Genomic DNA, 72,089 nt, shown 5'->3' with positions numbered 1-72,089 from the left:
GCAATAGCGTACGAGTACATCCATATGGTACCAAACCACACCAAAACGGTGCAATACCGTACGTGTAAATCCATACGGTACCAAACCACCCCAAAACGGTACAATACCGTACGAGCCCTTCGTTACGGTACCAAACCACACCAAAACAGTACAATACCGTACGAGTACATCCATACGGTACCAAACCTCACCAAAACGGTGCAATACCGTACGAGTCCATCCATACGGTACAAAACCACACCAAAACGGTACAATACCTTATGAGTATTTCGTTACGGTACCAAACCACGCCAAAACGGTGCAATACCGTACGAGTACATCCATACGGTACCAAACCACACCAAAACGGTGCAATACCGTACGAGTACATCCATACGGTACCTAACCACACCAAAACGGTGCAATACCGTACGAGTAAATCCATACGGTTCCAAACCACACCAAAACGGTCCAATACCGTACGAGTACTTCGCTACGGTACCAAACCACACCAAAACGGTACAATACCGTACGAGTACTTCGCTACGGTACCAAACCACACCAAAACGGTGCAATACCGTACGAGTACATCCATACGGTAACAAACCACATAAAAACGGTACAATACCGTACAAGTGCTTCGTTACGATAACAAACCACACCAAAACGGTACAAAACCATACGAGTACATCCATACGGTAACAAACCTCACCAAAACGGTGCAATACCGTACGCGTACATCCATACGGTACCAAACCACACCAAAACGGTGCAATACCGTACGAGTACATCCATACGGTACCAAACCACACCAAAACGGTGCAATACCTTACGAGTACTTCGTTACGGTACCAAACCACACCAAAACAGTGCAATACCTTACGAGTACATCCATACGGTACCAAACGACACCAAAACGGACCAATACAAGACGAGTACATCCATACGGTGCCAAACCACACCAAAACGGTGCAATACCGTACGAGTACATCCATACGGTACCAAACCACACGAAAACGGTACAATACTGTAGGAGTACTTCGTTACGGTACGAAAACACACCAAAACGGTACAATACCGTACAAGTACATCCATACGGTACAAAACCACACCAAAACGGTGCACTAGCGTACGAGTACATCCATACGGTACCAAACCACACCAAAACGGTGCAATACCGTACGAGTACATCCATACGTTACCAAACCACACCAAAACGGTACAATACCTTACGAGTACTTCGTTACTGTACCAAACCTCACCAAAACAGTGCAATACCGTACGAGTACATCCATACGGTACCAAACCTCACCAAAACGGTGCAATACCGTACGAGTACATCCATACGGTACCAAACCTCACCAAAACGGTGCAATACCGTACGAGTACGTCCATACGGTACCAAACCTCACCAAAACGGTGCAACAACTTACAAGTACATCCATACGGCACGAAACCACACCAAAACGGTGCAATACCGTACGAGTACATCCATACGGTACCAAACCACACCAAAACGGTGCAATACCGTACGAGTACATCCATACGGTACCAAACCACACCAAAACGGTACAATACCTTACGAGTACTTCGTTACGGTACCAAACCACACCAAAACGGTGCAATACCGTACGAGTACATCCATACGGTACCAAACCACACCAAAACGGTGCAATACCTTACGAGTACATCCATAAGGTACCAAACCACACCAAAACGGTGTAATACCGTACGAGTACATCCATACGGTACCAAACCACACCAAAACGGTACAATACCGTAGGAGTACTTCGTTACGGTACCAAAAGACACCAAAACGGTACAATACCGTACGAGTACATCCATACGGTACCAAACCTCACCAAAACGGTGCAATACCGTACGAGTACGTCCATACGGTACCAAACCTCACCAAAACGGTGCAACAACTTACAAGTACATCCATACGGCACGAAACCACACCAAAACGGTGCAATACCGTACGAGTACATCCATACGGTACCAAACCACACCAAAACGGTGCAATACCGTACGAGTACATCCATACGGTACCAAACCACACCAAAACGGTACAATACCTTACGAGTACTTCGTTACGGTACCAAACCACACCAAAACGGTGCAATACCGTACGAGTACATCCATACGGTACCAAACCACACCAAAACGGTGCAATACCTTACGAGTACATCCATAAGGTACCAAACCACACCAAAACGGTGTAATACCGTACGAGTACATCCATACGGTACCAAACCACACCAAAACGGTACAATACCGTAGGAGTACTTCGTTACGGTACCAAAACACACCAAAACGGTACAATACCGTACGAGTACATCCATACGGTACAAAACCACACCAAAACGGTGCAATAACCGTACGAGTACATCCATACGGTAACAAACCTCACCAAAACGGTACAATACCGTACGAGTACATCCATACGGTACCAAATCACACCAAAACGGTGCAATACCGTACCAGTACATCCATACGGTACCAAACCACACCAAAATGGTACAATTCCTTACGAGTACTTCGTTACGGTACCAAACCAAACCGAAACGGTGCAATACCGTACGAGTACATCCATACGGTACCAAACCACACCAAAACGGTGCAATACCCTACGAGTACATCCATACGGTACCAAACCACACCAAAACGGTGAAATACCGTACGAGTACATCCATACGGTACCAAACCACACCAAAACGGTACAATACCATACGAGCCATTCGTTACGGTATTAAACCACACCAAAACAGTACAATACCGTACGAGTACATCCATACGGTACCAAACGTCACCAAAACGGTGCAATACCGTACGAGTACATCCATACGGTACAAAACCACACCAAAATGGTACAATACCTTACGAGTATTTCGTTACGGTACCAAACCACACCAAAACGGTGCAATACCGTAGGAGTACATCCATACGGTACCAAACCACACCAAAACGGTGCAATACCGTACGAGTACATCCATACGGTACCAAACCACACCAAAACGGTGCAAAACCGTACGAGTACATACATACGGTACCAAACCACACCAAAACGGACCAATACCGTACGAGTACATCCATACGATGCCAAACCACACCAAAACAGTACAATACCGTACGAGTACATCCATACGGTACAAAACCACACCAAAACGGTGCAATAGCTTACGAGTACATCCATACGGTACCAAACCACACCAAAACGGTTCAATACCGTACAAGTACATCCATACGGTACCAAACCACACCAAAACGGTACAATACCGTACGAGCCCTTCGTTACGGTACCAAACCACACCAAAACAGTACAATACCGTACGAGTACATCCATACGGTACCAAACCTCACCAAAACGGTGCAATACCGTACGAGTACATCCATACGGTACCAAACCACACCAAAACGGTGCAAAACCGTACGAGTACATACATACGGTACCAAACCACACCAAAACGGACCAATACCGTACGAGTACATCCATACGATGCCAAACCACACCAAAACGGTACAATACCGTACGAGTACATCCATACGGTACAAAACCACACCAAAACGGTGCAATAGCTTACGAGTACATCCATACGGTACCAAACCACACCAAAACGGTGCAATACCGTACGAGTACATCCATACGGTACCAAACCACACCAAAACGGTACAATACCGTACGAGCCCTTCGTTACGGTACCAAACCACACCAAAACAGTACAATACCGTACGAGTACATCCATACGGTACCAAACCTCACCAAAACGGTGCAATACCGTACGAGTACATCCATACGGTACAAAACCACACCAAAACGGTACAATACCTTACGAGTATTTCGTTACGGTACCAAACCACACCAAAACGGTGCAATACCGTACGAGTACATCCATACGGTACCAAACCACACCAAAACGGTGCATTACCGTACGAGTACATCCATACGGTACCAAACCACACCAAAACGGTCCAATACCGTACGAGTACATCCATACGGTACCAAACCACACGAAAACGGCACAATACCGTAGGAGTACTTCGTTACGGTACCAAAACACACCAAAACGGTACAATACCGTACGAGTACATCCATATGGTACAAAACCACACCAAAACGGTGCAATACCGTACGAGTACACCCATACGGTAACAAACCTCACCAAAACGGTACAATACCGTACGAGTACATCCATACGGTACCAAATCACACCAAAACGGTGCAATACCGTACCAGTACATCCATACGGTACCAAACCACACCAAAACGGTACAATACCGTACGAGCCATTCGTTACGGTACCAAACCACACCAAAACAGTACAATACCGTACGAGTACATCCATACGGTACCAAACCTCACCAAAACGGTGCAATACCGTACGAGTACATCCATACGGTACAAAACCACACCAAAATGGTACAATACCTTACGAGTATTTCGTTACCGTACCAAACCACACCAAAACGGTGCAATACCGTAGGAGTACATCCATACGGTACCAAACCACACCAAAACGGTGCAATACCGTACGAGTACATCCATACGGTACCAAACCACACCAAAACGGTGCGAAACCGTACGAGTACATACATACGGTACCAAACCACACCAAAACGGACCAATACCGTACGAGTACATCCATACGGTGCCAAACCACCCCAAAACGGTACAATACCGTACGAGTACATCCATACGGTACAAAACCACACCAAAACGGTGCAATAGCTTACGAGTACATCCATACGGTACCAAACCACACCAAAACGGTGCAATACCGTACGAGTACATCCATACGGTACCAAACCACACCAAAACGGTACAATACCGTACGAGCCCTTCGTTACGGTACCAAACCCCACACCAAAACAGTACAATACCGTACGAGTACATCCATACGGTACCAAACCTCACCAAAACGGTGCAATACCGTACGAGTACATCCATACGGTACAAAACCACACCAAAACGGTACAATACCTTACGAGTATTTCGTTACGGTACCAAACCACACCAAAACGGTGCAATACCGTAGGAGTACATCCATACGGTACCAAACCACACCAAAACGGTGCAATACCGTACGAGTACATCCATACGGTACCAAACCACACCAAAACGGTGCAAAACCGTACGAGTACATACATACGGTACCAAACCACATCAAAACGGACCAATACCGTACGAGTACATCCATACGATGCCAAACCACACCAAAACGGTACAATACCGTACGAGTACATCCATACGGTACAAAACCACACCAAAACGGTGCAATAGCTTACGAGTACATCCATACGGTACCAAACCACACCAAAACGGTGCAATACCGTACGAGTACATCCATACGGTACCAAACCACACCAAAACGGTACAATACCGTACGAGCCCTTCGTTACGGTACCAAACCACACCAAAACAGTACAATACCGTACGAGTACATCCATACGGTACTAAACCTCACCAAAACGGTGCAATACCATACGAGTACATCCATACGGTACAAAACCACACCAAAACGGTACAATACCTTACGAGTATTTCGTTACGGTACCAAACCACACCAAAACGGTGCAATACCGTACGAGTACATCCATACGGTACCAAACCACACCAAAACGGTGCATTACCGTACGAGTACATCCATACGGTACCAAACCACACCAAAACGGTCCAATACCGTACGAGTACATCCATACGGTACCAAACCACAGGAAAACGGTACAATACCGTAGGAGTACTTCGATACGGTACCAAAACACACCAAAACGGTACAATACCGTACGAGTACATCCATATGGTACAAAACCACACCAAAACGGTGCAATACCGTACGAGTACATCCATACGGTAACAAACCTCACCAAAACGGTACAATACCGTACGAGTACATCCATACGGTACCAAATCACACCAAAACGGTGCAATACCGTACCAGTACATCCATACGGTACCAAACCACACCAAAACGGTACAATTCCTTACGAGTACTTCGTTACGGTACCAAACCACACCAAAACAGTGCAATACCGTACGAGTACATCCATACGGTACCAAACCACACCAAAATGGTGCAATACCCTACGAGTACATCCATACGGTACCAAACCACACCAAAACGGTGCAATACCATACGAGAGCTTCGTTACGGTACCAAACCACACAAAAATAGTACAATACCGTACGAGTACATCCATACGGTACAAAACCACACCAAAACGGTGCAATACCGTACGAGTACATCCATACGGTACCAAACCACACCAAAACGGTACAATACCGTTCGAGTACATCCTATGGTACCAAACCACACCAAAACGGTGCAATACCGTACGAGTACATCCATACGGTACCAAACCACACCAAAACGGTACAATACCTTACGAGTACTTCGTTACGGTACCAAACCACATTAAAACGGTGCAATACCGTACGAGTACATCCATACGGTACCCAACCTCACCAAAACGGTGCAATAACGTACCAGTACATCCATACGGTACGAAACCTCACCAAAACGGTGCAATACCGTACGAGTACATCCATACGGTACCAAACCACACAAAAACGGTGCAATACCATACGAGTACATCCATACGGTAACAAACCTCACCAAAACGGTACAATACCGTACGAGTACATCAATACGGTACCAAACCACACCAAAACGGTGCAATACCGTACGAGTACATCCATATGGTACCAAACCACACCAAAACGGTACAATACCTTACGAGTACTTCGTTACGGTACCAAACCACACCAAAACGGTTCAATACCGTACGAGTACATCCATACGATACCAAACCACACCAAAACGGTACAATACCTTACGAGTATTTCGTTACGGTACCAAACCACACCAAAACGGTGCAATACCGTACGAGTACATCCATACGGTACCAAACCACACCAAAACGGTACTATACCTTACGAGTATTTCGTTACGGTACCAAACCACACCAAAACGGTGCAATACCGTACGAGTACATCCATACGGTACCAAACCACACCAAAACGGTGCATTACCGTACGAGTACATCCATACGGTACCAAACCACACCAAAACGGTCCAATACCGTACGAGTACATCCATACGGTACCAAACCACACGAAAACGGTACAATACCGTAGGAGTACTTCGTTACGGTACCAAAACACACCAAAACGGTACAATACAGTACGAGTACATCCATATGGTACAAAACCACACCAAAACGGTGCAATACCGTACGAGTACACCCATACGGTAACAAACCTCACCAAAACGGTACAATACCGTACGAGTACATCCATACGGTACCAAATCACACCAAAACGGTGCAATACCGTACCAGTACATCCATACGGTACCAAACCACACCAAAACGGTACAATACCGTACGAGCCATTCGTTACGGTACCAAACCACACCAAAACAGTACAATACCGTACGAGTACATCCATACGGTACCAAACCTCACCAAAACGGTGCAATACCGTACGAGTACATCCATACGGTACAAAACCACACCAAAATGGTACAATACCTTACGAGTATTTCGTTACGGTACCAAACCACACCAAAACGGTGCAATACCGTAGGAGTACATCCATACGGTACCAAACCACACCAAAACGGTGCAATACCGTACGAGTACATCCATACGGTACCAAACCACACCAAAACGGTGCGAAACCGTACGAGTACATACATACGGTACCAAACCACACCAAAACGGACCAATACCGTACGAGTACATCCATACGGTGCCAAACCACCCCAAAACGGTACAATACCGTACGAGTACATCCATACGGTACAAAACCACACCAAAACGGTGCAATAGCTTACGAGTACATCCATACGGTACCAAACCACACCAAAACGGTGCAATACCGTACGAGTACATCCATACGGTACCAAACCACACCAAAACGGTACAATACCGTACGAGCCCTTCGTTACGGTACCAAACCACACCAAAACAGTACAATACCGTACGAGTACATCCATACGGTACCAAACCTCACCAAAACGGTGCAATACCGTACGAGTACATCCATACGGTACAAAACCACACCAAAACGGTACAATACCTTACGAGTATTTCGTTACGGTACCAAACCACACCAAAACGGTGCAATACCGTAGGAGTACATCCATACGGTACCAAACCACACCAAAACGGTGCAATACCGTACGAGTACATCCATACGGTACCAAACCACACCAAAACGGTGCGAAACCGTACGAGTACATACATACGGTACCAAACCACACCAAAACGGACCAATACCGTACGAGTACATCCATACGGTGCCAAACCACACCAAAACGGTACAATACCGCACGAGTACATCCATACGGTACAAAACCACACCAAAACGGTGCAATAGCTTACGAGTACATCCATACGGTACCAAACCACACCAAAACGGTGCAATACCGTACGAGTACATCCATACGGTACCAAACCACACCAAAACGGTACAATACCGTACGAGCCCTTCGTTACGGTACCAAACCACACCAAAATAGTACAATACCGTACGAGTACATCCATACGGTACCAAACCTCACCAAAACGGTGCAATACCGTACGAGTACATCCATACGGTACAAAACCACACCAAAACGGTACAATACCTTACGAGTATTTCGTTACGGTACCAAACCACACCAAAACAGTGCAATACCGTAGGAGTACATCCATACGGTACCAAACCACACCAAAACGGTGCAATACCGTACGAGTACATCCATACGGTACCAAACCACACCAAAACGGTGCAAAACCGTACGAGTACATACCTACGGTACCAAACCACACCAAAACGGACCAATACCGTACGAGTACATCCATACGATGCCAAACCACACCAAAACGGTACAATACCGTACGAGTACATCCATACGGTACAAAACCACACCAAAACGGTGCAATAGCTTACAAGTACATCCATACGGTACCAAACCACACCAAAACGGTGCAATACCGTACGAGCCCTTCGTTACGGTACCAAACCACACCAAAACGGTACAATACCGTACGAGCCCTTCGTTACGGTACCAAACCACACCAAAACCGTACAATACCGTACGAGTACATCCATACGGTACCAAACCTCACCAAAACGGTGCAATACCGTACGAGTACATCCATACGGTACAAAACCACACCAAAACGGTACAATACCTTACGAGTATTTCGTTACGGTACCAAACCACACCAAAACGGTGCAATACCGTACGAGTACATCCATACGGTACCAAACCACACCAAAACGGTGCATTACCGTACGAGTACATCCATACGGTACCAAACCACACCAAAACGGTCCAATACCGTACGAGTACATCCATACGGTACCAAACCACACGAAAACGGTACAATACCGTAGGAGTACTTCGTTACGGTACCAAAACACACCAAAACGGTACAATACCGTACGAGTACATCCATATGGTACAAAACCACACCAAAACGGTGCAATACCGTACGAGTACATCCATACGGTAACAAACCTCACCAAAACGGTACAATACCGTACGAGTACATCCATACGGTACCAAATCACACCAAAACGGTGCAATACCGTACCAGTACATCCATACGGTACCAAACCACACCAAAACGGTACAATTCCTTACGAGTACTTCGTTACGGTACCAAACCACACCAAAACAGTTCAATACCGTACGAGTACATCCATACGGTACCAAACCACACCAAAATGGTGCAATACCCTACGAGTACATCCATACGGTACCAAACCACACCAAAACGGTGCAATACCATACGAGAGCTTCGTTACGGTACCAAACCACACAAAAATAGTACAATACCGTACGAGTACATCCATACGGTACCAAACCACACCAAAACGGTGCAATACCGTACGAGTACATCCATACGGTACCAAACCACACCAAAACGGTACCATACCGTTCGAGTACATCCTATGGTACCAAACCACACCAAAACTGTGCAATACCGTACGAGTACATCCATACGGTACCAAACCACACCAAAACGGTACAATACCTTACGAGTACTTCGTTACGGTACCAAACGACATTAAAACGGTGCAATACCGTACGAGTACATCCATACGGTACCCAACCTCACCAAAACGGTGCAATAACGTACCAGTACATCCATACGGTACGAAACCTCACCAAAACGGTGCAATTCCGTACGAGTACATCCATACGGTACCAAACCACACAAAAACGGTGCAATACCATACGAGTACATCCATACGGTAACAAACCTCACAAAAACGGTACAATACCGTACGAGTACATCCATACGGTACCAAACCACACCAAAACGGTGCAATACCGTACGAGTACATCCATATGGTACCAAACCACACCAAAACGGTACAATACCTTACGAGTACTTCGTTACGGTACCAAACCACACCAAAACGGTTCAATACCGTACGAGTACATCCATACGATACCAAACCACACCAAAACGGTACAATACCGTACGAGTACATCCATAAGGTACCAAACCACACCAAAAAGGTGCAATACCGTACGAGTACATCCATACAGTACCAAACGACACCAAAACGGTACAATACCTTACGAGTACTTCGTTACGGTACCAAACCACACCAAAACGGTGCAATACCGTACGCGTACATCCATACGGTACCAAACCTTACCAAAACGGTGCAATAACGTACAAGAACATCCATACGGTACGAAACCTCACCAAAACGGTGCAATACCGTACGAGTACATCCATACGGTACCAAACCACACCAAAACGGACCAATACCGTACGAGTACATCCATACGATGCCAAACCACACCAAAACGGTGCAATACCGTACGAGTACATCCATACGGTACCAAACCACACCAAAACGGTACAATACCGTAGGAGTACTTCGTTACGGTACCAAAACACACCAAAACGGTACAATACCGTACGAGTACATCCATACGGTACAAAACCACACTAAAACGGTGCAATACCGTACGAGTACATCCATACGGTAACAAACCTCACCAAAACGTTACAATACCGTACGAGTACATCCATACGGTACCAAATCACACCAAAACGGTGCAATACCGTACCAGTACATCCATACGGTACCAAACCACACCAAAACGGTACAATTCCTTACGAGTACTTCGTTACGGTACCAAACCACACCGAAACGGTGCAATACCGTACGAGTACATCCATACGGTACCAAACCACACCAAAACGGTGCAATACCCTACGAGTACATCCATACGGTACCAAACCACACGAAAACGGTGCAATACCGTACGAGTACATCCATACGGTACCAAACCACACCAAAACGGTACAATACCGTACGAGCCCTTCGTTACGGTACCAAACCACACCAAAACAGTACAATACCGTACGAGTACATCCATACGGTACCAAACCTCACCAAAACGGTGCAATACCGTACGAGTACATCCATACGGTACAAAACCACACCAAAACGGTACAATACCTTACGAGTATTTCGTTACGGTACCAAACCACACCAAAACGGTGCAATACCGTAGGAGTACATCCATACGGTACCAAACCACACCAAAACGGTGCAATACCATACGAGTACATCCATACGGTACCAAACCACACCAAAACGGTGCAAAACCGTACGAGTACATCCATACGGTACCAAACCACACCAAAACGGACCAATACCGTACGAGTACATCCATACGCTGCCAAACCACACCAAAACGGTGCAATACCGTACGAGTACATCCATACGGTACCAAACCACACGAAAATAGTACAATACCGTAGGAGTACTTCGTTACGGTACCAAAACGGTGCAATACCGTACGAGTACATCCATACGGTAACAAACCTCACCAAAACGGAACAATACCGTACGAGTACATCCATACGGTACCAAATCACACCAAAACGGTGCAATACCGTACCAGTACATCCATACGGTACCAAACCACACCAAAACGGTACAATTCCTTACGAGTACTTCGTTACGGTACCAAACCACACCAAAACGGTGCAATACCGTACGTACATCCATACGGCACCAAACCACACCAAAACGGTACAATACCGTACGAGTACATCCATATGGTACAAAACCACACCAAAACGGTGCAATACCGTACGAGTACATCCATACGGTAACAAACCTCACCAAAACGGTACAATACCGTACGAGTACATCCATACGGTACCAAATAACACCAAAACGGTGCAATACCGTACCAGTACATCCATACGGTACCAAACCACACCAAAACGGTACAATACCGTACGAGCCATTCGTTACGGTACCAAACCACACCAAAACAGTACAATACCGTACGAGTACATCCATACGGTACCAAACCTCACCAAAACGGTGCAATACCGTACGAGTACATCCATACGGTACAAAACCACACCAAAATGGTACAATACCTTACGAGTATTTCGTTACGGTACCAAACCACACCAAAACGGTGCAATACCGTAGGAGTACATCCATACGGTACCAAACCACACCAAAACGGTGCGATACCGTACGAGTACATCCATACGGTACCAAACCACACCAAAACGGTGCGAAACCGTACGAGTACATACATACGGTACCAAACCACACCAAAACGGACCAATACCGTACGAGTACATCCATACGGTGCCAAACCACACCAAAACGGTACAATACCGTACGAGTACATCCATACGGTACAAAACCACACCAAAACGGTGCAATAGCTTACGAGTACATCCATACGGTACCAAACCACACCAAAACGGTGCAATACCCTACGAGTACATCCATACGGTACCAAACCACACGAAAACGGTGCAATACCGTACGAGTACATCCATACGGTACCAAACCACACCAAAACGGTGCAATACCCTACGAGTACATCCATACGGTACCAAACCACACGAAAACGGTGCAATACCGTACGAGTACATCCATACGGTACCAAACCACACCAAAACGGTACAATACCGTACGAGCCCTTCGTTACGGTACCAAACCACACCAAAACAGTACAATACCGTACGAGTACATCCATACGGTACCAAACCTCACCAAAACGGTGCAATACCGTACGAGTACATCCATACGGTACAAAACCACACCAAAACGGTACAATACCTTACGAGTATTTCGTTACGGTACCAAACCACACCAAAACGGTGCAATACCGTAGGAGTACATCCATACGGTACCAAACCACACCAAAACGGTGCAATACCGTAGGAGTACATCCATACGGTACCAAACCACACCAAAACGGTGCAATACCGTACGAGTACATCCATACGGTACCAAACCACACCAAAACGGTGCAAAACCGTACGAGTACATACCTACGGTACCAAACCACACCAAAACGGACCAATACCGTACGAGTACATCCATACGATGCCAAACCACACCAAAACGGTACAATACCGTACGAGTACATCCATACGGTACAAAACCACACCAAAACGGTGCAATAGCTTACGAGTACATCCATACGGTACCAAACCACACCAAAACGGTGCAATACCGTACGAGTACATCCATACGGTACCAAACCACACCAAAACGGTACAATACCGTACGAGCCCTTCGTTACGGTACCAAACCACACCAAAACAGTACAATACCGTACGAGTACATCCATACGGTACCAAACCTCACCAAAACGGTGCAATACCGTACGAGTACATCCATACGGTACAAAACCACACCAAAACGGTACAATACCTTACGAGTATTTCGTTACGGTACCAAACCACACCAAAACGGTGCAATACCGTACGAGTACATCCATACGGTACCAAACCACACCAAAACGGTGCATTACCGTACGAGTACATCCATACGGTACCAAACCACACCAAAACGGTCCAATACCGTACGAGTACATCCATACGGTACCAAACCACACGAAAACGGTACAATACCGTAGGAGTACTTCGTTACGGTACCAAAACACACCAAAACGGTACAATACCGTACGAGTACATCCATATGGTACAAAACCACACCAAAACGGTGCAATACCGTACGAGTACATCCATACGGTAACAAACCTCACCAAAACGGTACAATACCGTACGAGTACATCCATACGGTACCAAATCACACCAAAACGGTGCAATACCGTACCAGTACATCCATACGGTACCAAACCACACCAAAACGGTACAATTCCTTACGAGTACTTTGTTACGGTACCAAACCACACCAAAACAGTGCAATACCGTACGAGTACATCCATACGGTAGCAAACCACACCAAAATGGTGCAATACCCTACGAGTACATCCATACGGTACCAAACCACACCAAAACGGTGCAATACCAAACGAGAGCTTCGTTACGGTACCAAACCACACAAAAATAGTACAATACCGTACGAGTACATCCATACGGTACCAAACCACACCAAAACGGTGCAATACCGTACGAGTACATCCTTACGGTACCAAACCACACCAAAACGGTACAATACCGTTCGAGTACATCCTATGGTACCAAACCACACCAAAACGGTGCAATACCGTACGAGTACATCCATGCGGTACCAAACCACACCAAAACGGTACAATACCTTACGAGTACTTCGTTACGGTACCAAACCACATTAAAACGGTGCAATACCGTACGAGTACATCCATACGGTACCCAACCTCACCAAAACGGTGCAATAACGTACCAGTACATCCATACGGTACGAAACCTCACCAAAACGGTGCAATACCGTACGAGTACATCCATACGGTACCAAACCACACAAAAACGGTGCAATACCATACGAGTACATCCATACGGTAACAAACCTCACCAAAACGGTACAATACCGTACGAGTACATCCATACGGTACCAAACCACACCAAAACGGTGCAATACCGTACGAGTACATCCATACGGTCCCAAACCACACGAAAACGGTGCAATACCGTACGAGTACATCCATACGGTACAAAACCACACCAAAACGGTACAATACCGTACGAGCCCTTCGTTACGGTACCAAACCACACCAAAACAGTACAATACCGTACGAGTACATCCATACGGTACCAAACCTCACCAAAACGGTGCAATACCGTACGAGTACATCCATACGGTACAAAACCACACAAAAACGGTACAATACCTTACGAGTATTTCGTTACGGTACCAAACCACACCAAAACGGTGCAATACCGTAGGAGTACATCCATACGGTACCAAACCACACCAAAACGGTGCAATACCATACGAGTACATCCATACGGTACCAAACCACACCAAAACGGTGCAAAACCGTACGAGTACATCCATACGGTACCAAACCACACCAAAACGGACCAATACCGTACGAGTACATCCATACGCTGCCAAACCACACCAAAACGGTGCAATACCGTACGAGTACATCCATACGGTACCAAACCACACGAAAATGGTACAATACCGTAGGAGTACTTCGTTACGGTACCAAAACGGTGCAATACCGTACGAGTACATCCATACGGTAACAAACCTCACCAAAACGGAACAATACCGTACGAGTACATCCATACGGTACCAAATCACACCAAAACGGTGCAATACCGTACCAGTACATCCATACGGTACCAAACCACACCAAAACGGTACAATTCCTTACGAGTACTTCGTTCCGGTACCAAACCACACCAAAACGGTGCAATACTGTACGTACATCCATACGGCACCAAACCACACGAAAACGGTGCAATACCCTACGAGTACATCCATACGGTACCAAACCACACCAAAACGGTGCAATACCGTACGAGTACATCCATAAGGTACCAAACCACACCAAAACGGTACAATACCGTACGAGTACTTCGCTACAGTACCAAACCACACCAAAACGGTGCAATACCGTACGAGAGCTTCGTTACGGTACCAAACCACACAAAAATAGTACAATACCGTACGAGTACATCCATACGGTACCAAACCACACCAAAATGGTATAATACCGTACGAGTACTTCGTTACGGTACCAAACCACACCAAAACGGTGCAATACCGTACGAGTACATCCATACGGTACCAAACCACACCAAAACGGTACAATACCTTACGAGTACTTCGTTACGGTACCAAACCACACCAAAACGGTGCAATACCGTACGAGTACATCCATACGGTACCCAACCTCACCAAAACGGTGCAATAACGTACAAGTACATCCATACGGTACGAAACCTCGCCAAAACTGTGCAATACCGTACGAGTACATCCATACGGTACCAAACCACACCAAAACGGTGCAATACCGTACAAGTACATCCATACGGTAACAAACCTCACCAAAACGGTGCAATACTGTACGAGTAATCCATACGGTACCAAACCACACTAAAACGGTGCAATACAGTACGAGTACATCCAAATGGTACCAAACCACACCAAAACGGTACAATACATTACGAGTACTTCGTTACGGTACCAAACCACACCAAAACGGTTAAATACCGTACGAGTACATCCATACGGTACCAAACCACAGCAAAACGGTACAATACCTTACGAGTACTTCGTTACGGTACCAAAGCACACCAAAACGGTGCAATACCGTACGTGTTCATCCATACGGTACCAAACCTCACCAAAACGGTGCAATACCGTACGAGTACATCCATACGATACCAAACCTCACCAAAACGGTGCAATAACGTACCAGTACATCCATACGGTACGAAACCTCACCAAAACGGTGCAATACCGTACGAGTACATCCATACGGTACCAAACCACACAAAAACGGTGCAATACCATACGAGTACATCCATACGGTAACAAACCTCACCAAAACGGTACAATACCGTACGAGTACATCGATACGGTACCAAACCACACCAAAACGGTGCAATACCGTACGAGTACATCCATACGGTACCAAACCACACCAAAACCGTACAATACCTTACGAGTACTTTGTTACGGTACCAAACCACACCAAAACGGTTCAATACCGTACGAGTACATCCATACGATACCAAACCACACCAAAACGGTACAATACCGTACGAGTACATCCATAAGGTACCAAACCACACCAAAATGGTGCAATACCGTACGAGTACATCCATACAGTACCAAACCACACCAAAACGGTACAATACCTTACGAGTACTTCGTTACGGTACCAAAACCACACCAAAACGGTGCAATACCGTACGAGTACATCCATACGGTACCATACCTCACCAAAACGGTGCAATAACGTACAAGAACATCCATACAGTACGAAACCTCACCAAAACGGTGCAATACCGTACGAGTACATCCATACGGTACCAAACCACACCAAAACGGACCAATACCGTACGAGTACATCCATACGATGCCAAACCACACCAAAATGGTGCAATACCGTACGAGTACATCCATACGGTACCAAACCACACAAAAACGGTTCAATACCGTACGAGTACTTCGTTACGGTACCAAACCACACCAAAACGGTGCAATACCGTACGAGTACATCCATACGGTACCAAACCACACCAAAACGGTACAATACCATACGAGTACATCCATGAGGTACCAAACCACACCAAAACGGTGCAATACCGTACGAGTACATCCAAACGGTACCAAACCACACCAAAACGGTAGAATACATTACGAGTACTTCGTTACGGTACCAAAACACACCAAAACGGTACAATACCGTACAAGTACAACCATACGGTACAAAACCACACCAAAACGGTGCAATACCGTACGAGTACATCCATACGGTAACAAACCTCACCAAAACGGTACAATACCGTACGAGTACATCCATACGGTACCAAATCACACCAAAACGGTGCAATACCGTACCAGTACATCCATACGGTACCAAACCACACCAAAACGGTACAATTCCTTACGAGTACTTCGTTACGGTACCAAACCACACCAAAACGGTGCAATACCGTACGAGTATATCCATCCGGCACCAAACCACACCAAAACGGTGCAATACCCTACGAGTACATCCATACGGTACCAAACCACACCAAAACGGTGCAATACCGTACGAGTACATCCATAAGGTACCAAACCACACCAAAACGGTACAATACCGTACGAGTACTTCGCTACAGTACCAAACCACACCAAAACGGTGCAATACCTTACGAGTACTTCGTTGTGGTACCAAACCACACCAAAACGGTGCAATACCGTACGAGTTCATCCATACGGTACCAAACCTCACCAAAACGGTGCAATACCGTACGAGTACATCCATACGATACCAAACCTCACCAAAACGGTGCAATAACGTACCAGTACATCCATACGGTACGAAACCTCACCAAAACGGTGCAATACCGTACGAGTACATCCATACGGTACCAAACCACACAAAAACGGTGCAATACCATACGAGTACATCCATACGGTAACAAACCTCACCAAAACGGTACAATACCGTACGAGTACATCCATACGGTACCAAACCACACCAAAACGGTGCAATACCGTACGAGTACATCCATACGGTACCAAACCATACCAAAACCGTACAATACCTTACGAGTACTTCGTTACGGTACCAAACCACACCAAAACGGTTCAATACCGTACGAGTACATCCATACGATACCAAACCACACCAAAACGGTACAATACCGTACGAGTACATCCATAAGGTACCAAACCACACCAAAAAGGTGCAATACCGTACGAGTACATCCATACAGTACCAAACCACACCAAAACGGTACAATACCTTACGAGTACTTCGTTACGGTACCAAACCACACCAAAACGGTGCAATACCGTACGAGTACATCCATACGGTACCAAACCTCACCAAAACGGTGCAATAACGTACAAGAACATCCATACGGTACGAAACCTCACCAAAACGGTGCAATACCGTACGAGTACATCCATACGGAACCAAACCACACCAAAACGGACCAATACCGTACGAATACATCCATACGATGCCAAACCACACCAAAACGGTGCAATACCGTACGAGTACATCCATACGGTACCAAACCACACCAAAACGGTACAATACCGTAGGAGTACTTCGTTACGGTACCAAAACACACCAAAACGGTACAATACCGTACGAGTACATCCATACGGTACAAAACCACACGAAAACGGTGCAATAACCGTACGAGTACATCCATACGGTAACAAACCTCACCAAAACGGTACAATACCGTTCGAGTACATCCATACGGTACCAAATCACACCAAAACGGTGCAATACCATACCAGTACATCCATACGGTACCAAACCACACCAAAACGGTACAATTCCTTACGAGTACTTCGTTACGGTACCAAACCACACCGAAACGGTGCAATACCGTACGAGTACATCCATACGGTACCAAACCACACCAAAACGGTGCAATACCCTACGAGTACATCCATACGGTACCAAACCACACCAAAACGGTTAAATACCGTATGAGTACATCCATACGGTACCAAACCAAACCAAAACGGTACAATACCGTACGAGCCATTCGTTACGGTACCAAACCACACCAAAACAGTACAATACCGTACGAGTACATCCATACGGTACCAAACCACACCAAAACGGTGCAATACCGTACGAGTACATCCATACGGTACAAAACCACACCAAAACAGTACAATACCTTACGAGTATTTCGTTACGGTACCAAACCACACCAAAACGGTGCAATACCGTAGGAGTACATCCATACGGTACCAAATCACACCAAAACGGTGCAATACCGTACGAGTACATCCATACGGTAACAAACCACACCAAAACGGTGCAAAACCGTACGAGTACATACATACGGTACCAAACCACACCAAAACGGACCAATACCGTACGAGTACATCCATACGATCCCAAACCACACCAAAACGGTGCAATACCGTACGAGTACATCCATACGGTACCAAACCACACGAAAATGGTACAATACCGTAGGAGTACTTCGTTACGGTACCAAAACACACCAAAACGGTACAATACCGTACAAGTACAACCATACGGTACAAAACCACACCAAAACGGTGCAATACCGTACGAGTACATCCATACGGTAACAAACCTCACCAAAATGGTACAATACCGTACGAGTACATCCATACGGTACCAAATCACACCAAAACGGTGCAATACCGTACCAGTACATCCATACGGTACCAAACCACACCAAAACGGTGCAATACCGTACGAGTATATCCATACGGCACCAAACCACACCAAAACGGTGCAATACCCTACGAGTACATCCATACGGTACCAAACCACACCAAAACGGTGCAATACCGTACGAGTACATCCATAAGGTACCAAACCACACCAAAACGGTACAATACCGTACGAGTACTTCGCTACAGTACCAAACCACACCAAAACGGTGCAATAACGTACGAGAGCTTCGTTACGGTACCAAACCACACAAAAATAGAACAATACCATACGAGTACATCCATACGGTACTAAACCACACCAAAACAGTTCAATACCGTACGAGTACTTCGTTACGGTACCAAACAACACCAAAACGGTGCAATACCGTACGAGTACATCCATACGGTACCAAACCACACCAAAACAGTGCAATAGCGTACGAGAGCTTCGTTACGGTACCAAACCACACCAAAAAGGTGCAGTACCGTACGAGTACATCCATACGGTACCAAACCACACGAAAACGGTACAATACCGTAGGAGTACTTCGTTACGGTACCAAAACACACCAAAACGGTACAATACCGTACGAGTACATCCATACGGTACAAAACTACACCAAAACGGTGCAATAGCGTACGAGTACATCCATACGGTACCAAACCACACCAAAACGGTGCAATACCGTACGAGTATATCCATACGGTACCAAACCACACCAAAACGGTACAATACCTTACGAGTACTTCGTTACCGTACCAAACCACACCAAAACAGTGCAATACCGTACGAGTACATCCATACGGTACCAAACCTCACCAAAACGGTGCAATACCGTACGAGTATATCCATACGGCACCAAACCACACCAAAACGGTGCAATACCCTACGAGTACATCCATACGGTACCAAACCACACCAAAACGGTGCAATACCGTACGAGTACATCCATAAGGTACCAAACCACACCAAAACGGTACAATACCGTACGAGTACTTCGCTACAGTACCAAACCACACCAAAACGGTGCAATAACGTACGAGAGCTTCGTTACGGTACCAAACCACACAAAAATAGAACAATACCGTACGAGTACATCCATACGGTACTAAACCACACCAAAACAGTTCAATACCGTACGAGTACTTCGTTACGGTACCAAACAACACCAAAACGGTGCAATACCGTACGAGTACATCCATACGGTACCAAACCACACCAAAAAGGTGCAGTACCGTACGAGTACATCCATACGGTACCAAACCACACGAAAACGGTACAATACCGTAGGAGTACTTCGTTACGGTACCAAAACACACCAAAACGGTACAATACCGTACGAGTACATCCATACGGTACAAAACTACACCAAAACGGTGCAATAGCGTACGAGTACATCCATACGGTACCAAACCACACCAAAACGGTGCAATACCGTACGAGTATATCCATACGGTACCAAACCACACCAAAACGGTACAATACCTTACGAGTACTTCGTTACCGTACCAAACCACACCAAAACAGTGCAATACCGTACGAGTACATCCATACGGTACCAAACCTCACCAAAACGGTGCAATACCGTACGAGTACATCCATACGGTACCAAACCACACCAAAACGGTGCAATACCGTACGAGTACATCCATACGGTACCAAACCTCATCAAAACGGTATAATACCGTACGAGAGCTTCGTTACGGAACCAAACCACACCAAAACGGTGCAATACCGTACGAGTACATCCATAAGGTACCAAACCACACCAAAACGGTACAATACCGTACGAGTACTTCGCTACAGTACCAAACCACACCAAAACGGTGCAATAACGTACGAGAGCTTCGTTACGGTACCAAACCACACAAAAATAGAACAATACCGTACGAGTACATCAATACGGTACTAAACCACACCAAAACAGTTCAATACCGTACGAGTACTTCGTTACGGTACCAAACAACACCAAAACGGTGCAATACCGTACGAGTACATCCATACGGTACCAAACCACACCAAAAAGGTGCAGTACCGTACGAGTACATCCATACGGTACCAAACCACACGAAAACGGTACAATACCGTAGGAGTACTTCGTTACGGTACCAAAACACACCAAAACGGTACAATACCGTACGAGTACATCCATACGGTACAAAACTACACCAAAACGGTGCAATAGCGTACGAGTACATCCATACGGTACCAAACCACACCAAAACGGTGCAATACCGTACGAGTATATCCATACGGTACCAAACCACACCAAAACGGTACAATACCTTACGAGTACTTCGTTACCGTACCAAACCACACCAAAACAGTGCAATACCGTACGAGTACATCCATACGGTACCAAACCTCACCAAAACGGTGCAATACCGTACGAGTACATCCATACGGTACCAAACCACACCAAAACGGTGCAATACCGTACGAGTACATCCATACGGTACCAAACCTCATCAAAACGGTATAATACCGTACGAGAGCTTCGTTACGGAACCAAACCACACCAAAATAGTACAATACCGTACGAGTACATCCATACGGTACCAAACCACACCAAAACGGTTCAATACCGTACGAGTACTTCGTTACGGTACCAAACCACACCAAAACGGTGCAATACCGTACGAGTACATCCATACGGTACCAAATCACACCAAAACGGTGCAATACCGTACGAGTACATCCATACGGTACCAAACGACACCAAAACGGTACAATACCGTACGAGAGCTTCGTTACGGTACCAAACCACACCAAAATAGTACAATACCGTACGAGTACATCCATACGGTACCAAACCACACCAAAACGGTGCAATACCGTATCAGTACATCCATACGGTACCAAACCACACCAAAACGGTACAATACCGTACGAGAGCTTCGTTACGGTACCAAACCACAGCAAAACGGAGCAATACCGTACGAGTACATCCATACGGTACCGAACCACACCAAAACGGTTCGATACCGTACGAGTACTTCGTTACGGTACCAAACCACACCAAAACGGTGCAATACCGTACGAGTACATCCATACGGTACCAAACCACACCAAAACGCTACAATACCGTGCGAGTACTTCTCTACGGTACCGAACCACACCAAAACGGTACAATACCGTACGAGTACATCCATACGGTACCAAACCACACAAAAACGGTGCAAATACCGTACGAGTACATCCATACGGTACCAAACCACACCAAAATGGTACAATACCGTACGAGTACTTCGCTACGGTACCAAACCACACCAAAAGGGTGCAATACCGTACGAGTACATCCATACGGTATCAAACCACACCAAAACGGTACAATACCTTACGAGTACTTCGTTACGGTACCAAACCACACCAAAACGGTGCAATACCGTACGAGTACATCCATACGGTACCAAACCTCACCAAAACGGTGCAATACCGTACGAGTACATCCATACGGTACCAAACCACACCAAAACGGTGCAATACCTTACGAGTACATCCATACGGTACCAAACCACACCAAAACGGTGCAATACCGTACGAGTACATCCATACGGTTCCAAACCACACCAAAATGGTACAATACCGTACGAGTACTTCGCTACGGTACCAAACCACACCAAAACGGTGCAATACCGTATGAGTACATCAATACGGTACCAAACCACATAAAAACGGTACAATACCATACGAGTGCTTTGTTACGGTACCAAACCACACCAAAACGGTGCAATACCGTACGAGTACTTCGCTACGGTACAAAACCACACCAAAACGGTGCAATACCGTACGAGAGCTTCGTTACGGTACCAAACCACACAAAAACAGTACAATACCGTACGACTACATCGATACGGTACCAAACCGCACCAAAACGGTGCAATACCGTACGAGTACATCCATACGGTACCAAACCACACCAAAACGATTCAATACCGTACGAGTACATCCATACGGTACCAGACCACACCAAAACGGTACAATACCTTACGAGTACTTCGTTACGGTACCAAACCACACCAAAACGGTGCAAAACCGTACGAGTACATCCATACAGTACCACACCACACCAAAACGGACCAATACCGTACGAGTACATCAATACGGTGCCAAACCTCACCAAAAAGGTGCAGTACCGTACGAGTACATCCATACGGTACCAAACCACACGAAAACGGTACAATACCGTAGGAGTACTTCGTTACAGTACCAAACCACACCAAAACGGTGCAATAATGTACCAGTACATCCATACGGTACGAAACCTCACCAAAACGGTGCAATACCGTACGAGTACATCCATACGGTACCAAACCTCACCAAAACGGTGCAATACCGTACGAGTACATCCATACGAAACCAAACCACACCAAAACGGTGCAATACCGTACGAGTACATCCATACGGTACCAAACCACACCAAAACGGTACAATACCGTACGAGAGCTTCGTTACGGTACCAAACCACACCAAAATAGTACAATACCGTACGAGTACATCCATACAGTACCAAACCACACCAAAACGGTTCAATACCGTACAAGTACTTCGTTACGGTACCAAACCACACCAAAACGGTGCAATACCGTACGAGTACATCCATACAGTACCAAACCTCACCAAAACAGTGCAATAACGTACCAGTACATCCATACGGTACGAAACCTCACCAAAACGGTGCAATACTGTACGAGTACATACATACGGTACAAAACCTCACCAAAACGGTGCAATACCGTACTAGTACATCCATACGGTACCAAACCACACCAAAACGGTGCAACACCGTACGAGTACATCCATACGGTAATAAACCTCACCAAAACGGTACAATACCGCACAAGTACATCCATACGGTACCAAACCTCGCCAAAACGGTGCAATAATGTACCAGTACATCCATACGGTACGAAACCTCACAAAAACGGTGCAATACCGTACGAGTACATCCATACGGTACGAAACCTCACCAAAATGGTGCAATACCGTACGAGTACATCCATACGGTACCAAACCACACCAAAACGGTGCAATACCGTACGAGTACATCCATACGGTACCAAACAACACCAAAACGGTACAATACCGTACGAGAGCTTCGTTACGGTACCAAACCACACCAAAATAGTACAATACCGTACGAGTACATCCATACGGTACCAAACCACACCAAAACGGTTTAATACCGTACGAGTACTTCGTTACGGTACCAAACCACCCCAAAACGGTGCAATACCGTACGAGTACATCCATACGGTACCAAACCACACCAAAACGGTGCAATACTGTACGAGCACATCCATACGGTAAAAAAACCTCACCAAAACGGTGCAATACCGTACAAGTACATCCCTACGGTACCAAACCTCACCAAAACGGTGCAATACCGTACGAGTACAACGATACGGTACCAAACCACACCAAAACGGTGAAATACCGTACAAGTACATCCATACGGTACCAAACCACACCAAAACGGTACAATACCTTACGAGTACTTCGTTACGGTACCAAACCACACCAAAACGGTGCAATACCGTACGAGTACATCCATACGGTACCAAACCACACCAAAACGGTACAATACCGTACGAGTACTTCGCTACGGTACCAAACCACACCAAAACGGTGCAATACCGTACGAGTACATCCATACGGTACCAAACCACATAAAAACGGTACAATACCGTACGAGTGCTTCGTTACGGTACCAAACCACACCAAAACGGTACAAAACCATACGAGTACATCCATACGGTAACAAACCTCACCAAAACGGTACAATACCGTACGAGTACATCCATACGGTACCAAACCACACCAAAACGGTACAATACCATACGAGTACATCCATAAGGTACCAAACCACACCAAAACGGTGCAATACCGTACGAGTACATCCATACGGTACGAAACCACACCAAAACGGTACAATATCTTACGAGTACTTCGTTACGGTACCAAATCACACCAAAACGGTACAATACCGTACGAGTACATCCATACGGTACAAAACCACACCAAAACGGTGCAATAGCGTACGAGTACATCCATACAGTACCAAACCACACCAAAACGGTGCAATACCGTACGAGTACATCCATACGGTACCAAACCTCATCAAAACGGTACAATACCGTACGAGAGCTTCGTTACGGTACCAAACCACACCAAAATAGTACAATACCGTACGAGTACATCCATACGGTACCAAACCACACCAAAACGGTTCAATACCGTACGAGTACTTCGTTACGGTGCCAAACCACACCAAAACGCTGCAATACCGTACGAGTACATCCATAAGGAACCAAACCACACCAAAACGGTGCAATACCGTACGAGTAAATCCATACGGTACCAAACCACACCAAAACGGTACAATATCTTACGAGTACTTCGTTACGGTACCAAAACACACCAAAACGGTACAATACCGTACGAGTACATCAATACGGTACAAAACCACGCCAAAACGGTGCAATAGCGTACAAGTACATCCATACGGTACCAAACCACACCAAAACGGTGCAATACCGTACGAGCACATCCATACGGTAACAAACCTCGCCAAAACGGTGCAATACCGTACGAGTACATCCCTACGGTACCAAACCTCACCAAAACGGTGCAATACCATACGAGTACAACGATACGGTACCAAACCACACCAAAACGGTGAAATACCGTACGAGTACATCCATACGGTACCAAACCACACCAAAACGGTACAATACCTTACGAGTACTTCGTTACGGTACCAAACCACACCAAAACGGTGCAATACCGTACAAGTACATCCATATGGTACCAAACCACACCAAAACGGTACAATACCGTACGAGTACATCCATAAGGTACCAAACCACACCAAAACGGTGCAATACCGTACGATTACATCCATACGGTACCAAACCTCACCAAAACGGTGCAATAATGTACCAGTACATCCATACGGTACGAAACCTCACCAAAACGGTGCAATACCGTACGAGTACATCCATACGGTACCAAACCTCACCAAAACGGTGCAATACCGTACGAGTACATCCATACGGTACCAAACCACACCAAAACGGTGCAATACCGTACGAGTACATCCATACGGTACCAAACCACACCAAAACGGTACAATACCGTACGAGAGCTTCGTTACGGTACCAAACCACACCAAAATAGTACAATACCGTACGAGTACATCCATACGGTACCAAACCACACCAAAACGGTGCAATAGCGTACGAGTACATCCATACAGTACCAAACCACACCAAAACGGTGCAATACCGTACGAGTACATCCATACGGTACCAAACCTCATCAAAACGGTACAATACCGTACGAGAGCTTCGTTACGGTACCAAACCACACCAAAATAGTACAATACCGTACGAGTACATCCATACGGTACCAAACCACACCAAAACGGTTCAATACCGTACGAGTACTTCGTTACGGTGCCAAACCACACCAAAACGCTGCAATACCGTACGAGTACATCCATAAGGAACAAAACCACACCAAAACGGTGCAATACCGTACGAGTAAATCCATACGGTACCAAACCACACCAAAACGGTACAATATCTTACGAGTACTTCGTTACGGTACCAAAACACACCAAAACGGTACAATACCGTACGAGTACATCAATACGGTACAAAACCACGCCAAAACGGTGCAATAGCGTACAAGTACATCCATACGGTACCAAACCACACCAAAACGGTGCAATACCGTACGAGCACATCCATACGGTAACAAACCTCGCCAAAACGGTGCAATACCGTACGAGTACATCCCTACGGTACCAAACCTCACCAAAACGGTGCAATACCATACGAGTACAACGATACGGTACCAAACCACACCAAAACGGTGAAATACCGTACGAGTACATCCATACGGTACCAAACCACACCAAAACGGTACAATACCTTACGAGTACTTCGTTACGGTACCAAACCACACCAAAACGGTGCAATACCGTACGAGTACATCCATATGGTACCAAACCACACCAAAACGGTACAATACCGTACGAGTACATCCATAAGGTACCAAACCACACCAAAACGGTGCAATACCGTACGAGTACATCCATACGGTACCAAACCTCACCAAAACGGTGCAATAATGTACCAGTACATCCATACGGTACGAAACCTCACCAAAACGGTGCAATACCGTACGAGTACATCCATACGGTACCAAACCTCACCAAAACGGTGCAATACCGTACGAGTACATCCATACGGTACCAAACCACACCAAAACGGTTCAATACCGTACGAGTACATCCATACGGTACCAAACCACACCAAAACGGTACAATACCGTACGAGAGCTTCGTTACGGTACCAAACCACACCAAAATAGTACAATACCGTACGAGTACATCCATACGGTACCAAACCACACCAAAACGGTTCAATACCGTACGAGTACTTCGTTACGGTACCAAACCACACCAAAACGGTGCAATACCGTACGAGTACATCCATACAGTACCAAACCTCACCAAAACAGTGCAATAACGTACCAGTACATCCATACGGTACGAAACCTCACCAAAACGGTGCAATACTGTACGAGTACATCCATACGGTACAAAACCTCTCCAAAACGGTGCAATACCGTACTAGTACATCCATACGGTACCAAACCACACCAAAACGGTGCAACACCGTACGAGTACATCCATACGGTAACAAACCTCACCAAAACGGTACAATACCGCACAAGTACATCCATACGGTACCAAACCTCGCCAAAACGGTGCAATAATGTACCAGTACATCCATACGGTACGAAACCTCACAAAAACGGTGCAATACCGTACGAGTACATCCATACGGTACGAAACCTCAGCAAAATGGTGCAATACCGTACGAGTACATCCATACGGTACCAAACCACACCAAAACGGTGCAATACCGTACGAGTACATCCATACGGTACCAAACAACACCAAAACGGTACAATACCGTACGAGAGCTTCGTTACGGTACCAAACCACACCAAAATAGTACAATACTGTACGAGTACATCCATACGGTACCAAACCACACCAAAACGGTTTAATACCGTACGAGTACATCCATACGGTAACAAACCTCACCAAAACGGTACAATACCGCACAAGTACATCCATACGGTACCAAACCTCGCCAAAACGGTGCAATAATGTACCAGTACATCCATACGGTACGAAACCTCACAAAAACGGTGCAATACCGTACGAGTACATCCATACGGTACGAAACCTCACCAAAATGGTGCAATACCGTACGAGTACATCCATACGGTACCAAACCACACCAAAACGGTGCAATACCGTACGAGTACATCCATACGGTACCAAACAACACCAAAACGGTACAATACCGTACGAGAGCTTCGTTACGGTACCAAACCACACCAAAATAGTACAATACCGTACGAGTACATCCATACGGTACCAAACCACACCAAAACGGTTTAATACCGTACGAGTACTTCATTACGGTACCAAACCACACCAAAACGGTGCAATACCGTACGAGTACATCCATACGGTACCAAACCACACCAAAACGGTGCAATACCGTACGAGCACATCCATACGGTAAAAAAAACCTCACCAAAATGGTGCAATACCGTACGAGTACATCCCTACGGTACCAAACCTCACCAAAACGGTGCAATACCGTACGAGTACAACGATACGGTACCAAACCACACCAAAACGGTGAAATACCATACGAGTACATCCATACGGTACCAAACCTCACCAAAACGGTGCAATAATGTACCAGTACATCCATACGGTACGAAACCTCACCAAAACGGTGCAATACCGTACGAGTACATCCATACGGAACCAAACCTCACCAAAACGGTGAAATACCGTACGAGTACATCCATACGGTACCAAACCACACCAAAACGGTGCAATACCGTACGAGTACATCCATACGGTACCAAACCACAACAAAACGGTACAATACCGTACGAGAGCTTCGTTACGGTACCAAACCACACCAAAATAGTACAATACCGTACGAGTACATCCATACGGTACCAAACCACACCAAAACGGTTCAATACCGTACGACTACTTCGTTACGGTACCAAACCACACCAAAACGGTGCAATACCGTACGAGTACATCAATACAGTACCAAACCTCACCAAAACGGTGCAATAACGTACCAGTACATCCATACGGTACGAAACCTCACCAAAACGGTGCAATACTGTACGAGTACATCCATACGGTACAAAACCTCACCAAAACGGTGCAATACCGTACTAGTACATCCATACGGTACCAAACCACACCAAAACGGTGCAACACCGTACGAGTACATCCATACGGTAACAAACCTCACCAAAACGGTACAATACCGCACAAGTACATCCATACGGTACCAAACCTCGCCAAAACGGTGCAATAATGTACCAGTACATCCATACGGTACGAAACCTCACAAAAACGGTGCAATACCGTACGAGTACATCCATACGGTACGAAACCTCACCAAAATGGTGCAATACCGTACGAGTACATCCATACGGTACCAAACCACACCAAAACGGTGCAATACCGTACGAGTACATCCATACGGTACCAAACAACACCAAAACGGTACAATACCGTACGAGAGCTTCGTTACGGTACCAAACCACACCAAAATAGTACAATACCGTACGAGTACATCCATACGGTACCAAACCACACCAAAACGGTTTAATACTGTACGAGTACTTCGTTACGGTACCAAACCACACCAAAATGGTGCAATACCGTACGAGTACATCCATACGGTACCAAACCACACCAAAACGGTGCAATACCGTACGAGCACATCCATACGGTAAAAAAACCTCACCAAAACGGTGCAATACCGTACGAGTACATCCCTACGGTACCAAACCTCACCAAAACGGTGCAATACCGTACGAGTACAACGATACGGTACCAAACCACACCAAAACGGTGAAATACCGTACAAGTACATCCATACGGTACCAAACCACACCAAAACGGTACAATACCTTACGAGTACTTCGTTACGGTACCAAACAACACCAAAACGGTGCAATACCGTACGAGTACATCCATACGGTACCAAACCACACCAAAACGGTACAATACCGTACGAGTACTTCGCTACGGTACCAAACCACACCAAAACGGTGCAATACCGTACGAGTACATCCATACGGTACCAAACCACATAAAAACGGTATAATACCGTACGAGTGCTTCGTTACGGTACCAAACCACACCAAAACGGTACAAAACCATACGAGTACATCCATATGGTAACAAACCTCACCAAAACGGTACAATACCGTACGAGTACATCCATACGGTACCAAACCACACCAAAACGGTACAATACCATACGAGTACATCCATAAGGTACCAAACCACACCAAAACGGTGCAATACCGTACGAGTACATCCATACGGTACCAAACCACACCAAAACGGTACAATATCTTACGAGTACTTCGTTACGGTACCAAATCACACCAAAACGGTACAATACCGTACGAGTACATGCATACGGTACAAAACCACACCAAAACGGTGCAATAGCGTACGAGTACATCCATACGGTACCAAACCACACCAAAACGGTGCAATACCGTACGAGTACATCCATACGGTACCAAACCTCATCAAAACGGTACAATACCGTACGAGAGCTTCGTTACGGTACCAAACCACACCAAAATAGTACAATACCGTATGAGTACATCCATACGGTACCAAACCACACCAAAACGGTTCAATACCGTACGAGTACTTCGTTACGGTGCCAAACCACCCCAAAACGCTGCAATACCGTACGAGTACATCCATAAGGAACCAAACCACACCAAAACGGTGCAATACCGTACGAGTAAATCCATACGGTACCAAACCACACCAAAACGGTACAATATCTTACGAGTACTTCGTTACGGTACCAAAACACACCAAAACGGTACAATACCGTACGAGTACATCCATACGGTACAAAACCACGCCAAAACGGTGCAATAGCGTACGAGTACATCCATACGGTACCAAACCACACCAAAACGGTGCAATACCGTACGAGTACGTCCATACGGTACCAAACAACACCAAAACTGTACAATACCGTACGAGCGCATCGTTACGGTACCAAACCACACCAAAACAGTACAATACCGTACGAGTACATCCATACGGTACCAAACCACACCAAAACGGTTCAATACCGTACGAGTACTTCGTTACGGTGCCAAACCACACCAAAACGCTGCAATACCGTACGAGTACATCCATACGGTACCAAACCACACCAAAACGGTGCAATACCGTACGAGTACATCCATACGGTACCAAACCACACCAAAACGGTACAATATCTTACGAGTACTTCGTTACGGTACCAAAACACACCAAAACGGTACAATACCGTACGAGTACATCCATACGGTACAAAACCACACCAAAACGGTGCAATAGCATACGAGTACATCCATACGGTACCAAACCACACCAAAACGGTGCAATACCGTACGAGTACGTCCATACGGTACCAAACAACACCAATAATGTACAATACCGTACGAGCGCATCGTTACGGTACCAAACCACACCAAAACAGTACAATACCGTACGAGTACATCCATACGGTACCAACCTCACCAAAACGGTGCAATACCGTACGAGTACATCCATACGGTACCAAACCACACCAAAACGGTACAATACTGTACGAGTACTTCGTTACGGTACCAAACCAAACCAAAACGGTACAATACCGTACGAGTACATCCATACGGCACCAAACCACACCAAAATGGTGCAATACCGTACGAGTATATCCATACGGTACGAAACCTCACCAAAACGGTGCAATACCGTACGAGTACTCCATAAGGTACCAAACCACACCAAAACGGTGCAATACCGTACGAGCACATCCATACGGTACCAAACCTCACCAAAACGGTGCAATAACGTACCAGTACATCCATACGGTACGAAACCTCACCAAAACGGTGCAATACCGTACGAGTACATCCATACGGTGCGAAACCTCACCAAAACGGTGCAATACCGTACGAGTACATCCATACGGTACAAAACCACACCAAAACGGTGCAATACCGTACGAGTACATCCATACGGTACCAAACAACAGTAAAACGGTACAATACCATACGAGAGCTTCGTTACGGTACCAAACCACACCAAAATAGTACAATACCGTACGAGTACATCCATACGGTACAAAACCACACCAAAACGGTGCAATAGCGTACGAGTACATCCATACGGTACCAAACCACACCAAAACGGTGCAATACCGTACGAGTACATCCATACGGTACCAAACAACACCAAAACGGTACAATACCGTACGAGAGCTTCGTTACGGTACCAAACCACACCAAAATAGTACAATACCGTACGAGTACATCCATACGGTACCAAACCATACCAAAACGGTTCAATACCGTACGAGTACATGCATACGGTACCAAACCACACCAAAACGGTACAATACCGTACGAGAGATTCGTTACGGTACCAAACCACACCAAAATATTACAATACCGTACGAGTACATCCATACGGTACCAAACCACACCAAAACGGTTCAATACCGTACGAGTACTTCGTTACGGTACCAAACCACACCAAAACGGTGCAATACCGTACGAGTACATCCATACGGTACCAAACCTCACCAAAACGGTGCAATAACGTACCAGTACATACATACGGTACGAAACCTCACCAAAACGGTGCAATACTATACGAGTACAACCATACGGTACGAAACCTCACCAAAACGGTGCAATACCGTACGAGTACATCCATACGGTACCAAACCACACCAAAACGGTGCAACACCATACGAGTACATCCATACGGTAACAAACCTCACCAAAATGGTACAATACCGTACAAGTACATCCATACGGTACCAAACCTCGCCAAAATGGTGCAATAATGTACCAGTACATCCATACGGTACGAAACCTCACCAAAACGGTGCAATACCGTACGAGTACATCCATACGGTGCGAAACCTCACCAAAACGGTGCAATACCGTACGAGTACATCCATACGGTACAAAACCACACCAAAACGGTGCAATACCGTACGAGTACATCCATACGGTACCAAACAACAGTAAAACGGTACAATACCATACGAGAGCTTCGTTACGGTACCAAACCACACCAAAATAGTACAATACCGTACGAGTACATCCATACGGTACCAAACCACACCAAAACGGTTCAATACCGTACGAGTACTTCGTTACGGTACCAAACCACACCAAAACGGTGCAATACCGTACGAGTACATCCATACGGTACCAAATCACACCAAAACGCTGCAATACCGTACGAGTACATCCATACGGTACCAAACCACACCAAAACGCTGCAATACCGTACGAGTACATCCATACGGTACCAAACCACTCCAAAACGGTGCAATACCGTACGAGCACATCCATACGGTAAAAAAACCTCACCAAAACGGTGCAATACCGTACGAGTACATCCCTACGGTACCAAACCTCACCAAAACGGTGCAATACCGTACGAGTACAACGATACGGTACCAAACCACACCAAAACGGTGAAATACCGTACAAGTACATCCATACGGTACCAAACCACACCAAAACGGTACAATACCTTACGAGTACTTCGTTACGGTACCAAACCACACCAAAACGGTGCAATACCGTACGAGTACATCCATACGGTACCAAACCACACCAAAACGGTACAATATCTTACGAGTACTTCGTTACGGTACCAAAACACACCAAAACGGTACAATACCGTACGAGTACATCCATACGGTACAAAACCACACCAAAACGGTGCAATAGCGTACGAGTACATCCATACGGTACCAAACCACACCCAAACGGTGCAATACCGTACGAGTACATCCATACGGTACCAAACCTCATCAAAACGGTACAATACCGTACGAGAGCTTCGTTACGGTACCAAACCACACCAAAATAGTACAATACCGTACGAGTACATCCATACGGTACCAAACCACACCAAAACGGTTCAATACCGTACGAGTACTTCGTTACGGTGCCAAACCACACCAAAACGCTGCAATACCGTGCGAGTACATCCATAAGGAACCAAACCACATCAAAACGGTGCAATACCGTACGAGTACATCCATACGGTACCAAACCACACCAAAACGGTACAATATCTTACGAGTACTTCGTTACGGTACCAAAACACACAAAAACGGTACAATACCGTACGAGTACATCCACACGGTACAAAACCACACCAAAACGGTGCAATAGCGTACGAGTACATCCATACGGTACCAAACCACACCAAAACGGTGCAATACCGTACGAGTACGTCCATACGGTACCAAACAACACCAAAATTGTACAATACCGTACGAGCGCATCGTTACGGTACCAAACCACACCGAAACAGTACAAAACCGTACGAGTACATCCATACGGTACCAAACCACACCAAAACGGTTCAATACCGTACGAGTACTTCGTTACGGTACCAAACCACACCAAAATGGTGCAATACCGTACGAGTACATCCATACGGTACCAAACCACACCAAAACGCTGCAATACCGTACGAGTACTTCCATACGGTACCGAACCACACCAAAACGGTGCAATACCGTACGAGCACATCCATACGGTAAAAAAACCTCACCAAAACGGTGCAATACCGTACGAGTACATCCCTACGGTACAAAACCTCACCAAAACGGTGCAATACCGTACGAGTACAACGATACGGTACCAAACCACACCAAAACGGTGAAATACCGTACAAATACATCCATACGGTACCAAACCACACCAAAACGGTACAATACCTTACGAGTACTTCGTTACGGTACCAAACCACACCAAAACGGTGCAATACCGTACGAGTACATCCATACGGTACCAAACCTGTAACGCCCCGAATTTTGGGTACATTAAAAAGACATTTTATTCATAAAATCAAATGGAGTCTGGCATTAAATAAGTAATTTTATTGAAAATAAACTGAGTCAAGCTCTTTATTACAACAGAAACTTAAAAGGAGTACTTTTATTACAAACGGAAGGGAACTAAGGTTCCTAACTACAGCTCCGCCTGCTCCTCCATCTGAGCCAGCTCTTCAGCTCCAAATGCCTCCAAGGTGTAACGTTCACCCTGTTCATCTACAAAGTTTGACACATTATACCAGCGTCGCCACCGATATAATATGTCAGGGTCACCGAAAAGGCAACACCGTGAGCTACGAAAGCTCAATAGAAAAATCCTATACCCGCTAACCCATAACTAACAAACAACAGGTTATAACATCACATCGATTTCCACATGATACGTGTATACACAGCTACAAAAGATAACATTAATAACACATCCGCAATTGCTATATCACTATCGTTGGTGTCCAAGATTCTCTGAGTTTCTCCTACGCAACTCATCGTAAACCGTGTCAACATTTTCACATACCAATTCATCTTTTCAAAAACCATTTGTTTAACTCACACAATTTGCATTGGCTCCGTACCGCGGATAACCAAGCTACACACCCAACCTCGGTTCCGCCGCGCCGGTCTCCCGAGTATCCTCACAATGGTTCCGCCGCGCCGGGTTCCCATTGGCACACAAAACTTGCATTGGCTCCTCTCCGCGGATAACCAAGCCATATTACCAATGAGGCTACCACGTCCGGCCGCATTGGCAATCTTCACAATGGGCTACCAAGTCCGGCCACATTGTGGTTTTCACAATCCACGCAATGGGCTACCAAGTCCGGCCACATTACGAGTTTTCATACACACAACGGGCTACCAAGTCCGGCCACGTTGCGGTTTTCACAATCCACACGATGGGCTACCACGTCCGGCCGCATCGTGGGTTTCCATACACACAATGGGCTACCAAGTCCGGCCACATTGCGGTTTCAAAACACATCTCATCATTATCCACACCCTAGGTGTCATGTTTCTACTTTCTTGATTTTCGTGTCTCGTTTCTCATGCATAGACTCCGCGGTGAGACTTTTCACATACGATATCATTCATTATACTATTCCAACTAACAAGATCATCCATTTTAAAACTACTTGACATGCTTGAATCACTTAATAACAAACATCATGCATTTCATATACTTTCAACAAAAGATAACATTATCTACTTTAAATGACATTATTAAAGTTTCTTCCTAACGAACTTATAATTGGGTACAAGACTATATTTGGGAAAATAGGTAAAGATAACTACTTGGGATGGAAGATAAGGATATCCTACACATACGTAGAGTTAGGGGACAAGGAATCCTACCTTCCTTCTTGGCGGTAGTAGTCGGCTAAGAAGATTTGGTCGTCGGTTTTGGATTTCGGCGGCGTAACGGCGTCGGTTTTGCTTCGAAAGGAAAAGAGTTGTACTTTCTTTTCCTAGAAACAACTTTCTAACTAACTAAGCTACTTTAAAAGATCTAACGGTGGTTTTGGGACGTGGTTTGGTGGTTTCTCTCAAGAACACTCAAGAACATGAAGAACAAAAAGAAAGAACAAGAAAGAACACAATTTTTCTAGAGAGAGAAGTTGCTAGGTGAAGGTGTGAGTTGAATGAGAAGTATGGGGTGCTATTTATAGGCAAAACTTGGGCTCTCCCTCTCTCTCTAAGGCCGGCCCTCTCTCTCTCCAAATCCTCCATGGATTTGTTCCATTAAGTTGTCAAACCACATCACATGTCATGCCATGCTTTGTCCAAACATATCTTAGGCAAAATCTTAGGTGTAAGGCTAAGAAATCAAATAAGATCATTAGGCTTTTTAGGTGAATCTAGGTAATGAAAACCTAGGTCTAGCTTGTAGTCAAATCTTAGGCTAATAAAGGCTAGGATTATGGCCCATCATAGGTTGTCATTAGGCAAAATAGACTTGGGTCTAATGTGGTAGCTTACAAGGCTAGTTTAGTCCTTGGATTGGACTCTTGGAAGATTTGTTGCAATGGAGGAGACATGGGTACAAGATTCTTGGTTTAAACAAATGAAATTGGTACAAAGGAGGACATTGAAGGAAGATATGGAAGATATACATCTTCAATTTTTGAAAAGATGAAGAATCACCAAGTACAAGTCCCATCTTTCTTCTCCTTCCTTCTTCTTTCCTTCTCTCTCTCTCCCTCTCCCTCTTTCTCTCTCTCGGCCTCTCTCCTCTCTCTCCCTCACGGCTCTCTCTCTCTCTCTCTCTCTCTCATGTACTATCTATATACATATATATATATATATATATATGTACTACTAATGCAAGACAAAAAATAAATTAATAGGTACTTTTGTACAAAAGATCAAACTAGCCTTTAAGGGTCAAGATTCTACTTAATAAACTAACAAATGGGTACAAGTGTACTAAGGCAATTTACATCATCCAAGTACTTATATACATATATACATATGTACAAATATATACTAGGGCTAAAAGGGTCAAGATTCTCCCAATAAACAATTAAAAGGTACAAGTACTTTAAATAATAAAATAATGTACTTTTGTACTCCCGGGAATCTTAACAAAATATTATTTTAATGGGATAAGTACTTTGTTTGAAAGATGAGCCTATTACCCAATGGTTAATAGAATCCCTAATGGTTATTATCCAAGGGATAATAAGGTACGGGTACTTTAAATACTAAATTAAGTTTTTGGAAAAGACTACATGTCCTTTTTGAAAATACACATGTGATATATATATATGTACTTACCAAATAAAATAAAGAAAAGGCTTTTGTCCAATGGGTAAAGATTACCCTAATGGTTATTATCCAATGGTCCATAGTTACTTGGGTACTTTTATTAGTAATTTAATCGAAAAGTACTTTTCAAAATAATTATAAATGTCAATCATAGTACTTTGTTTAAATCTTTCAAAAATCCTTTTAATATAAAGAAATGGGTTTCTTTTATCCAATGGGTAATAATTCTCCTAACATTTATTGTCCAATGGATAAAGAATAAAACTAAAACAATAAAAGAAAACAATTAAACCATTTCTAGTCTAGGGTTCAAAAGGTTCAAGATGGGCAAAATGGTCCATCTTCGGTTAGGGAAACGTAACTAGGTGACTTCCTAGTTTGGTTACTCCATCGAGCCGGTTAGAAGCTAACTAGGCTTACTAAGTAGGGCATATAAGTCAAGAAACGATCCTTGAGGGGCTAAAGTGTAATTAGGGTTTCTAGTCGAGAGTTAACTAACGACCAAAATCTAATTACGACGAAAATAAACAAGAAGTCATGTAGCCATTCAAGAGAAAATAGGTAATTCAAATAAAATTCAAATTTTTAACGAAATTTTTATTGACCAAAATTGAGGGGCGTTACAAAACCACACCAAAACGGTACAATACCGCACGAGTACTTCGCTACGGTACCAAACCACACCAAAACGGTGCAATACCGTACGAGTACATCCATACGGTACCAAACCACATAAAAACGGTACAATACCGTACGAGTGCTTCGTTACGGTACCAAACCACACCAAAACGGTACAAAACCATACGAGTACATCCATACGGTAACAAACCTCACCAAAACGGTACAATACCGTACGAGTACATCCATACGGTACCAAACCACACCAAAACGGTACAATACCGTACGAGTACATCCATAAGGTACCAAACCACACCAAAATGGTGCAATACCGTACGAGTACATCCATACGGTACCAAACCACACCAAAACGGTACAATATCTTACGAGTACTTCGTTACGGTACCAAAACACACCAAAACGGTACAATACCGTACGAGTACATCCATACGGTACAAAACCACACCAAAACGGTGCAATAGCGTACGAGTACATCCATACGGTACCAAACCACACCCAAACGGTGCAATACCGTACGAGTACATCCATACGGTACCAAACCTCATCAAAACGGTACAATACCGTACGAGAGCTTCGTTACGGTACCAAACCACACCAAAATAGTACAATACCGTACGAGTACATCCATACGGTTCCAAACCACACCAAAACGGTTCAATACCGTACGAGTACTTCGTTACGGTGCCAAACCACACCAAAACGCTGCAATACCGTACGAGTACATCCATAAGGAACCAAACCACACCAAAACGGTGCAATACCGTACGAGTACATCCATACGGTACCAAACCACACCAAAACGGTACAATATCTTACGAGTACTTCGTTACGGTACCAAAACACACCAAAACGGTACAATACCGTACGAGTACATCCATACGGTACAAAACCACACCAAAACGGTGCAATAGCGTACGAGTACATCCATACGGTACCAAACCACACCAAAACGGTGCAATACCATACGAGTACGTCCATACGGTACCAAACAACACCAAAAGTTTACAATACCGTACGAGCGCATCGTTACGGTACCAAACCACACCAAAACAGTACAATACCGTACGAGTACATCCATACAGTACCAAACCTCACCAAAACGGTGCAATACCGTACGAGTACATGCATACGGTACCAAACCACACAAAAACGGTACAATACTGTACGAGTACTTCGTTACGGTACCAAACCAAACCAAAACGGTATAATACCGTACGAGTACATCCATACGGTACCAAACCACACCAAAACGGTTCAATACCGTACGAGTACTTCGTTACGGTACCAAACCACACCAAAACGGTGCAATACCGTACGAGTACATCCATACGGTACCAAACCTCACCAAAACGGTGCAATAACGTACCAGTACATCCATACGGTACGAAACCTCACCAAAACGGTGCAATACTGTACGAGTACAACCATACAATACGAAACCTCACCAAAACGGTGATATACCGTACGAGTACATCCATACGGTACCAAACCACACCAAAACGGTGCAACATCGTACGAGTACATCCATACGGTAACAAACCTCACCAAAACGGTACAATACCGTACAAGTACATCCATACGGTACCAAACCTCGCCAAAACGGTGCAATAATGTACCAGTACATCCATACGGTACGAAACCTCACCAAAACGGTGCAATACCGTACGAGTACATTCATACGGTACCAAACCACACCAAAACGGTGCAATACCGTACGAGTACATCCATACGGTACCAAACAACACCAAAACGGTACAATACCGTACGAGAGCTTCGTTACGGTACCAAACCACACCAAAATTGTACAATACCGTACGAGTACATCCATACGGTACCAAATCACACCAAAACGGTACAATACCGTACGAGTGCTTCGTTACGGTACCAAACCACACCAAAACGGTACAAAACCATACGAGTACATCCATACGGTAACAAACCTCACCAAAACGGTACAATACCGTACGAGTACATCCATACGGTACCAAACCACACCAAAACGGTACAATACCGTACGAGTACATCCATAAGGTACCAAACCACACCAAAATGGTGCAATACCGTACGAGTACATCCATACGGTACCAAACCACACCAAAACGGTACAATATCTTACGAGTACTTCGTTACGGTACCAAAACACACCAAAACGGTACAATACCGTACGAGTACATCCATACGGTACAAAACCACACCAAAACGGTGCAATAGCGTACGAGTACATCCATACGGTACCAAACCACACCCAAACGGTGCAATACCGTACGAGTACATCCATACGGTACCAAACCTCATCAAAACGGTACAATACCGTACGAGAGCTTCGTTACGGTACCAAACCACACCAAAATAGTACAATACCGTACGAGTACATCCATACGGTTCCAAACCACACCAAAACGGTTCAATACCGTACGAGTACTTCGTTACGGTGCCAAACCACACCAAAACGCTGCAATACCGTACGAGTACATCCATAAGGAACCAAACCACACCAAAACGGTGCAATACCGTACGAGTACATCCATACGGTACCAAACCACACCAAAACGGTACAATATCTTACGAGTACTTCGTTACGGTACCAAAACACACCAAAACGGTACAATACCGTACGAGTACATCCATACGGTACAAAACCACACCAAAACGGTGCAATAGCGTACGAGTACATCCATACGGTACCAAACCACACCAAAACGGTGCAATACCATACGAGTACGTCCATACGGTACCAAACAACACCAAAAGTTTACAATACCGTACGAGCGCATCGTTACGGTACCAAACCACACCAAAACAGTACAATACCGTACGAGTACATCCATACAGTACCAAACCTCACCAAAACGGTGCAATACCGTACGAGTACATGCATACGGTACCAAACCACACAAAAACGGTACAATACTGTACGAGTACTTCGTTACGGTACCAAACCAAACCAAAACGGTATAATACCGTACGAGTACATCCATACGGTACCAAACCACACCAAAACGGTTCAATACCGTACGAGTACTTCGTTACGGTACCAAACCACACCAAAACGGTGCAATACCGTACGAGTACATCCATACGGTACCAAACCTCACCAAAACGGTGCAATAACGTACCAGTACATCCATACGGTACGAAACCTCACCAAAACGGTGCAATACTGTACGAGTACAACCATACAATACGAAACCTCACCAAAACGGTGATATACCGTACGAGTACATCCATACGGTACCAAACCACACCAAAACGGTGCAACATCGTACGAGTACATCCATACGGTAACAAACCTCACCAAAACGGTACAATACCGTACAAGTACATCCATACGGTACCAAACCTCGCCAAAACGGTGCAATAATGTACCAGTACATCCATACGGTACGAAACCTCACCAAAACGGTGCAATACCGTACGAGTACATTCATACGGTACCAAACCACACCAAAACGGTGCAATACCGTACGAGTACATCCATACGGTACCAAACAACACCAAAACGGTACAATACCGTACGAGAGCTTCGTTACGGTACCAAACCACACCAAAATTGTACAATACCGTACGAGTACATCCATACGGTACCAAATCACACCAAAACGGTTCAATACCGTACGAGTACTTCGTTACGGTACCAAACCACACCAAAACGGTTCAATACCGTACGAGTACATCCATACGGTACCAAACCACACCAAAACGCTGCAATACCGTACGAGTACATCCATACGGTACCAAACCACACCAAAGCGGTGCAATACCGTACGAGCACATCAATACGGTAAAAAAACCTCACCAAAACGGTGCAATACCGTACGAGTACAACGATACGGTACCAAACCACACCAAAACGGTGAAATACCGTACAAGTACATCCATACGGTACCAAACCACACCAAAACGGTACAATACCTTACAAGTACTTCGTTACGGTACCAAACCACACCAAAACGGTGCAATACTATACGAGTACATCCATACGGTACCAAACCACACCAAAACGGTACAATACCGTACGAGTAATTCGCTACGGTACCAAACCACCCCAAAACGGTGCAATACCGTACGAGTACATCCATACGGTACCAAACCACATAAAAACGGTACAATACCGTACGAGTGCTTCGTTACGGTACCAAACCACACCAAAACGGTACAAAACCATACGAGTACATCCATACGGTAACAAACCTCACCAAAACGGTACAATACCGTACGAGTACATCCATACGGTACCAAACCACACCAAAGTGGTACAATACCGTACGAGTACATCCATAAGGTACCAAACCACACCAAAACGGTGCAATACCGTACGAGTACATCCATACGGTATCAAACCACACCAAAACGGTACAATACCTTACGAGTACTTCGTTACGGTACCAAACCACACCAAAACGGTGCAATACCGTACGAGTACATCCATACGGCACCAAACCTCACCAAAACGGTGCAATAACGTACAAGTACATCCATACGGTACGAAACCTCACCAAAACGATGCAATACCGTACGAGTACATCCATACGGTACCAAACCACACCAAAACGGTGCAACACCGTACGAGTACATCCATACGGTAACAAACCTCACCAAAACGGTACAATACCGTACGAGTACATCCATACGGTACCAGACCACACCAAAACGGTGCAATACCTTACGAGTACATCCATAGGGTACCAAACCACACCAAAACGGTACAATACCTAACGAGTACTTCGTTACGGTACCAAACCACACCAAAACGGTGCAACACCGTACGAGTACATCCATACGGTACCAAACCACACCAAAACGGTGAAATACCGTACGAGTACATCCATACGGTACCAAACCACACCAAAATGGTACAATACCGTACGAGTACTTCGCTACGGTACCCAACCACACAAAAACGGTACAATAATGTACGAGTACTTCGCTACGGTACCAAACCACACCAAAACGGTTCAATACCGTACGAGTACATCCATACGGTACCAAACCACATAAAAACGGTACAATACCGTATGACTGCTTCGTTACGGTACCAAACCACACCAAAACGGTACAAAAACATACGAGTACATCCATACGGTAACAAACCTCACAAAAACGGTACAATACCGTACGAGTACATCCATACGGTACCAAACCACACCAAAACGGTGCAATACCGTACGAGTACATCCATACGGTACCAAACCACACCAAAACGGTGCAATACCGTACGAGTACATCCATACGGTACCAAACCACACCAAAATAGTACAATACCGTACGAGTACTTCGCTACGGTACCAAACCACACCAAAACGGTACAATACCGTACGAGTACATCCATACGGTACCAAACCACATAAAAACTGTACAATACCGTACGAGTGCTTCGTTACGATACCAAACCACACCAAAACGGTGCAATACCGTACGAGTACATCCATACGGTACCAAACCACACCAAAACGGTACAATACCGTACGAGTACATCCATAAGGTACCAAACCACACCAAAACGGTGCTGTAACGTACGAGTACATCCATATGGTATCTAACCACACCAAAACGGTACAATACCTTACGAGTACTTCGTTACGGTAGCAAACCACACCAAAACGGTGCAATACCGTACGAGTACATCCATACGGTACCAAACCACACCAAAACGGTGCAATACCGTACGAGCACATCCATACGGTAAAAAAACCTCACCAAAACGGTGCAATACCGTACGAGTACATCCCTACGGTACCAAACCTCACCAAAACGGTGCAATACCGTACGAGTACAACGATACGGTTCCAAACCACACCAAAACGGTGAAATACCGTACAAGTACATCCATACGGTACCAAACCACACCAAAACGGTACAATACCTTACGAGTACTTCGTTACGGTACCAAACCACACCAAAACGGTGCAATACCGTACGAGTACATCCATACGGTACCAAACCACACCAAAACGGTACAATACCGTACGAGTACTTCGCTACGGTACCAAACCACACCAAAACGGTGCAATACCGTACGAGTACATCCATACGGTACCAAACCATATAAAAACGGTACAATACCGTACGAGTGCTTCGTTACGGTACCAAACCACACCAAAACAGTAGAAAACCATACGAGTACATCCATACGGTAACAAACCTCACCAAAACGGTACAATACCGTACGAGTACATCCATACGGTACCAAACCACACCAAAACGGTACAATACCGTACGAGTACATCCATAAGGTACCAAACCACACCAAAACGGTGCAATACCGTACGAGTACATCCATACGGTATCAAACCACACCAAAACGGTACAATACCTTACGAGTACTTCGTTACGGTACCAAACCACACCAAAACGGTGCAATACCGCACGAGTACATCCATACGGTACCAAACCTCACCAAAATGGTGAAATACCGTATGAGTACATCCATACGGTACCAAACCACACCAAAATGGTACAATACCGTACGAGTACTTCGCTACGGTACCCAACCACACCAAAACGGTACAATACCGTACGAGTACTTCGCTACGGTACCAAACCACACCAAAACGGTGCAATACCGTATGAGTACATCCATACGGTACCAAACCACATAAAAACGGTACAATACCGTATGAGTGCTTCGTTACGGTACCAAACCACACCAAAACGGTACAAAACCATACGAGTACATCCATACGGTAACAAACCTCACAAAAATGGTACAATACCGTACGAGTACATCCATACGGTACCAAACCACACCAAAACGTTGCAATACCGTACGAGTACATCCATACGGTACCAAACCACACCAAAATGGTACAATACCGTACGAGTACTTCGCTACGGTACCAAACCACACCAAAACGGTGCAATACCGTACGAGTACATCCATACGGTAACAAACCACATAAAAACTGTACAATACCGTACGAGTGCTTCGTTACGGTACCAAACCACACCAAAACGGTGCAATACCGTACGAGTACATCCATACGGTACCAAACCAAACCAAAACGGTACAATACCGTACGAGTACATCCATAAGGTACCAAACCACACCAAAACGGTGCTGTACCGTACGAGTACATCCATACGGTATCAAACCACACCAAAACGGTACAATACCTTACGAGTACTTCGTTACGGTACCAAACCACACCAAAACGGTGCAATACCGTACGAGTACATCCATACGGTACCAAACCTCACCAAAATGGTGCAATAACGTACAAGTACATCCATACGGTACGAAACCTCACCAAAACGATGCAATACCGTACGAGTACATCCATACGGTACCAAACCACACCAAAACGGTACAACACCGTACGAGTACATCCATACGGTAACAAACCTCTCCAAAACGGTACAATACTGTACAAGTACATCCATACGGTACCAAACCTCGCCAAAACGGTGCAATAATGTACCAGTACATCCATACGGTACGAAACCTCACCAAAACGGTGCAATACCGTTCGAGTACATCCATACGGTACCAAACCACACCAAAACGGTGCAATACCGTACGAGTACATCCATACGGTACCAAACAACACCAAAACGGTCCAATACCGTACGAGAGCTTCGTTACGGTACCAAACCACACGAAAATAGTACAATACCGTACGAGTACATCCATACGGTACCAAACCACACCAAAACGGTTCAATACCGTACGAGTACTTCGTTACGGTACCAAACCACACCAAAACGGTGCAATACCGTACGAGTACATCCATACGGTACCAAACCACACCAAAACGCTGCAATACCGTACGAGTACATCCATACGGTACCAAACCACACCAAAACGGTGCAATACCGTACGAGCACATCCATACGGTATAAAAACCTCACCAAAACGGTGCAATACCGTACGAGTACATCCCTATGGTACCAAACCTCACCAAAACGGTGCAATAACGTACGAGTACAACGATACGGTACCAAACCACACCAAAACGGTGAAATACCAAACAAGTACATCCATACGGTACCAAACCACACCAAAACGGTACAACACCTTACGAGTACTTCGTTACGGTACCAAACCACACCAAAACGGTGCAATACCGTACGAGTACATCCATACGGTACCAAACCTCACCAAAACGGTGCAATACCGTACGAGTACAACGATACGGTACCAAACCACACCAAAACGGTGAAATACCGTACAAGTACATCCATACGGTACCAAACCACACCAAAACGGTACAATACCTTACGAGTACTTAGTTACGGTACCAAACCACACCAAAACGGTGCAATACCGTACGAGTACATCCATAAGGAACCAAACCACACCAAAACGGTGCAATACCGTACGCGTACATCCATACGGTACCAAACCACACCAAAACGGTACAATATCTTACGAGTAGTTCGTTACGGTACCAAAACACACCAAAACGGTGCAATACCGTACGAGTAAATCCATACGGTACCAAACCACACCAAAACGGTACAATACCGTACGAGCCCTTCGTTACGGTACCAAACCACACCAAAACAGCACAATAGCGTACGAGTACATCCATACGGTACCAAACCTCACCAAAATGGTGCAATACCGTAAGAGTACATCCATACGGTACAAAACCACACCAAAACGGTACAATACCTTACGAGTATTTCGTTACGGTACCAAACCACACGAAAATAGTACAATACCGTACGAGTACATCCATACGGTACCAAACCACACCAAAACGGTACAATACCGTACGAGTACATCCATAAGGAACCAAACCACACCAAAACGGTGCAATACCGTACGAGTACATCCATACGGTACCAAACCACACCAAAACGGTACAATATCTTACGAGTACTTCGTTACGGTACCAAAACACACCAAAACGGTGCAATACCGTACGAGTAAATCCATACGGTACCAAACCACACCAAAACGGTACAATACCGAACGAGCCCTTCGTTACGGTACCAAACCACACCAAAACAGTACAATAGCGTACGAGTACATCCATACGGTACCAAACCTCACCAAAACGGTGCAATACCGTACGAGTACATCCATACGGTACAAAACCACACCAAAACGGTACAATACCTTACGAGTATTTCGTTACGGTACCAAACCACACGAAAATAGTAGAATACCGTACGAGTACATCCATACGGTACGAAACCACACCAAAACGGTTCAATACCGTACGAGTACTTCGTTACGGTACCAAACCACACCAAAACGGTGCAATACCGTACGAGTACATCCATACGGTACCAAACCACACCAAAACGCTGCAATACCGTACGAGTACATCCATACGGTACCAAACCACACCAAAACGGTGCAATACCGTACGAGCACATCCATACGGTATAAAAACCTCACCAAAACGGTGCAATACCGTACGAGTACATCCCTATGGTACAAAACCTCACCAAAACGGTGCAATACCGTACGAGTACAACGATACGGTACCAAACCACACCAAAACGGTGAAATACCGTACAAGTACATCCATACGGTACCAAACCACACCAAAACGGTACAACACCTTACGAGTACTTCGTTACGGTACCAAACCACACCAAAACGGTGCAATACCGTACGAGTACATCCATACGGTACCAAACCACACCAAAACGGTACAATACCGTACGAGTACATCCATAAGGTACCAAACCACACCAAAACGGTGCTGTACCGTACGAGTACATCCATACGGTATCAAACCACACTAAAACGGTACAATACCTTACGAGTACTTCGTTACGGTACCAAACCACACCAAAACGGTGCAATACCTTACGAGTACATCCATACGGTACCAAACCTCACCAAAACGGTGCAATAACGTACAAGTAAATCCATACGGTACGAAACCTCACCAAAACGATGCAATACCGTACGAGTACATCCATACGGTACCAAACCACACCAAAACGGTTCAACACCGTACGAGTACATCCATCCGGTACCAAACCACACCAAAACGGTGCAACACCGTACCAGTACATCCATACGGTACCAAACCTCGCCAAACCGGTGCAATAATGTACCAGTACATCCATACGGTACGAAACCTCACCAAAACGGTGCAATACCGTACTAGTACATCCATACAGTACCAAACCACACCAAAACGGTGCAATACCGTACGAGTACATCCATACGGTACCAAACAACACCAAAACGGTACAATACCGTACGAGAGCTTCGTTACGGTACCAAACCACACGAAAATAGTACAATACCGTACGAGTACATCCATACGGTACCAAACCACACCAAAACGGTTCAATATCGTACGAGTACTTCGTTACGGTACCAAACCACACCAAAACGGTGCAATACCGTACGAGTACATCCATACGGTAACAAACCTCACCAAAACGGTACAATACCGTACGAGTACATCCATACGGTACCAAACCACACCAAAACGGTGCAATACAGTACGAGTACATCCATACGGTACCAAACCACACCAAAACGGTACAATACCTTACGAGTACTCCGTTACGATACAAAACCTGACCAAAACGGTGCGATACCGTAAGAGTACATGCATACGGTACCAAACCTCACCAAAACGGTGCAATAACGTACAAGTACATCCATACGGTACGAAACCTCACCAAAACGGTGCAATACCGTACGAGTACATCCATACGGTACCAAACCACACGAAAACGGTGCAATACCGTACGAGTACATCCATACGGTACCAAACCACACCAAAACGGTACAATACCTTACGAGTACTTCGTTACGGTACCAAACCACACCAAAACGGTGCAAAACCGTACGAGTACATCCATACGGTACCAAACCACAGCAAAACGGTGCAATACCGTACCAGTACATCCATACGGTACCAAATCACACCAAAACGGTACAATTCCTTACGAGTACTTCGTTACGGTACCAAACCACACCAAAACGGTGCAATACCGTCCGAGTACATCCATACGGCACCAAACCACAACAAAACGGTGCAATACCCTACGAGTACATCCATACGGTACCACACTACACCAAAACGGTGCAATACCGTACGAGTACATCCATAAGGTACCAAACCACACCAAAACGGTACAATACCGTACGAGTACTTCGCTACAGTACCAAACCACACCAAAACGGTGCATTACCGTACGAGAGCTTCGTTACGGTACCAAACCACACAAAAATAGTACAATACCGTACGAGTACATCTATACGGTACCAAACCACACCAAAACTGTTCAATACCGTACGAGTACTTCGTTACGGTACCAAACAACACGAAAACGGTGCAATACCGTACGAGTACATCCATACGGTACCAAACCACACCAAAACGGTGCAATACCGTACGAGTACATCCATACGTTACCAAACCTCACCAAAACGGTGCAATAACGTACCAGTACATCCATACGGTACGAAACCTCACCAAAACGGTGCAATACCATACGAGTACATCCATACGGTACCAAACCACACGAAAACGGTGCAATACCGTACGAGTACATCCATACGGTAACAAACCTCACCAAAACGGTCCAATACCGTACGAGTACATCCATACGGTACCAAACCACACCAAAACGATGCAATACCGTACGAGTACATCCATACGGTACCAGACCACACCAAAACGGTACAATACCTTACGAGTACTTCGTTACGGTACCAAACCACACCAAAACGGTGCAAAACCGTACGAGTACATCCATACAGTACCAAACCACACCAAAACGGACCAATACCGTACGAGTACATCCATACGGTGCCAAACCTCATCAAAAAGGTGCAATACCGTACGAGTACATCCATACGGTACCAAACCACACGAAAACGGTACAATACCGTAGGAGTACTTCGTTACGGTACCAAAACACACCAAAACGGTACAATACCGTACGAGTACATCCATACGGTACAAAACCACACCAAAACGGTGCAATAGCGTACGAGTACATCCATACGGTACGAGTACATCCATACGGTACCAAACCACACGAAAACGGTGCAATACCGTACGAGTACATCCATACGGTAACAAACCTCACCAAAACGGTCCAATACCGTACGAGTACATCCATACGGTACCAAACCTCACCAAAACGGTGCAATACCGTACGAGTACATCCATACGGTACAAAACCACACCAAAACGGTACAATACCTTACGAGTATTTCGTTACGGTACCAAACCACACCAAAACGGTGCAATACCGTACGAGTACATCCATACGGTACCAAACCACACCAAAGTGGTGCAATACCGTACGAGTACATCCATACGGTACCAAACCACACCAAAACGGTGCAATACCGTACGAGTCCATCCATACGGTACCAAACCACACCAAAACGGTCCAATACCGTAGGAGTACTTCGTTACGGTACCAAAACACACCAAAACGGTACAATACCGTACGAGTACATCCATACGGTACAAAACCACACCAAAACGGTGCAATAGCGTACGAGTACATCCATACGGTACCAAACCACACCAAAACGGTGCAATACCGTACGAGTACATCCATACGGTAACAAACCTCACCAAAACGGTACAATACCGTACGAGTACATCCATACGGTACCAAATCACACCAAAACGGTGCAATACCGTACCAGTACATCCATACGGTACCAAACCACACCAAAACGGTGCAATACCGTACGAGTACATCCATACGGTACCAAACCACACCAACACGGTACAATACCGTACGAGTACATCCATAAGGTACAAAACCACACCAAAACGGTGCACTAGCGTACGAGAACATCCATACGGTACCAAACCACACCAAAACGGTGCAATACCGTACGACTACATCCATACGTTACCAAACCACACCAAAACGGTACAATACCTTACGACTACTTCGTTACCGTACCAAACTTCACCAAAACAGTGCAATACCGTACGAGTACATCCATACGGTACCAAACCTCACCAAAACGGTGCAATACCGTACGAGTACATCCATACGGTACCAAACCTCACCAAAACGGTGCAATAACTTACAAGTACATCCATACGGTACGAAACCTCACCAAAACGGTGCAATACCGTACGAGTACATCCATACGGTTCCAAACCACACCAAAACGGTGCAATACCGTACGAGTACATCCATACGGTACCAAACCACACCAAAACGGTACAATACCTTACGAGTACTTCGTTACGGTACCAAACCACACCAAAACGGTGCAAAACCGTACGAGTACATCCATACGATACCAAACCACACCAAAACGGACCAATACCGTACGAGTACATCCATACGATGCCAAACCACACCAAAACGGTGCAATACCGTACGAGTACATCCATACGGTACCAAAGCACACGAAAACGGTACAATACCGTAGGAGTACTTCGTTACGGTACCAAAACACACCAAAACGGTACAATACCGTACGAGTACATCCATACGGTACAAAACCACACCAAAACGGTGCAATACCGTACGAGTACATCCATACGGTACCAAACCACACCAAAACGGTCCAATACCGTACGAGTACATCCATACAGTACCAAACCACACGAAAACGGTACAATACCGTAGGAGTACTTCGTTACGGTACCAAACCACACCAAAACAGTACAATACCGTACGAGTACATCCATACGGTACCAAACCTCACCAAAACGGTGGAATACCGTACGAGTACATCCATACGGTACAAAACCACACCAAAACGGTACAATACCTTACGAGTATTTCGTTACGGTACCAAACCACACCAAAATGGTGCAATACCGTACGAGTACATCCATACGGTACCAAACCACACCAAAACGGTGCAATACCCTACGAGTACATCCATACGGTACCAAACCACACCAAAACGTTGCAATACCGTACGAGAGCTTCGTTACGGTACCAAACCACACAAAAATAGTACAATACCGTACGAGTACATCCATACGGTACCAAACCACACCAAAACGGTTCAATACCGTACGAGTACTTCGTTACGGTACCAAACAACACCAAAACGGTGCAATACCGTACGAGTACATCCATACGGTACCAAACCACATCAAAACGGTGCAATACCGTACGAGTACATCCATACGGTACCAAACCTCACCAAAACGGTGCAATACCGTACGAGTACATCCATACGGTACCAAACCTCTCCAAAACGGTGCAATAACGTACCAGTACTTCCATACGGTACGAAACCTTTCCAAAACGGTGCAATACCGTACGAGTACATCCATACGGTACCAAACCACACGAAAACGGTGCAATACCGTACGAGTACATCCATACGGTAACAAACCTCACCAAAACGGTCCAATACCGTACGAGTACATCCATACGGTACCAAACCACACCAAAACGATGCAATACCGTACGAGTACATCCATACGGTACCAGACCACACCAAAACCGTACAATACCTTACGAGTACTTCAATACGGTACCAAACCACACCAAAACGGTGCAATACCGTACGAGTACATCCATACGGTACCAAACCACACCAAAACGGTGCAATACCCTACGAGTACATCCATACGGTATTAAACCACACCAAAACGTTGCAATACCGTACGAGAGCTTCGTTACGGTACCAAACCACACAAAAATAGTACAATACCGTAGGAGTACATCCATACGGTACCAAACCACACCAAAACGGTTCAATACCGTACGAGTACTTCGTTACGGTACCAAACAACACCAAAACGGTGCAATACCGTACGAGTACATCCATACGGTACCAAACCACACCAAAACAGTGCAATACCGTACGAGTACATCCATACGGTACCAAACCTCACCAAAACGGTGCAATACCGTACGAGTACATCCATACGGTACCAAACCTCTCCAAAACGGTGCAATAACGTACCAGTACTTCCATACGGTACGAAACCTTTCCAAAACGGTGCAATAGCGTACGAGTACATCCATACGGTACCAAACCACACGAAAACGGTGCAATACCGTACGAGTACATCCATACGGTAACAAATCTCACCAAAACGGTCCAATACCGTACGAGTACATCCATACGGTACCAAACCTCACGAAAACGATGCAATACCGTACGAGTACATCCATACGGTACCAGACCACACCAAAACCGTACAATACCTTACGAGTACTTCGTTACGGTACCAAACCACACCAAAACGGTGCAAAACCGTATGAGTACATCCATACAGTACCAAACCACGCCAAAACGGACCAATACCGTACGAGTACATCCATACGGTGCCAAACCTCACCAAAAAGGTGCAATACCGTACGAGTACATCCATACGGTACCAAACCACACGAAAACGGTACAACACCGTAGGAGTACTTCGTTACGGTACCAAAACACACCAAAACGGTACAATACCGTACGAGAACATCCATACGGTACAAAACCACACAAAAACGGTGCAATAGCGTACGAGTACATCCATACGGTACCAAACCACACCAAAACGGTGCAATACCGTACGAGTACATCCATACGGTACCAAACCACACCAAAACGGTACAATACCGTACGAGCCCTTCGTTACGGTACCAAACCACACCAAAACCGTACAATACCGTACGAGTACATCCATACGGTACCAAACCTCACCAAAACGGTGCAATACCGTACGAGTACATCCATACGGTACAAAACCACACCAAAACGGTACAATACCTTACGAGTATTTCGTTACGGTACCAAACCACACCAAAACGGTGCAATACCGTACGAGTACATCCATACGGTACCAAACCACACCAAAACGGTGCAATACCGTACGAGTACATCCATACGGTACCAAACCACACCAAAACGGTCCAATACCGTACGAGTACATCCATACAGTACCAAACCACACGAAAACGGTACAATACCGTAGGAGTACTTCGTTACGGTACAAAACCACACCAAAACAGTACAATACCGTACGAGTACATCCATACGGTACCAAACCTCACCAAAACGGTGGAATACCGTACGAGTACATCCATACGGTACAAAACCACACCGAAACGGTACAATACCTTACGAGTATTTCGTTACGGTACCAAACCACACCAAAATGGTGCAATACCGTACGAGTACATCCATACGGTACCAAACAACACCAAAACGGTGCAATACCGTACGAGTACATCCATACGGTACCAAACCACACCAAAATGGTGCAATACCGTACGAGTACATCCATACGGTACCAAACCACACCAAAACGGTCCAATACCGTACGAGTACATACATACGGTACCAAACCACACGAAAACGGTACAATACCGTAGGAGTACTTTGTTACGGTACCAAAACTCACCAAAACGGTACAAAACCGTACAAGTACGTCCATACGGTACAAAACAACACCAAAACGGTGCAATACCGGACGAGTACATCCATACGGTACCAAACCACACCAAAACGGTACAATACCGTACGAGTACATCCATAAGGTACCAAACCACACCAAAACGGTGCAATACCATACGAGTACATCCATACGGTACCAAACCACACAAAAACGGTACAATACCTTACGAGTACTTCGTTACGGTACCAAACCACACCAAAACGGTGCAATTCCTTACGAGTACATCCATACAGTACCAAACCACACAAAAACGGTACAATACCTTACGAGTACTTCGTTACGGTACCAAACCACACCAAAACGGTGCAATACCGTACGAGTACATCCATACGGTACCAAACAACACCAAAACGGTCCAATACCGTACGAGTACATCCATACGGTACCAAACCACACGAAAATGGTACAATACCGTAGGAGTACTTCGTTACGGTACCAAAACTCACCAAAACGGTACAATACCGTACAAGTACATCCATACGGTACAAAACCACACCAAAACGGTGCAATACCGTACGAGTACATCCATACGGTACCAAACCACACCAAAACGGTACAATACCGTACGAGTACATCCATAAGGTACAAAACCACACCAAAACGGTGCACTAGCGTACGAGAACATCCATACAGTACCAAACCACACCAAAACGGTGCAATAGCGTACGAGTACATCCATACGTTACCCAACCACACCAAAACGGTACAATACCTTACGACTACTTCGTTACCGTACCAAACCTCACCAAAACAGTGCAATACCGTACGAGTACATCCATACGGTACCAAACCTCACCAAAACGGTGGAATACCGTACGAGTACATCCATACGGTACAAAACCACACCAAAACGGTACAATACCTTACGAGTATTTCGTTACGGTACCAAACCACACCAAAATGGTGCAATACCGTACGAGTACATCCATACGGTACCAAACCACACCAAAACGGTCCAATACCGTACGAGTACATACATACGGTACCAAACCACACGAAAACGGTACAATACCGTAGGAGTACTTTGTTACGGTACCAAAACTCACCAAAACGGTACAAAACCGTACAAGTACATCCATACGGTACAAAACCACACCAAAACGGTGCAATACCGGACGAGTACATCCATACGGTACCAAACCACACCAAAACGGTACAATACCGTACGAGTACATCCATAAGGTACCAAACCACACCAAAACGGTGCAATACCGTACGAGTACATCCATACGGTACCAAACCACACCAAAACGGTACAATACCTTACGAGTACTTCGTTACGGTACCAAACCACACCAAAACGGTGCAATTCCTTACGAGTACATCCATACGGTACCAAACCACACCAAAACGGTACAATACCTTACGAGTACTTCGTTACGGTACCAAACCACACCAAAACGGTGCAATACCGTACGAGTACATCCATACGGTACCAAACCACACCAAAACGGTCCAATACCGTACGAGTACATCCATACGGTACCAAACCACACGAAAACGGTACAATACCGTAGGAGTACTTCGTTACGGTACCAAAACTCACCAAAACGGTACAATACCGTACAAGTACATCCATACGGTACAAAACCACACCAAAACGGTGCAATACCGTACGAGTACATCCATACGGTACCAAACCACACCAAAACGGTACAATACCGTACGAGTACATCCATAAGGTACAAAACCACACCAAAACGGTGCACTAGCGTACGAGAACATCCATACGGTACCAAACCACACCAAAACGGTGCAATACCGTACGAGTACATCCATACGTTACCAAACCACACCAAAACGGTGCAATACCGTACGAGTACATCCATACGGTACCAAACCAAACCAAAATGGTGCAATACCGTACGAGTACATCCATACGGTACCAAACCACACCAAAACGGTCCAATACCGTACGAGTACATACATACGGTACCAAACCACACGAAAACGGTACAATACCGTAGGAGTACTTTGTTACGGTACCAAAACTCACCAAAACGGTACAAAACCGTACAAGTACATCCATACGGTACAAAACCACACCAAAACGGTGCAATACCGGACGAGTACATCCATACGGTACCAAACCACACCAAAACGGTACAATACCGTACGAGTACATCCATAAGGTACCAAACCACACCAAAACGGTGCAATACAGTACGAGTACATCCATACGGTACCAAACCACACCAAAACGGTACAATACCTTACGAGTACTTCGTTACGGTACCAAACCACACCAAAACGGTGCAATTCCTTACGAGTACATCCATACGGTACCAAACCACACCAAAACGGTACAATACCTTACGAGTACTTCGTTACGGTACCAAACCACACCAAAACGGTGCAATACCGTACGAGTACATCCATACGGTACCAAACCACACCAAAACGGTCCAATACCGTACGAGTACATCCATACGGTACCAAACCACACGAAAACGGTACAATACCGTAGGAGTACTTCGTTACGGTACCAAAACTCACCAAAACGGTACAATACTGTACAAGTACATCCATACGGTACAAAACCACACCAAAACGGTGCAATACCGTACGAGTACATCCATACGGTACCAAACCACACCAAAACGGTACAATACCGTACGAGTACATCCATAAGGTACAAAACCACACCAAAACGGTGCACTAGCGTACGAGAACATCCATACGGTACCAAACCACACCAAAACGGTGCAATACCGTACGAGTACATCCATACGTTACCAAACCACACCAAAACGGTACAATACCTTACGACTACTTCGTTACCGTACCAAACCTCACCAAAACAGTGCAATACCGTACGAGTACATCCATACGGTACCAAACCTCACCAAAACGGTGCAATACCGTACGAGTACATCCATACGGTACCAAACCTCACCAAAACGGTGCAATAACTTACAAGTACATCCATACGGTACGAAACCTCACCAAAACGGTGCAATACCGTACGAGTATATCCATACGGTACCAAACCACACCAAAACGGTACAATACCTTACGAGTACTTCGTTACGGTACCAAACCACACCAAAACGGTTCAAAACCGTACGAGTACATCCATACGGTACCAAACCACACCAAAACGGACCAATACCGTACGAGTACATCCATACGATGCCAAACCACACCAAAACGGTGCAATACCGTACGAGTACATCCATAGGGTACCAAAGCACATGAAAACGGTACAATACCGTAGGAGTACTTCGTTACGGTACCAAAACACACCAAAATGGTACAATACCGTACGAGTACATCCATACGGTACAAAACCACACCAAATTGGTGCAATACCGTACGAGTACTTCCATACGGTAACAAACCTCACCAAAACGGTACAATACCGTACGAGTACATCCATACGATACCAAATCACACCAAAACGGTGCAATACCGTACCAGTACATCCATACGGTACCAAACCACACCAAAACGGTACAATTCCTTACGAGTACTTCGTTACGGTACCAAACCACACCAAAACGGTGCAATACCGTACGAGTACATCTATACGGTACCAAACCACACCAAAACGGTGCAATACCCTACGAGTACATCCATACGGTACCAAACCACACCAAAACGTTGCAATACCGTACGAGAGCTTCGTAACGGTACCAAACCACACAAAAATAGTACAATACCGTACGAGTACATCCATACGGTACCAAACCACACCAAAACGGTTCAATACCGTACGAGTACTTCGTTACGGTACCGAACAACACCAAAACGGTGCAATACCGTACGAGTACATCCATACGGTACCAAACCACACCAAAACGGTGCAATACCGTACGAGTACATCCATACGGTACCAAACCTCACCAAAACGGTGCAATACCGTATTAGTACATCCTAACGGTACCAAACCTCACCAAAACGGTGCAATAACGTACCAGTACTGCCATACGGTACGAAACCTCACCAAAACGGTGCAATACCGTACGAGTACATCCATACGGTACCAAACCACACGAAAACGGTGCAATACCGTACGAGTACATCCATACGGTAACAAACCTCACCAAAACGGTCCAATACCGTACGAGTACATCCATACGGTACCAAACCACACCAAAACGATGCAATACCGTACGAGTACATCCATACGGTACCAGACCACACCAAAACCGTACAATACCTTACGAGTACTTCGTTACGGTACCAAACCACACCAAAACGGTGCAAAACCGTACGAGTACATCCATACAGTACCAAACCACACCAAAACGGACCAATACCGTACGAGTACATCCATACGGTGCCAAACCTCACCAAAAAGGTGCAATACCGTACGAGTACATCCATACGGTACCAAACAACACGAAAACGGTACAATACCGTAGGAGTACTTCGTTACGGTACCAAAACACACCAAAACGGTACAATACCGTACGAGTACATCCATACGGTACAAAACCACACCAAAACGGTGCAATAGCGTACGAGTACATCCATACGGTACCAAACCACACCAAAACGGTGCAATACCGTACGAGTTTATCCATTCGGTACCAAACCACACCAAAACGGTACAATACCGTACGAGCCCTTCGTTACGGTACCAAACCACACCAAAACAGTACAATACCGTACGAGTACATCCATACGGTACCAAACCTCACCAAAACGGTGCAATACCGTACGAGTACATCCATACGGTACAAAACCACACCAAAACGGTACAATACCTTACGAGTATTTCGTTACGGTACCAAACCACACCAAAACGGTGCAATACCGTACGAGTACATCCATACGGTACCAAACCACACCAAAACGGTACAATACCGTACGAGTACATGCATACGGTACCAAACCACACCAAAACGGTGCAATACCGTACGAGTACATCCATACGGTACCAAACCACACCAAAACAGTCCAATACCGTACGAGTACATCCATACGGTACCAAACCACACGAAAACGGTACAATACCGTAGGAGTACTTCGTTACGGTACCAAACCACACCAAAACAGTACAATACCGTACGAGTACATCCATACGGTACCAAACCTCACCAAAACGGTGCAATACCGTACGAGTACATCCATACGGTACAAAACCACACCAAAACGGTACAATACCTTACGAGTATTTCGCTACGGTACCAAACCACACCAAAATGGTGCAATACCGTACGAGTACATCCATACGGTACCAAACCACACCAAAACGGTGCAATACCGTACGAGTACATCCATACGGTACCAAAACTCACCAAAACGGTACAATACCGTACAAGTACATCCATACGGTACAAAACCACACCAAAACGGTGCAATACCGTACGAGTACATCCATACGGTACCAAACCACACCAAAATGGTACAATACCGTACGAGTACATCCATAAGGTACCAAACCACACCAAAACGGTGCAATACCGTACGAGTACATCCATACAGTAACAAACCTCACCAAAACGGTCCAATACCGTACGAGTACATCCATACGGTACCAAACCACACCAAAATGATGCAATACCGTACGAGTACATCCATACGGTACCAGACCGCACCAAAACCGTACAATACCTTACGAGTACTTCGTTACGGTACCAAACCACACCAAAACGGTGCAAAACCGTACGAGTACATCCATACAGTACCAAACCACACCAAAACAGACCAATACCGTACGAGTACATCCATACAGTGCCAAACCTCACCAAAAAGGTGCAATACCGTACGAGTACATCCATACGGTACCAAACCACACGAAAACGGTACAATACCGTAGGAGTACTTCGTTACGGTACCAAAACACACCAAAACGGTACAATACCGTACGAGTACATCCATACGGTACAAAACCACACCAAAACGGTGCAATAGCGTACGAGTACATCCATACGGTACCAAACCACACCAAAACGGTGCAATACCGTACGAGTACATCCATACGGTACCAAACCACACAAAAACGGTACAATACCGTACGAGCCCTTCGTTACGGTACCAAACCACACCAAAACAGTACAATACCGTACGAGTACATCCATACGGTACCAAACCTCACCAAAACGGTGCAATACCGTACGAGTACATCCATACGGTACAAAACGACACCAAAACGGTACAATACCTTACGAGTATTTCGTTACGGTACCAAACCACACAAAAACGGTACAATACCGTAGGAGTACTTCGTTACGGTACCAAACCACACCAAAACAGTACAATACCGTACGAGTACATCCATACGGTACCAAACCTCACCAAAACGGTGCAATACCGTACGAGTACATCCATACGGTACAAAACCACACCAAAACGGTACAATACCTTACGAGTATTTCGTTACGGTACCAAACAACACCAAAATGGTGCAATACCGTACGAGTACATCCATACGGTACTAAACCACACCAAAACGGTACAATACCGTACGAGTATATCCATACGGTACCAAACCACACCAAAACGGTGCACTACCGTACGAGTACATCCATACGGTACCAAACCACACCAAAACGGTCCAATACCGTACGAGTACATCCATACGGTACCAAACCACACGAAAACGGTACAATACCGTAGGAGTACTTCGTTACGGTACCAAAGCTCACCAAAACGGTACAATATCGTACAAGTACATCCATACGGTACAAAACCACACCAAAACGGTGCAATACCGTACGAGTACATCCATACGGTACCAAACCTCACCAAAACGGTGCAATACCGTACGCGTACATACATACGGTACAAAACCACACCAAAACGGTACAATACCTTACGAGTGTTTCGTTACGGTACCAAACCACACCAAAATGGTGCAATACCGTACGAGTACATCCATACGGTACCAAACCACACCAAAACGGTGCAATACCGTACGAGTACATCCATACGGTACCAAACCACACCAAAACGGTGCAGTACCGTACGAGTACATCCATACGGTACCAAACCACACAAAAACGGTGCAGTACGAATACATCCATACGGTACCAAACCACACAAAAACGGTGCAGTACCGTACGAGTACATCCATACGGTACCAAACCACACGAAAACGGTACAATACCGTAGTAGTACTTCGTTACGGTACCAAAACTCACCAAAACGGTACAATACCGTACAAGTACATCCATACGGTACAAAACCACACCAAAACGGTGCAATACCGTACGAGTACATCCATACGGTACCAAACCACACCAAAACGGTACAATACCGTACGAGTACATCCATAAGGTACCAAACCACACCAAAACGGTGCAATACCGTACGAGTACATCCATACGCTACCAAACGACACCAAAACGGTACAATGCCTTACGAGTACTTCGTTACGGTACCAAACCACACCAAAACGGTGCAATTCCTTACGAGTACATCCATACGGTACCAAACCACACCAAAACGGTACAATACCTTACGAGTACTTCGTTACGGTACCAAACCACACCAAAACGGTGCAATACCGTATGAGTACATCCATACGGTACCAAACCACACCAAAACGGTACAATACCTTACGAGTACTTCGTTACTGTACCAAACCACACCAAAACGGTGCAATACCGTACGAGTACATCCATACGGTACCAAACCTCACCAAAACGGTGCAATACCGTACGAGTACATCCATACGGTACCAAACCACACCAAAACGGTGCAATACCGTACGAGTACATCCATACGGTAACAAACCTCACCAAAACGGTACAATACTGTATGAGTAATCCATACGGTACCAAACCACACCAAAACGGTGCAATACCGTACGAGTACATACAAACGGTACCAAACCACACCAAAACGGTACAATACATTACGAGTACTTCGTTACGGTACCAAACCACACCAAAACGGTGCAATACCGTACGAGTACATCCATACGGTACCAAACAACACCAAAACGGTGCAATACCTTACGAGTACATCCATACGGTACCAAACCACACCAAAACGGTGCAATACCGTACGAGTACATCCATACGGTTCCAAACCTCACCAAAACGGTGCAATACCGTACGAGTACATCCATACGATACCAAACCTCACCAAAACGGTGCAATAACGTACCAGTACATCCATACGGTACGAAACCTCACCAAAACGGTGCAATACCGTACGAGTACATCCATACGGTACCAAACCACACAAAAACGGTACAATACCGTACGACTACATCCATACGGTACAAAACTACACCAAAACGGTGCAATAGCTTACGAGTACATCCATAGGGTACCAAACCACATCAAAACGGTGCAATACCGTACGAGTATATCCATACGGTACCAAACCACACCAAAACGGTACAATACCTTACGAGTACTACGTTACCGTACCAAACCACACCAAAACAGTGCAATACCGTACGAGTAAATCCATACGGTACCAAACCTCACCAAAACGGTGCAATACCGTACGAGTACATCCATACGGTACCAAACCTCACCAAAACGGTGCAATACTGTACGCGTACACTCATACGGTACGAAACCTCACCAAAACGGTGCAATACCGTTATGAGTACATCCTTACGGTACCAAACCACACCAAAACGGTGCAATACCGTACGAGTACATCCATACGGTAACAAACCTCACCAAAACGGTACAATACCGTACGAGTACATCCATACGGTACCAAACCCCACCAAAACGGTGCAATACCGTACGAGTACATCCATACGGTACCAAACCACACCAAAACGGTGCAAAACTGTACGAGTACATCCATACGGTACCAAACCACACCAAAACGGACCAATACCGTACGAGTACATCCATACGGTGCCAAACCACACCAAAACGGTTCAATACTGTACGAGTACATCCATACGGTACCAAACCACACGAAAACGGTACAATACCGTAGGATTACTTAGTTACAGTACCAAAACACACCAAAACGGTACAATACCGTACGAGTACATCCATACGGTACAAAACCACACCAAAACGGTGCACTAGCGTACGAGTACATCCATACGGTACCCAACCACACCAAAACGGTGCAATACCGTACGAGTACATCCATACGTTACCAAAGCACACCAAAACGGTACAATACCTTACGAGTACTTCGTTACCGTACCAAACCACACCAAAACAGTGCAATACCGTACGAGTACATCCATACGGTACCAAACCTCACCAAAACGGTGCAATACCGTACGAGTACATCCATACGGTACCAAACCTCACCAAAACGGTGCAATAACGTACAAGTACATCCATACGATACGAAACCTCACCAAAACGGTGCAATACCGTACGAGTACATCCATACGATACCAAACCTCACCAAAACGGTGCAATAACGTACCAGTACATCCATACTGTACGAAACCTCACCAAAACGGTGCAATACCATATGAGTACATCCATACGGTACCAAACCACACAAAAACGGTGCAATACCGTACGAGTACATCCATACGGTAACAAACCTCACCAAAACGGTACAATACCGTACGAGTACATCCATACGGTACCAAACCACACCAAAACGGTGCAATACCGTACGAGTACATCCATACGGTACCAAACCACACCAAAACGGTGCAATACCGTACGAGTACATCCATACGGTACCAAACCACAGCAAAACGGTACAATACCTTACGAGTACTTCGTTACGGTACCAAACCACACCAAAACGGTGCAAAACCGTACGAGTACATCCATACGGTACTAAACCACACCAAAACGGACAATACCGTACGAGTACATCCATACGATGCCAAACCACACCAAAACGGTGCAATACCGTACGAGTACATCCCTACGGTACCAAACCACACCAAAACGGTGCAATACCGTACGAGTACATCCATACGGTACCAAACCTCAACAAAACGGTGCAATAACGTACAAGTACATCCATACGGTACGAAATCTCACCAAAACGGTGCAATACCGTACGAGTACATCCATACGGTACCAAACCACACCAAAACGGTGCAATACCGTAAGAGTACATCCATAAAGTAACAAACCTCACCAAAAAGTACAATACCGTACGAGTACATCCATACGGTACCAAACCACACCAAAACGGTAAAATACCGTACGAGTACATCCATACGGTACCAAACCACCCCAAAACGGTGCGATACCGTACGAGTACATCCATACGGTACCAAACCACACCAAAACGGTACAATACCTTACGAGTACTTCGTTACGGTACCAAACCACACCAAAACGGTGCAAAACCGTACGAGTACATCCATACGGTACTAAACCACACCAAAACGGACCAATACCGTACGAGTACAACCATACGATGCCAAACCACACCAAAACGGTGCAATACCGTACGAGTACATCCCTACGGTACCAAACCACACCAAAACGGTGCAATACCGTACGAGTACATCCATACGGTACCAAACCTCAACAAAACGGTGCAATAACGTACAAGTACATCCATACGGTACGAAACCTCACCAAAACGGTGCAATACCGTACGAGTACATCCATACGGTACCAAACCACACCAAAACGGTGCAATACCGTACGAGTACATCCATAAGGTAACAAACCTCACCAAAAAGTAGAATACCGTACGAGTACATCCATACGGTACCAAACCACACCAAAACAGTGCAATACCGTACGAGTACATCCATACGGTACCAAACCACAGCAAAACGGTACAATACCTTACGAGTACTTCGTTACGGTACCAAACCACACCAAAACGGTGCAAAACCGTACGAGTACATCCATACGGTACTAAACCACACCAAAACGGACAATACCGTACGAGTACATCCATACGATGCCAAACCACACCAAAACGGTGCAATACATTACGAGTACATCCCTACGGTACCAAACCACACCAAAACGGTGCAATACCGTGCGAGTACATCCATACGGTACCAAACCTCAACAAAACGGTGCAATAACGTACAAGTACATCCATACGGTACGAAATCTCACCAAAACGGTGCAATACCGTACGAGTACATCCATACGGTACCAAACCACACCAAAACGGTGCAATACCGTACGAGTACATCCATAAAGTAACAAACCTCACCAAAAAGTACAATACCGTACGAGTACATCCATACGGTACCAAACCACACCAAAACGGTAAAATACCGTACGAGTACATCCATACGGTACCAAACCACCCCAAAACGGTGCGATACCGTACGAGTACATCCATACGGTACCAAACCACACCAAAACGGTACAATACCTTACGAGTACTTCGTTACGGTACCAAACCACACCAAAACGGTGCAAAACCGTACGAGTACATCCATACGGTACTAAACCACACCAAAACGGACCAATACCGTACGAGTACAACCATACGATGCCAAACCACACAAAAACGGTGCAATACCGTACGAGTACATCCCTACGGTACCAAACCACACCAAAACGGTGCAATACCGTACGAGTACATCCATACGGTACCAAACCTCAACAAAACGGTGCAATAACGTACAAGTACATCCATACGGTACGAAACCTCACCAAAACGGTGCAATACCGTACGAGTACATCCATACGGTACCAAACCACACCAAAACGGTGCAATACCGTACGAGTACATCCATAAGGTAACAAACCTCACCAAAAAGTAGAATACCGTACGAGTACATCCATACGGTACCAAACCACACCAAAACAGTGCAATACCGTACGAGTACATCCATACGGTACCAAACCACAGCAAAACGGTACAATACCTTACGAGTACTTCGTTACGGTACCAAACCACACCAAAACGGTGCAAAACCGTACGAGTACATCCATACGGTACTAAACCACACCAAAACGGACAATACCGTACGAGTACATCCATACGATGCCAAACCACACCAAAACGGTGCAATACATTACGAGTACATCCCTACGGTACCAAACCACACCAAAACGGTGCAATACCGTACGAGTACATCCATACGGTACCAAACCTCAACAAAACGGTGCAATAACGTACAAGTACATCCATACGGTACGAAATCTCACCAAAACGGTGCAATACCGTACGAGTACATCCATACGGTACCAAACCACACCAAAACGGTGCAATACCGTACGAGTACATCCATAAAGTAACAAACCTCACCAAAAAGTACAATACCGTACGAGTACATCCATACGGTACCAAACAACACCAAAACGGTAAAATACCGTACGAGTACATCCATACGGTACCAAACCACCCCAAAACGGTGCGATACCGTACGAGTACATCCATACGGTACCAAACCACACCAAAACGGTACAATACCTTACGAGTACTTCGTTACGGTACCAAACCACACCAAAACGGTGCAAAACCGTACGAGTACATCCATACGGTACTAAACCACACCAAAACGGACCAATACCGTACGAGTACAACCATACGATGCCAAACCACACCAAAACGGTGCAATACCGTACGAGTACATCCCTACGGTACCAAACCACACCAAAACGGTGCAATACCGTACGAGTACATCCATACGGTACCAAACCTCAACAAAACGGTGCAATAACGTACAAGTACATCCATACGGTACGAAACCTCACCAAAACGGTGCAATACCGTACGAGTACATCCATACGGTACCAAACCACACCAAAACGGTGCAATACCGTACGAGTACATCCATAAGGTAACAAACCTCACCAAAAAGTAGAATACCGTACGAGTACATCCATACGGTACCAAACCACACCAAAACAGTGCAATACCGTACGAGTACATCCATACGGTACCAAACCACACCAAAACGGTACAATACCTTACGAGTACTTCGTTACGGTACCAAACCACACCAAAACGGTGCAATACCGTACGAGTACATCCATACGGTACCAAACCACAACAAAACGGTGCAATACCGTACGAGTACATCCATACGGTACCAAACCACACCAAAACGGTGCAAAACCGTACGAGCAATACCGTACGAGTACATCCATACGGTACCAAACCACACAAAAACGGTACAATACCTTACGAGTACTTCGTTACGGTACCAAACCACACCAAAATGGTGCAATACCGTACGAGTACATCCATACGGTACCAAACCACACCAAAACGGTGCAATACCGTACGAGTACATCCATACGGTAACAAACCTCACCAAAACGGTACAATACCGTACGAGGACATCCATACGGTACCAAACCACACCAAAAAGGTGCAATACCGTACGAGCACATCCATACGGTAACAAACCTCACCAAAACGGTACAATACCGTACGAGTACATCCCTACGGTACAAAACCTCACCAAAACGGTGCAATACCGTACGAGTACAACGATATGGTACCAAACCACACCAAAACAATGCAATACCGTACGAGTACATCCATACGGTACCGAACCAAACCAAAACGGTACAATACCTTACGAGTACTTCGTTACGGTACCAAACCACACCAAAACGGTGCAATACCGTACGAGTACATCCATACGGTACCAAACCACACCAAAACGGTGCAATACCGTACGAGTACATCCATATGGTACCAAACCACACCAAAACGGTACAATACCGTACGAGTACATCCATAAGGTACCAAACCACACCGAAACGGTGCAATACCGTACGAGTACATCCATACGGTACCAAACCACTCCAAAACGGTACAATAACTTACGAGTACCTCGTTACGGTACCAAAATGGCACAAAACCATACGAGTACATCCATACGGAAACAAACCTCACCAAAACGGTGCAATACCGTACGCGTACATCCATACTGTACCAAACCACACCAAAACGGACCAATACCATACGAGTACATCCATACGGTGCCAAACCACACCAAAACGGTGCAATACCGTACGAGTTCATCCATACGGTACCAAACCACACGAAAACGGTACAATACCGTAGGAGTACTTCGTTACGGTACCAAAACACACCAAAACGGTACAATACCGTACGAGTACATCCATACGGTACAAAATCGCACCAAAACGGTGCAATAGCGTACGAGTACATCCATACAGTACCAAACCACACAAAAACGGTGCAATACCGTACGAGTACATCCATACGGTACCAAACCACACCAAAACGGTACAATACCGTACGAGCGCTTCGTTACCGTACCAAACCACAACAAAACAGTACAATACCGTACGCGTACATCCATACGGTACCAAACCTCACCAAAACGGTGCAATACCGTACGAGTACATCCATACGGTACCAAACCACACCAAAACGGTACAATACCTTACGAGTACTTCGTTACGGTACCAAACCACACCAAAACGGTGCAAAACCGTACGAGTACATCCATACGGTACTAAACCACACCAAAACGGACAATACCGTACGAGTACATCCATACGATGCCAAACCACACCAAAACGGTGCAATACCGTACGAGTACATCCCTACGGTACCAAACCACACCAAAACGGTGCAATACCGTACGAGTACATCCATACGGTACCAAACCTCAACAAAACGGTGCAATAACGTACAAGTACATCCATACGGTACGAAATCTCACCAAAACGGTGCAATACCGTACGAGTACATCCATACGGTACCAAACCACACCAAAACGGTGCAATACCGTACGAGTACATCCATAAAGTAACAAACCTCACCAAAAAGTACAATACCGTACGAGTACATCCATACGGTACCAAACCACACCAAAACGGTAAAATACCGTACGAGTACATCCATACGGTACCAAACCACCCCAAAACGGTGCGATACCGTACGAGTACATCCATACGGTACCAAACCACACCAAAACGGTACAATACCTTACGAGTACTTCGTTACGGTACCAAACCACACCAAAACGGTGCAAAACCGTACGAGTACATCCATACGGTACTAAACCACACCAAAACGGACCAATACCGTACGAGTACAACCATACGATGCCAAACCACACCAAAACGGTGCAATACCGTACGAGTACATCCCTACGGTACCAAACCACACCAAAACGGTGCAATACCGTACGAGTACATCCATACGGTACCAAACCTCAACAAAACGGTGCAATAACGTACAAGTACATCCATACGGTACGAAACCTCACCAAAACGGTGCAATACCGTACGAGTACATCCATACGGTACCAAACCACACCAAAACGGTGCAATACCGTACGAGTACATCCATAAGGTAACAAACCTCACCAAAAAGTAGAATACCGTACGAGTACATCCATACGGTACCAAACCACACCAAAACAGTGCAATACCGTACGAGTACATCCATACGGTACCAAACCACAGCAAAACGGTACAATACCTTACGAGTACTTCGTTACGGTACCAAACCACACCAAAACGGTGCAAAACCGTACGAGTACATCCATACGGTACTAAACCACACCAAAACGGACAATACCGTACGAGTACATCCATACGATGCCAAACCACACCAAAACGGTGCAATACATTACGAGTACATCCCTACGGTACCAAACCACACCAAAACGGTGCAATACCGTGCGAGTACATCCATACGGTACCAAACCTCAACAAAACGGTGCAATAACGTACAAGTACATCCATACGGTACGAAATCTCACCAAAACGGTGCAATACCGTACGAGTACATCCATACGGTACCAAACCACACCAAAACGGTGCAATACCGTACGAGTACATCCATAAAGTAACAAACCTCACCAAAAAGTACAATACCGTACGAGTACATCCATACGGTACCAAACCACACCAAAACGGTAAAATACCGTACGAGTACATCCATACGGTACCAAACCACCCCAAAACGGTGCGATACCGTACGAGTACATCCATACGGTACCAAACCACACCAAAACGGTACAATACCTTACGAGTACTTCGTTACGGTACCAAACCACACCAAAACGGTGCAAAACCGTACGAGTACATCCATACGGTACTAAACCACACCAAAACGGACCAATACCGTACGAGTACAACCATACGATGCCAAACCACACAAAAACGGTGCAATACCGTACGAGTACATCCCTACGGTACCAAACCACACCAAAACGGTGCAATACCGTACGAGTACATCCATACGGTACCAAACCTCAACAAAACGGTGCAATAACGTACAAGTACATCCATACGGTACGAAACCTCACCAAAACGGTGCAATACCGTACGAGTACATCCATACGGTACCAAACCACACCAAAACGGTGCAATACCGTACGAGTACATCCATAAGGTAACAAACCTCACCAAAAAGTAGAATACCGTACGAGTACATCCATACGGTACCAAACCACACCAAAACAGTGCAATACCGTACGAGTACAT

Source organism: Rhododendron vialii, chromosome 9a, assembly GCF_030253575.1.
Source record: "Rhododendron vialii isolate Sample 1 chromosome 9a, ASM3025357v1".
Lineage (NCBI taxonomy): Eukaryota > Viridiplantae > Streptophyta > Magnoliopsida > Ericales > Ericaceae > Rhododendron > Rhododendron vialii.
Note: the sequence above shows the minus strand (reverse complement) of the source record.